We start from the raw sequence: 60,948 nt of genomic DNA on the forward strand, positions 1-60,948 counted from the left end.
TGTGGTAGTAGCAATAGCCTGTTACTGCTAGCACAGGCTTTGGGCTTGCATGGCAACAGGCTGCTACCATAAGGCTTTGGGCCTGTATGATTATGCCCCAGACAGGGCTATTGTAACTAACCTAAGGCTATTGTAACTAAAACAGGGAATTGTACAATGTACACAAATAATACTCCCCCCACATACACACACACACACACACACACACACACACACACAAGAAATGCCTCCAACCAAGGATTATCATACAAACCATGTGAATTACTACAGACGTGCAATACTTTCTTGCAGACTGGTTGTAAATAAATGACTTGAAAGATCAACTTCAGTTCACAAGATCAAGCTACAGTATCAGTGGGCTATGCTGTTTTTGCCATTTTTGTAAGCCAGACCATCTTCTCACAAAGCAATTGGTCAGGTAAAAGCCAGGGCACAGAGGCTGGAGGTTCATTTTAGGCCTCCTGCACACAACTGTATTGTTCGCAAAGACCGATCCTCAATCCGCAAAAATCATATCAATATGTTATCCGCAAACACAGATCCGCAAAAGACTTGCAGGCAAAAATATGTCATGATTCATAACTTGCAATCCCTGGATATGGCATAGATATGTGGCCACAAAAAATATGGTATTGTGTCTGGACCCATAGAAATGCAATGTCTGTACTTTGATTCAAAATTGTGGGTCCTCAATTGCAGATTGAAAGCATGGTCATGTGAAGGAGGCCCTAGAGATAGGAGCAGACCCCAGAGGTGGGAGCAATGTCTATCAGACATTTGTGTATATCCTACCATAAATGTCTTTTGTAGGAAACCCCTTTAGTAAGAAGAGCCCCAGTTACCCATAGACAGATAAATGATGGAAAGTATACAACATGACATCATTTCATCATACGTCATTTTTACTTTTCTATACCCATTGAGCCAAAATTCCTGTCCAGCAGTATAATATACCGGGACCAAGGACATTGTTGGTAGCATGACACGTATAGCCGCGTATGCTTTGTGCTCTGACATACATCGCATTTCCATAATGACAATACTTGTGGATAGAAAATATAAGAACACGTTTCATGTATTTTAATTAGGGAAATGCTTAAGAAATAAAATGGAAACAACATCTTTATGAATCTCTGATGTAAACCCCTCGGGGCATATAATATACGCATAGTCAGTCTGCAAGCGTTGTCTTCCAACCAATTCTTTATTTCTTTTTCTTTTACTTGGACTAAAGAGCATTCCATAGGATATGTCATAAATGTACCTTCCTTACAATGTGCACTGACCCTTATCCATCTATCAGCACCTGTACTGTATCCCGACAGGGAAAGAAAGTCGAGGTGGTTTTCTCCATTCTGTTCTATAGGAGTTATAGACACCTCTGCCTATACCATAAATGTCTGAGTTATGAATAGCTCTTTAATACATTTAATGCCGAGGCAAGTAAACACTAGAACTATTACTGTATTCACAGGTCAAATGTCTTAAAATATTACATTTTCAGTTAGTTAACAATATGCTTAGTACATGAAGATAGTTCAGTGCCAATATTATGCAATAACAACCCCACCCACCAAATGCACATTACAATAAATGTGTCTTCTAATAATAAAATAATACGGTTATGGGTCTAGGAAAGTGGCAATGCAAAAAAAATATTGAAAAAAGGATTTTTATTTTGCAAAAATAGTAAAACTTATAAAAAATAAACAAATTTGGTATCAATTTACGGTAATCAACCAGTAAATACATTTGTCTGGTTCTTGAAGCCAGATGGTGAATGGTGCAAAATGTATAGCATAATAAGGCAATGGCAAAATTTCTGGTTTTCCTATTCCTTTGCAGATGAAATTAATAAAATGTGGTATATACAGTATCTACCCCAAAATAGTGCCATCAAAGACTACAACTTGTCCCACAAAAAACAAGCCCTCATACAGTTACATTGACAGAAAACAAAGCAAACGCTATATGTCTTGGTATGTGACTCAAAAAATAATTTGGTCATTGAGGCCTAAATCAGGCTGGTCATTGAAGGGTTAAACACCCTTGTAAGGTTTACATTAATAATTTATGACTTTTTATCCCATAAGTATAATTTTTCTAATAATTTCAATTTAACATTTCTGATCAAATAGAATATTCTCGCACAGGCACCTTTTGTTTCAGTGATAAAAGCCTGAATACATCATGTCAAGTGTCTAAGCAAATTTATTGTTAGAGGTTTTGCTCACTGGACTAAGGTGTTGATACCAGATTAGGAACCCATTGAAAGCTGTTGGCAAGCAGCGGGAAAAATAATGTAAAAATCTAGTATTTTGTCACTGTAGGCAGGTCAGAGAAATGAATCAAATAACAAAGGTGACAAAGATGTGTATGTGTAGATGAAGTAAAAAATCTAGTGGCAAAACATGCTTTGTAAAATCAATATTTCAGCTACGAACGGAGGAACGGAACAGCTAGAAGAGCTGCAGATAGTAGAATGGCCAGCTGACCCTGCGTAAAGAATTGGGTAGAGGGGTGGAGGGAAATGCGTGGGTACGTATTACAAAAAGCCAATGAGAAAAATTAAGAATTGTTCAACCAATAACTATTATGTGGAACTTCAAGGACTGAAGTTTAGCAGCCAATCAGAGGTCTTATATGAATCAATAGATGGCCCAATTTAAAGCCACATTTGGGTGCATTACACTATAACCCTCCTTCCACTTTATGACTTGAATAAAATCTGCCGGCCACCTTGGTCTCATGAACAAATATTCTCTTGACAACATATCATGTGATTAAGCGTGATTGCCATCTATATAATACCAGCACCTGCCACTAACAGCTGCAAACACCAATGGCGGCTGTAAACACTTTAGATGTTGTGGTTAAACACGACTGGGACATCTACAGTGCACAGGTGCTATGCATGCCACCATTTTTAACCATTTGTTACCCTCCATAACATTATTGGATGGAGACAATCAGTGGCCGTGACAGGCCCATTTTTGGTGGATTCCACTTGTCTGGCACTTTAGCTCTTTACTGTTTTATCTTGTCTTGTGGTATTTTAAAAGTATTAATAAAGTTTATCTTTTTTTATTTTCTAAAATGGTGTTTTCATTTTTAGTACCTATGGTTTAATGTATGTGTGTACTGAATTGCTTCCCTTATATTCTGTGAGGTACACATCTTTGGTAGGGTACGAATGATTGTTCCCCTAACCCCATCTATTAGAGATGTAACATGCAGGGTTGGCTCAACTCTCTGGCCATGTGTTTTGTGTTTTGATAGGTATGGGGCCAGTGTGGACCGGCACTTCTGGCAGTTTTGACACTTTGGGGGAAAAAGCTTTGAGATAGTAATGACCACCATCAGAGTGGACTCTGATTGCCAGCATTAGCACTGGGTCTCCACTGTACATTATAGCAGAGACCTGGTAGCTATGGTGAATACACTGCAGCAAAGCGGCCGCCATCACCTTCACAGACTCGGAATGCCAGGAAGGGTTTGCTGGGACACCTTCTTCCCCAAACCCAGGGCCCACACATCGTTTTACTTCTGCTGCCAGCAGGAGTAGGGCGATGCTGTGATCCCGCTCTTCCGCCGCCCCCCCCCCCAACACCCACATTCGGACTATAAGACACACTCCCATTTTTCTCCAAAATTCTTGGGGAAAAAAAGTGCATCTTTTTGTGCATCTAGTCTGAAAAATATGGTAGTTATGGTGTCTGATGAGCTATTTAAGCTCTGTAACATCAGAAGAGTAGTGTCAGGTAAAGGGGAGCCTGATTCAGAGCTGCAATCAGAGGCAGCCGGTGTCAGAGCTCACACCCCCTTATCTGCTTCTGTCTCACACCGCCCTCCTGACAGTACAGAGTCTAAATAGCATATGAAGTACTAAAACTAACTAAACTGATTGATCAGGAATAGTGGGGGCTAGAGAATAAATTCCAACAGTTCCAGAATCAGTGGCGCAGCAGCCATTAATTGGTGTAAAGGGTCAGACTTGTTGGATGTGGTGAAAGGTCCTCTTTAATAGCACAATTCCTTCAAGTGAATACTGCACAGGAAAAACATATTTACTTACATGTAATCGTTCACATTTCTTGTCTCTTCCATTTGGACCACCATGACCATTTCTTCCAGCTGTGACTTGTCTCTTTAAAGTCTGCAACACAGACATTTTTGGCTCCTCATTTTTCCAGACACCTGACCCACAATTTCCTTACCTACAATAAATCCCTATCCTGCTGCTACTCCAAAATATATATTATAAAAATCCCCTAGAAATGAATAATACCATTTGTGAATCTGTAAACTAATAAGGCTTGTGTGTGACCCCCCCCCCCCCCTCCATTTAATAATACCTCCTGTCTGTACTAGAGAATTGAGTACCCAGGTCCACCATTAGGGTGTGAGGAACTGAAGTTTTTACCGCCAATCTAATATAGCACTAGGTATAATAGAATCCAGGGGTGGCGAATCCAACCCTTAGCTGTATATCTATGAAAGAAATTTTTTGAGAGAAGTCCTCAGTAGTTGATACCTTTTTTAATGGCTAACTTAAAAAAAAATTTGATGACATATCGAGCCTTCGAGACTCTATAGAAGTCTCTACATCAGGATGGTATAACACAATTTCTGAAGTTAGGCAGATATATATATATATATATATATATATATATATATATATATATACACAGAGGAATGGAGTGTTAGATGCAAAATAGTTGGAAAACAGAACATGTAGATAAATAGTTTAAAAAACATATATATCAGTTTGCAGGAAAAGTTCTCTGGGTTTATTGCTTCTTTTGATCAGTGACTGGTGTCTAGTGGTTATAAAACGTCATAAAACCCTGTGCCTGATTTAACCCCTTTTGGAGAGTGTTGAAGGTCATCATGAGTTTAATCTCCCATATGCGGCGATCCTTTTTGTTTCTAAAATTCCCTCTTAGTACCAGGATCTTCATATCCTTGGTCATATTATGATTTTGATGAGGATGAACTCACACAGACTTACGATTAGAGAACAGAGACTGGACCTCCCTGTGCCAAAACACTTCTGCAATGAAAATCATAATATGACCAAGGATATGAAGATCCTGGTACTAAGAGGGAATTTTAGAAACAAAAAGGATCGCTGCATATGGGAGATTAAACTCATGATGACCTTCAACACAGTTAAATCAGGCACAGGGTTTTATGACGTTTTATAACCACTAGACACCACGTCACTGATCAAAAGAAGCAATAAACCCAGAGAACTTCCCTGTGAACTGATATATATGTTTTTTTAAACTGTTTGTCTACATGTTCTGTTTTCCATCTATTTTGCATCTAACACTCCATTCCTCTGTGTGTATATGTATATATATATATATATATATATATATATATATATATGTATATATATATATATATATATATATATATATATATATATATATGCCTAACTTCAGAAATTGTGTTATACCATCCTGATGAAGAGACCTCTATAGAGTCTCGAAAGCTCGATATGTCATCAACATTTTTTTTTAAGTTAGCCATTAAAAAAGGTATCAACTACTGAGGACTTCTCTCAAAAAATTTCTTTCATTTAATATCCGCTGGCTAACACGGTATAAAGACATTTTTTTTTTTAATACAAACTGTATATCTATGAGAGGGGTTTTGGGCACAGAGTCTGCAGCTGGTACGATACTTAATAAATCTCCTGAGAATCTCACTAAAATGGGGGTGAAATGCGTAGAGGAATAGAAAGGGAGAAATAGGTACTTAGATTGTGTTATTATGCACGGGAAACGTGGACAGTGGCATTAGATATTTGATCACATCTTGCGATCTGACATCGGAAGGGAGTCATACAGGCTAGTTGAACATAAGAGTTGCCTGTTAATGTTCGGTCTTTAGTACTTGCATCTTACGTGAATTTAGCGATATATATTCATTACATAACTGTGCCCAGTATTGCAACATTGTAGCTACTGGGCAATCACTCACAGTATCTGCTCATTGAGTGCAGAGTTTATAGCAAGGCTATATGACTCTGATACCTCATAATGGTGGTCAGTCTGTGGCTCTAATAATAGTGCACACATTAATACATCGCCAACTTACATTTCTGGATGCCACTGTCCATTTTTCAATACATCTGTATGCTGGTCTACAATGCATCATGTCTAGCAAGTAGAGATGAGCGAACAGTGTTCTATCGAACTCATGTTCGATCGGATATTAGGCTGTTCAGCATGTTCGAATCGAATCGAACACCGCGTGGTAAAGTGCGCCATTACTCGATTCCCCTCCCACCTTCCCTGGTGCCTTTTTTGCTCCAATAACAGCGCAGGGTAGGTGGGACAGGAACTACGACACCGGTGACGTTGAAAAAAGTAGGCAAAACCCATTGGCTGCCGAAAACATGTGACCTCTAATTTAAAAGAACAGCGACGCCCAGCTTCGCGTCATTCTGAGCTTGCAATTCACCGGGGACGGAGGTTTCCGTCCAGTTAGCTAGGGGTTAGATTCTGGGTAGGCAGGGACAGGCTAGGATAGGAAGGAGAAGACAACCAACAGCTCTTATAAGAGCTAAATTCCAGGGAGAAGCTTGTCAGTGTAACGTGGCACTGACGGGCTCAATCGCCGCAACCCAGCTTTCCCAGGATCCTGAATGGAATACACTGTCAGTGTATTCCCGTATACCCGATATATACCCCCGATACCCGTTCCAACGGTGTGCCCCCCCCACCTTCACCCCAGAAATACCCTGCAAGTCCCCTAGCAATAGAATTGGGGCTATATACACCCACTATTTTTGCTACTGCCATATAGTGCCATTGTCTCACTGGGAATTCAAAGAATATATTGGGCTTACATATAACTTCAATTCCAGGGAGAAGCTTGTCAGTGTAACGTGGCACTGACGGGCTCAATCGCCGCAACCCAGCTTTCCCAGGATTCTGAATGGAACACACTGACAGTGTATTCCCGTATACCCCATATATACACCCCAAATCCCCGTTCCAACGGTGTGCCCCCCCACCTTCACCTCAGAAATACCCTGCAAGTCCCCTAGCAATAGAATTGGGGCTATATACACCCACAATTTTTGCTACTGGTATATAGTGCCATTGTCTGACTGGGAATTCAAAGAATATATTGGGGTTACAAATACCCTCATTTCTTGCTACTGCCATATAGTGCCAGTTTCTGACTGGTAATTCAAAGAATATATTGGGGTTACGTGCACCCACAATTTTTGCTACTGGTATATAGTGCCATTGTCTCACTGGGAATTCAAAGAATATATTGGGGTTACGTGCACCCACAATTTTTGCTACTGGTATATAGTGCCATTGTCTGACTGGGAATTCAAAGAATATATTGGGGTTACAAATACCCTCATTTCTTGCTACTGCCATATAGTGCCAGTTTCTGACTGGTAATTCAAAGAATATATTGGGGTTACGTGCACCCACAATTTTTGCTACTGGTATATAGTGCCATTGTCTCACTGGGAATTCAAAGAATATATTGGGGTTACGTGCACCCACAATTTTTGCTACTGGTATATAGTGCCATTGTCTGACTGGGAATTCAAAGAATATATTGGGGTTACAAATACCCTCATTTCTTGCTACTGGTATATAGTGCCATTGTCTGACTGGGAATTCAAAGAATATATTGGGGTTATAAATACCCTCAATTCTTGCTACTGGTATATAGTGCCATTGTCTGACTGGGAATTCAAAGAATATATTGGGGTTACGTGCACCCACAATTTTTGCTACTGGTATATAGTGCCATTGTCTGACTGGGAATTCAAAGAATATATTGGGGTTACAAATACCCTCATTTCTTGCTACTGCCATATAGTGCCAGTTTCTGACTGGTAATTCAAAGAATATATTGGGGTTACGTGCACCCACAATTTTTGCTACTGGCATATAGTGCCATTGTCTCACTGGGAATTCAAAGAATATATTGGGGTTACGTGCACCCACAATTTTTGCTACTGGTATATAGTGCCATTGTCTGACTGGGAATTCAAAGAATATATTGGGGTTATAAATACCCTCATTTCTTGCTACTGGTATATAGTGCCATTGTCTGACTGGGAATTCAAAGAATATATTGGGGTTACAAATACCCTCATTTCTTGCTACTGGTATATAGTGCCATTGTCTGACTGGGAATTCAAAGAATATATTGGGGTTATAAATACCCTCATTTCTTGCTACTGGTATATAGTGCCATTGTCTGACTGGGAATTCAAAGAATATATTGGGGTTACGTGCACCCACAATTTTTGCTACTGGTATATAGTGCCATTGTCTGACTGGGAATTCAAAGAATATATTGGGGTTACAAATACCCTCATTTCTTGCTACTGCCATATAGTGCCAGTTTCTGACTGGTAATTCAAAGAATATATTGGGGTTACGTGCACCCACAATTTTTGCTACTGGTATATAGTGCCATTGTCTGACTGGGAATTCAAAGAATATATTGGGGTTACAAATACCCTCATTTCTTGCTACTGGTATATAGTGCCATTGTCTGACTGGGAATTCAAAGAATATATTGGGGTTACAAATACCCTCATTTCTTGCTACTGCCATATAGTGCCAGTTTCTGACTGGTAATTCAAAGAATATATTGGGGTTACGTGCACCCACAATTTTTGCTACTGGTATATAGTGCCATTGTCTCACTGGGAATTCAAAGAATATATTGGGGTTACGTGCACCCACAATTTTTGCTACTGGTATATAGTGCCATTGTCTGACTGGGAATTCAAAGAATATATTGGGGTTATAAATACCCTCATTTCTTGCTACTGGTATATAGTGCCATTATCTGACTGGGAATTCAAAGAATATATTGGGGTTACAAATACCCTCATTTCTTGCTACTGGTATATAGTGCCATTGTCTGACTGGGAATTCAAAGAATATATTGGGGTTATAAATACCCTCATTTCTTGCTACTGGTATATAGTGCCATTGTCTGACTGGGAATTCAAAGAATATATTGGGGTTACGTGCACCCACAATTTTTGCTACTGGTATATAGTGCCATTGTCTGACTGGGAATTCAAAGAATATATTGGGGTTACAAATACCCTCATTTCTTGCTACTGCCATATAGTGCCAGTTTCTGACTGGTAATTCAAAGAATATATTGGGGTTACGTGCACCCACAATTTTTGCTACTGGTATATAGTGCCATTGTCTCACTGGGAATTCAAAGAATATATTGGGGTTACGTGCACCCACAATTTTTGCTACTGGTATATAGTGCCATTGTCTGACTGGGAATTCAAAGAATATATTGGGGTTATAAATACCCTCATTTCTTGCTACTGGTATATAGTGCCATTGTCTGACTGGGAATTCAAAGAATATATTGGGGTTACAAATACCCTCATTTCTTGCTACTGGTATATAGTGCCATTGTCTGACTGGGAATTCAAAGAATATATTGGGGTTATAAATACCCTCATTTCTTGCTACTGGTATATAGTGCCATTGTCTGACTGGGAATTCAAAGAATATATTGGGGTTACGTGCACCCACAATTTTTGCTACTGGTATATAGTGCCATTGTCTGACTGGGAATTCAAAGAATATATTGGGGTTACAAATACCCTCATTTCTTGCTACTGCCATATAGTGCCAGTTTCTGACTGGTAATTCAAAGAATATATTGGGGTTACGTGCACCCACAATTTTTGCTACTGGTATATAGTGCCATTGTCTGACTGGGAATTCAAAGAATATATTGGGGTTACAAATACCCTCATTTCTTGCTACTGGTATATAGTGCCATTGTCTGACTGGGAATTCAAAGAATATATTGGGGTTACAAATACCCTCATTTCTTGCTACTGCCATATAGTGCCAGTTTCTGACTGGTAATTCAAAGAATATATTGGGGTTACGTGCACCCACAATTTTTGCTACTGGTATATAGTGCCATTGTCTGACTGGGAATTCAAAGAATATATTGGGGTTACGTGCACCCACAATGTTTGCTACTGGTATATAGTGCCATTGTCTGACTGGGAATTCAAAGAATATATTGGGGTTATAAATACCCTCATTTCTTGCTACTGGTATATAGTGCCATTGTCTGACTGGGAATTCAAAGAATATATTGGGGTTACAAATACCCTCATTTCTTGCTACTGGTATATAGTGCCATTGTCTGACTGGGAATTCAAAGAATATATTGGGGTTATAAATACCCTCATTTCTTGCTACTGGTATATAGTGCCATTGTCTGACTGGGAATTCAAAGAATATATTGGGGTTACGTGCACCCACAATTTTTGCTACTGGTATATAGTGCCATTGTCTGACTGGGAATTCAAAGAATATATTGGGGTTACAAATACCCTCATTTCTTGCTACTGCCATATAGTGCCAGTTTCTGACTGGTAATTCAAAGAATATATTGGGGTTACGTGCACCCACAATTTTTGCTACTGGTATATAGTGCCATTGTCTGACTGGGAATTCAAAGAATATATTGGGGTTACAAATACCCTCATTTCTTGCTACTGGTATATAGTGCCATTGTCTGACTGGGAATTCAAAGAATATATTGGGGTTACAAATACCCTCATTTCTTGCTACTGCCATATAGTGCCAGTTTCTGACTGGTAATTCAAAGAATATATTGGGGTTATAAATACCCTCATTTCTTGCTACTGGTATATAGTGCCATTGTCTGACTGGGAATTCAAAGAATATATTGGGGTTATAAATACCCTCATTTCTTGCTACTGGTATATAGTGCCATTGTCTGACTGGGAATTCAAAGAATATATTGGGGTTACGTGCACCCACAATTTTTGCTACTGGTATATAGTGCCAATTTCTAACTGGGAATTCAAAATGCGCAAGGCTCCCGGAAAGGGACGTGGACGAGGCCATGGGCGAGGTCGGGGGAATGGTTCTGGGGAGCAAGGTAGCAGTGAAGCCACAGGGCGTCCCGTGCCTACTCCTGTGGGGCAGCAAGCATTGCGCCACTCCACAGTGCCAGGGTTGCTTGCCACATTAACTAAACTGCAGGGTACAAACCTTAGTAGGCCCGAGAACCAGGAACAGGTCTTGCAATGGCTGTCAGAGAACGCTTACAGCACATTGTCCAGCAGCCAGTCAGACTCTGCCTCCTCTCCTCCTATTACCCAACAGTCTTGTCCTCCTTCCTCCCAAAATTCCCAAGCTTCACAGAACAATAACCCCAACTGTCCCTGCTCCCCAGAGCTGTTCTCCGCTCCTTTCATTGTCCCTCAACCTGCCTCTCCACGTCACGATTCCACGAACCTAACAGAGGAGCATCTGTGTCCAGATGCTCAAACACTAGAGTCTCCTCCATCTCCGTTCGATTTGGTGGTGGATGACCAGCAACCCACCCTCATTGACGAAGTTGTGACGCAGTTGCCGTCAGGGCATCCAGTTGACCGGCGCATTGTGCGGGAGGAGGAGATGAGACAGGAGTTGGAAGAGGAAGTGGTGGATGATGAGGACACTGACCCGACCTGGACAGGGGGGATGTCAAGCAGGGAAAGTAGTGTGGATGTTGAGGCAGGTGCAGCACCAAAAAGGGTAGCTAGAGGCAGAGGCAGAGGTCAGCAGCTTAGGCGAAGCCAGGCTACACCCGGAATCTCGCAAGATGTTCCAGTTCGTACCTAGCCCCGAAAAACTCCCACCTCGAGGGCACGTTTCTCGAAGGTGTGGAGTTTTTTCAAGGAATGCGCCGAGGACAGATATAGTGTTGTCTGCACAATTTGCCTCTCGAAATTGATTAGGGGCTCTGAGAAGAGCAACCTGTCCACCACTTCAATGCGCCGTCATTTGGAATCCAAGCACTGGAATCAGTGGCAGGCAGCAACGGCAGGACAAAAGGCCGCCTGCCGTTCACGCCACTGCCACTGCCTCTGCCACTGCCACTGCTGACTGTGCTGGCGATGCACTCCAGAGGACGAGCCAGGACACCACTTCATCTGCCTCCGCCACTTTGTTGACTTCCCCCTCATCCTCCCCTGTTCCTGTCTTATCTCCTTCTCCTGCACCATCAAAGGCACCATCAGGCGCTTCTTTACAACAACCCACCATCTCTCAGACATTGGAGCGGCGGCAGAAATACACTGCTAACCACCCACACGCGCAAGCCTTGAACGCCAACATCGCTAAACTGCTGGCCCAGGAGATGTTGGCGTTCCGGCTTGTTGAAACTCCCGCCTTCCTGGACCTGATGGCAACTGCGGCACCTCGCTATGCCGTCCCTAGCCGTCACTACTTCTCCCGGTGTGCCGTCCCCGCCTTGCACCAGCACGTGTCACTCAACATCAGGCGGTCCCTTAGTTCTGCGCTTTGCACAAAGGTCCACTTGACCACCGACGCGTGGACAAGTGCATGCGGACAGGGACGCTACATTTCACTGACGGCACACTGGGTGAATGTAGTTGAGGCTGGGACTGCTTCCCAAACTGGCCCGGTGTACCTCGTCTCCCCGCCTAACATTCCTGGCAGGGACACGAGAAGAACACCCCCCTCCTCCTCCTCTACCGCCTCCTCCTCCGCCACCGCCTCCTCCTCCGCCACCGCCTCCTCCTCCGCTGTTAGATTGACCCCAGCTACGAGTTGGAAACGTTGCAGCACTGGCGTTGGTAGACGTCAGCAGGCTGTGCTGAAGCTGATCAGCTTGGGGGACAGACAGCACACTGCCTCCGAGGTGAGGGATGCCCTCCTCAATGAGACGGCAATATGGTTTGAGCCGCTGCACCTGGGCCCAGGCATGGTCGTTTGTGATAACGGCCGGAACCTGGTAGCAGCTCTGGAGCTTGCCGGACTCCAACATGTTCCATGCCTGGCCCACGTCTTCAACCTAGTGGTGCAACGTTTCCTAAAGAGCTACCCCAATGTTCCAGAGCTACTGGTGAAAGTGCGGCGCATGTGCGCCCACTTTCGCAAGTCGACAGTAGCCGCTGCTAGCTTAAAATCTCTCCAGCAACGCCTGCATGTGCCACAACACCGGCTTTTGTGCGACGTCCCCACACGCTGGAACTCAACGTTTCAGATGTTGAATAGAGTGGTTGAGCAGCAGAGACCTTTGATGGAATACCAGCTACAAAACCCTAGGGTGCCACAAAGTCAGCTGCCTCAGTTTCACATCCATGAGTGGCCATGGATGAGAGACCTTTGTGACATCCTACGGGTCTTTGAGAAGTCCACAAGGAGGATGAGCTCTGAGGATGCGATGGTGAGCCTTACAATCCCGCTCTTGTGTGTTCTGAGAGAATCCCTGATTGACATCAGGGATAACTCAGATCACACAGAGGAGTTAGGGATAGCATCCGATCCGTCACAGCTGGAGAGTAGGTCCACACATCTGTCCGCTTCACTGCGTTTAATGGAGGAGGAGGAGGAGGAGGAGAAGGAAGAAGAGTTGTCCGATGATGTGATGGTGATACAGGAGGCTTCCGGGCAACTTCGAATCGTCCCATTGTTGCAGCGCGGATGGGTAGACATGGAGGATGAGGAGGAAATGGAGACTGAACTTTCCGGTGGGGCCAGAGGAGTCATGCCAACTAACACTGTGGCAGACATGGCTGAGTTCATGTTGGGGTGCTTTACAACCGACAAGCGTATTGTCAAAATCATGGAGGACAACCAGTACTGGATCTTTGCTATCCTTGACCCCCGGTATAAAAACAACATCTCGTCTTTTATTCCGGTAGAGGGGAGGGCCAATCGCATCAATGCTTGCCACAGGCAATTGGTGCAGAATATGATGGAGATGTTTCCAGCATGTGACGTTGGCGGCAGGGAGGGCAGTTCCTCCAGTAGGCAACCAAGTTCTCACCGGTCCACACAAACGAGGGGCACACTGTCTAAGGTCTGGGACACCTTGATGGCACCCCCTCGCCAAAGTGCCGCAACGGAGGGTCCTAGTGTCACCAGGCGTGAGAAGTATAGGCGCATGTTGCGGGAATACCTTTCCGACCACAGCCCTGTCCTCTCCGACCCCTCTGCGCCCTACACGTATTTGGTGTCAAAGTTGGACCTTTGGCTTGAACTTGCCCTATATGCCTTGGAGGTGCTGTCCTGTCCTGCCGCCAGCGTCCTATCTGAGAGGGTGTTCAGTGCAGCCGGTGGCATCATCACTGACAAGCGCACCCGTCTGTCAGCTGAGAGTGCCGACCAGCTCACTTTGATAAAAATGAACCACCACTGGATAGAGCCTTCATTTTTGTGCCCACCTGTGTAAAGCACCCCAACATGAAACTCCATGTCTGTACTCAACCTCTCCAATTCCTCCGCATCCTCATACTCATCCACCATAAGCGTTGCACAATTCTGCTAATACTAGGCTCCCTCCACCCTGATTTCCCCCAACTCTGCTGGTTAGAGGCTCCCTCCACCCTGATTTCCACCAACTCTGCTGGTTAGAGGCTCCCTCCACCCTGCTTTCCCACAACTCTGCTGGTTAGAGGCTCCCTCCACCCTGATTTCCACCAACTCTGCTGTTTAGAGGCTCCCTCCACCATGAATTGGTCCAAACTGGGCTGTTTAGAGGCTCCCTCCATCATGAATTGGTCCAAACTGGGGTTTTTAGAGGCTCCCTCCACCATGAATTGGTCCAAACTGGGCTGTTTAGAGGCTCCCTCCACCATGAATTGGTCCAAACTGGGGTTTTTAGAGGCTCCCTCTACCATGAATTGGTCCAAACTGGGCTGTTTAGAGGCTCCCTCCACCATGAATTGGTCCAAACTGGGGTTTTTAGAGGCTCCCTCCACCATGAATTGGTCCAAACTGGGGTTTTTAGAGGCTCCCTCCACCATGAATTTGCCCAAACTGGGCTGTTTAGAGGCTCCCTCCACCATGAATTTGCCCAAACTGGGCTGTTTAGAGGCTCCCTCCACCATGAATTGGTCCAAACTGGGGTTTTTAGAGGCTCCCTCCACCATGAATTGGTCCAAACTGGGGGTTTTTAGAGGCTCCCTCCACCATGAATTTGCCCAAACTGGGCTGTTTAGAGGCTCCCTCCATCATGAATTGGTCCAAACTGGGGTTTTTAGAGGCTCCCTCCACCATGAATTGGTCCAAACTGGGGTTTTTAGAGGCTCCCTCCACCATGAATTGGTCCAAACTGGGGTTTTTAGAGGCTCCCTCCACCATGAATTTGCCCCAACTCTGCTGTTTAGAGGCTCAATCCACCCTGATTTTCAAAACAAATGTTGGTGCCAACCTCAACTTACTACAAGGGCCAAATTCACTGCTGGTGACAAGCTCTCCTCACTGCAAGTGCCAAATACACATGTTTCAAGGTGTTTTCCTACTGTCAGAGAGGTGGTATTGAGTGTGTAAAGTGTGTAGTTGTTAGGCTGTGATGTTGGGGTAATAGAGGGTCTTTGGTGTGTTAGATGCCCCCAGACATGCTTCCCCTGCTGTCCCAGTGTCATTCCAGAGGTGTTGGCATCATTTCCTGGGGTGTCATAGTGGACTTGGTGACCCTCCAGACACGGATTTGGGTTTCCCCCTTAACGAGTATCTGTTCCCCATAGACTATAATGGGGTTCGAAACCCGTTCGAACACACGAACATTGAGCGGCTGTTCGAATCGAATTTCGAACCTCAAACATTTTAGTGTTCGCTCATCTCTACTAGCAAGCTGAATGTAACAGTATACTATACTAGGTATCCATCCACCTTTCGCCTGCAGTTCTATGCTTATTCTCAATTCTGATTAAGTGGTGCTTTATTCTCTCCTATTTACATATCACCCCAGACACAATAACGTGGATGGTATGACTATTGATGTATACTCCACAATAAAACACCTTCAGTAGAAGTGATTTTTTTTTAAGGTGCAGTATGTATATCCATCTTATTTGGAAAGGGGGATTATTTTAATCACTTTGTCCACGATCTATATACATTTTAATAGTATTCAATAAAGGTTATTTTTAATATTTGCCATTTCATTTGTGAGTTTTTAATTAATAATGCCCCTCAATTAATAATGTCCCCCTAATTAAAGGGGTTCTCCAGTTCTTACTTGTTGATGACCTATCCAGGACAACTTCTCTGTTTACATTGCTCGCTGATTTATACCGGTCAACAATGTAATTACAGCCTTGTCCCATAGAAGTGAATGGGATATGATTGTAATTACATTACACAGTAGCTATGAAACATACAACTTGCATGTAAACAGTTAAGGGATCACAGAACAAGCACTGCAGCCCTCTATACAGCTAATCAGCAAGGAACCCGGGTGTCAGAATCCCACTGATCTTTTATCAATGACATATCCCCATAAATCTATAATTTCTGAGAGCCACCTTAAATTAATACTGCCCAATTCCACAGAGGTTAATGCCCCCTTAAATTTTTCCCCAGATGCCTGTTTAGATAAATAACGACCCAGAATGTCCACCTTATATTAATTACATTGCCCTGATACTTCCTTATTAGAGATGAGCGAACAGTAAAATGTTCGATATTCGTTTTGAATAGCCACTCAATATTCGACTATTCGATCGAATATCGAACCCCATTATAGTCTATGGGAGAAAATGCTTCGCTACAGGGGATCCCACCATTCGACTCAGGAGAGTCACCAAGTCCACTATGACACCTCAGCAAATGATGCCAACACCTTGGAAAGCAACTGGGACAGCAGGGGAAGCATACCTGGGGGCATCAAGTACCTTTATTATGTCGGGATCCCTGTCAGCTTGCGATATGCCGGAGCTGACTTTTTCCCATAGGAATGCATTGACCAGCTTTGATTGGCCAGTGTACTGCATTTGGCCAATCAACGCTGGTTCTGCCTGAGGAGGCAGAGTTTAAAATCGGTCCACAGCAGTTTCCATTCTGGTCCGATTTTAGACTCCGCCTCCTCCGGCAGAACCAGCGTTGATTGGCCGAATGCTGTACACTGGCCAATCAACGCTGGTCAATGCATTCCTATGGCGAGATGAAGCAGAGCTAGCCATGCAATCAGCTTGGCTACTGCGGACACCGGAGATGAAGCAGAGCTCAGCTCTGCTACACCCAACAATCACTCCAACTACTCCTCCTGTCACACACACAGCTCTGCACTACTGCCAACCATCCCTCCAGCTACTCCTCCTGTCACACACACAGCTCTGGTGTAACTGAGCTCAGATAACACTCAGCTCTGCTACATCTCTACACTCTGTTGTAGAGATGTAGCAGACCTGAGTGTGCGCTGAGCCCTGTTACACCAGAAATGTGTGTGACAGGAGGAGTAGCTGGAGGGATGGTTGGGAGTAGTGCAGAGCTACTATACCAGATATGTAGCAGAGCTGGCCAATGTAGCAGTCCGATACAGCAGAGCTGAGTGTGTTAGCTCTGCTGCATCGGACTGCTACATTGGTCAGCTCTGCTACATCAGCCAGCTCTGCTACATTGGGCCGTGCGCTCAGCTCAACTACTCCGGAGATGCAGCCAAGCAGAGCGCACGCCCAGCTCTGCTTCATCTGCGATGTAGCAGTGTCCAATGTAGCAGTCCGATGCAGCAGAGCTGAGTGTGCAGTATCGGACACTACTACATTGGAGATGAATCAGAGCTGAGATTTTAAAGACAATCCTATTCACTACACAGCATGTAGTCCAAAAATTGTTTCAATTGGACCCCACACTGTGTAGTGATTAACCCCCTCCCCCCACCGGTGTCCGCTTACCTGCAGCTCCCTGTTCTTCTTGGTCCGGTCTGGTCCTCTGTCGGGTCTTCAGATGGCCCTGCCCCCTCTCACCCGACTAGTATTATAGAGAAGGAGAGTGTGGGCGGGTATTGGGAGGGGAGACATGAGTGATGCACTCAAGTCTCCCCGTCCACAGTCTCCAGCTGCACCAAGCCCCGCCTACTCCCTGCATCTCTACAATACTAGTCTCTGAAGAGGACAGAGGACCCCGCCTCCCTAGACTAGTATTGTACAGATGCAGGGAGTAGGCAGGGCTTAGTGCGGCTGGAGAGTGTGGGCGGGGAGACATGAGTGCATCACTCATGTCTCCCCTCCAGCCCACACTCTCCTAAGCCCCGCCTTCTCCATAATATTAGTCTCAGGAGGCAGGGCAGGGCACTATGAAGACATGTGGACAGAGGACCGGACCAAGAAGAGGAGCTGGGAGCTGCAGCTATGTAGGTAAGTGGACACCAGGGGGGGTTAATCACTACACAGCATGGGGTCCAAAAATTTAAACAATTTTTGGACTACATGCTGTGAAGTGAATAGGATCGTTTTTAAAATCCAATCTCCGAATGATCAGAAATTGTATTTTAAAAACGATCCTGAAATGTCAAGATCGGCTCAACCCTAAGTGCTAGCCGATGTAGCAGTGTCTGATGTAGCAATCCGATGCAGCAGAGCTGGACCTGCTACACACTCAGCTCTGCTGCATCGGACTGCTACATCGGATACTGCTATATCGGTAGAGGTGAGTGTGTAGCAGGTTCAGCTCTGCTTCATCTCGGCATAGGAATGCATTGACCAGCGTTGATTGGTCGAATGCTGTACTTCTGTATGGCATTCGGCCAATCAACGCTGGTCAATGCATTCCTATGGGAAGAAGTCAGCTCACGCATATCACAAGCTGACAGGGATCCCGACAAGATGGAGCCCCAAAGAGCTGGGTGAGCAACATTCCCCCCTAAATAAAGGTTATCCCTAGCTAACCCTGCCTGTAGATTTGTCCCTGTCTCACAGTCACATAGTTCAGAGTCCCAAATTAGTTGAATGTTAAATCCACCATTCGTATAAAGTGGAGGTCACCTGATTTAGCCAGCCATTTCCTTTTTCCGATTTTTTTTCAATGCCTCCATTGTCGTAGTTCCTGTCCCACCTCCCTTGCGCAGTTATGGTGCAAAAAACGCGCCAGGGAAGGTGGGAGGGGATACAAATTTTTTCTGCGTTTGCCCCGTGGTATTCGATTGTAATCGAATACCTCGAACGACCTGATATTCCATCGAATATCAATTCGATCGAACGCCGTTCGCTCATCTCTATTCCCTATATAAGTGACATTTCTTTATATGGTTATATTAATAAGGCCCCAATTGCCCTCACCTAATGCACAGATGCACAGCTCTGATGCCTCCTCTTGCCAAAAAGCATGTCAGGACTGTATCCCACAAGGTGGCGTGACCACAGACAAGAATATCTGCACCCCGGAAGAGAAAGCGTGAGATGAGAAGGCTTAGTGTGGCTTGGGGCCTACATGTTACAGAATAGTAGAGCAGGAAGACAGTGGATTCCTCCTCTACCATGTATTTCAACTGTATCAGTGTCCTGTAGACTCAACAACAGTCAAAGTGCTGCATGTGTTTGTAGTAGCCCTGGTGAGGACCACTGAAAGTCAGTGAGTCTGGGGACGCTGTCCGCTCAAGCTTCGAGTTATTTTATTCCAGATCTTACAGTATATCACAGTGAGATGAATATATATGTCTACACTGCTTTGCAGACAAAATTAGATTTTATTAAGCCATCAATGTTACAAACAGGTTTTCCAAACTGGGTAATTTTTTTATACTGATGACTTATCTTAAAGAAAGGTCATCGCATCAGTGGGGATCTGACACACAGACCTCACACTGATCTCTTGTTCCAGGCAGCCTCTAACACCGGAACCTATAACATGCCTGACCTTGACATCATCTGTCGGGGGAGAATCGAGACTCAGGCCCTATACACATTAAATATATAGTTGCTCCCTTTGGACAACATGAATGTAATGCGTGTGGTCACCTTATCTGATATTTTAGTTCATAAGTCACAAAAGTGAAGGATGTTTTTATGGCTTAGACTTAACGTTGATAATCTACATTGATTCACATCTCAGCATGTAGCAGAGAAGAATTTTCAAGACCTAGTTGAACAGGATTTGTCATTGGATATAAGACAATGTGGTATGTGCGGTTACATAAACCTACTGAATTATCTTTATTCAGTTATCATAATGCTCAAATGCTCCGTAGCATGAAATTACATATTAAGATCTGCAATATGTATATATATATATATATATATATATATATATATATATATATATATATATGTATATATATATATATATATATATATATATATACAGTATATATATATACAGTATATATATATATATATATATATATATATATCATATGTGATAAAATAATCAAACCACACTTACTTTGTAAGATAATGCAAAGGAAATGAACATTAAAAAAAACAGAATCAAGGAAAGAGACAAGGAAATGGGGAAATTAAAGGAATAATATACAATATATACAAGCAAAAAATGCTGGAGAGAGACAGAAAGGGTGAAAGAGGGAGAAAGGCAGAGACTGAAAAATAAATAGGATGAGTTATCCTGAAGAGAGGGAGAGAAGGGATGAGTGACAGGAACATCTCGTCACTGAGGACCCGGGTCTCTATTTAAAGGCAGAGATCCTGTGCAGACTCCTCAAGGCAGCTCACAGCTCTTCAGCAGAGGATCAGTGTGTCTCCAGAACACAGGTACAGCATCTACTACCATATGTAGCTCCAATGGCACTGCTCTCATGTGTTATCTCTCTAGTCCTTTAAGACATGTTTTCTTCTAGGATATGTTATATCTTTAGCTACTTAAAAGTTTATCTTGTCTAAATGATACAATGTTGTATGAAAGTGGATAGTTCTTCTAATCTAGGATGTATTATACTCTATAGACTATTTTAGAACTTCAGCAGATTTTTATATTAATAATTCCCTGATTTCTGTAAAATTGATTCAGAGTGTTTTTTGCACAAGACAAGCTGTTGCTATACATGTAACTATGCGATATCCAGAATGCACATGATGATAAGGTAATGCATGTACATCACATTAGCAAATTTAAGAAAAGACTAGGGAATGGACATGAGTAAGGAAGCATTTACTGAGCTCATTCTTGGAATCTGGATACAAGTGGTTGACCCTGTATGACCCCCCCTTAAAAATCACTCTATGTTTATTATTGAACTATATAGAATGATGGATAGAAAATATGTGAAGAACACCATTCTGTCCATAGGGTAATAGCTGACAATATCTCATGTTAATATCTTCAACATTACAAAAAGAAGAAAGCAGAGGCAAATAATCCAAAAGATTAAGAAGATGCAGTAGTAGATCCACTAGCTATTACAGGATGGATAAGAAAACGCTACCTATTACTTTGTGATAAGTAGCTTTATAGATTCAGCTTCTTAGGAAAAGTCTTCTGTACAAGTTGTGCTGAATATTAGATTTTTAATAGGGCTCTTAGGTTTCACATAAGATTACACCTTTAACTCTTTCCTATCTAGATTTCTGCTTACATAAGAAGCAAATGTTACAATATGTTTCAAAAGGAGAATAAATTGAACTAACCATTGAACTAAGCACCTAAATAAGTAAGCTGGTGTCAGGAATGCTGAAATGTAGCTTAAGTTGGCAAATGGCATAGAAATATAGTATATAAATAAACTAAGAACATGGATATAGTTCTATCTATATATTCTGTCTATATTCCATCTGATAAGTGACAACGGTCCATACAACATTGCTGTCTGGTCAGCGCATACATTTTCTTCAAGGTGTTCATATATTCCAGTCACATATGGCATAAGCAATTCTGTTATGTAGAGAATTACACTTAATGGGATTGTCATGACCTAGGACAGAGAAGGAATATTCCTTAGAGGGTTCCCCAGTGTGACCCTGATAACTAACAATGGTTAGTGATACTTTGTAACATGCCATCCTAATAACTGGAAAGCTGCGGAGCGAATGACTTAATAATTATTAATAATGAGTCGGTATAGCTAGAGAAGTGACAAGGCTAATGAAGGTGAACCATAATGAAGAAAGGGCTCGCTTTTTTTTAAGCTTATATTAAAACTCATAGTAATTGCTGTTATGGGAAATACAACCCCGGTATCTATCTGATATCATTAAGGGTGTGATGTTTAAGATCATTAACTTAGAAGACTAGTAAGCATTCTGAAAACTTGACAACCACTGATGTAAATAGATGATATGAACGAGCTATTCCCTACCGTGACAAAGGCATTTGACATGTATGTATTCATAGTGTAATGGCTACTACTTGTTACATGTGCGCCAACATATTCCATAGCACTGTACACAACATGCATTCATATTAAACCCCATCACATTATAATTTGGTGTACACATACACCCTTAACATAGCACCTTAACTTAACTTGGCTATGGGTAACTACTTGTCAAGAAACCAATTTAACACAATATTGTGACATGTAGCAGAAACCATTAAAGGTTGTAAAACACAAGAGAATTTATGGCCACATAAAGACACTTCTAGAATATCACTTGGCTTGAAGAGCTAAACATCTTGTGACACACATACAGAACATATCCAGCCAAGAGGAAAGGTAAGGAGGACATATCTGTATGTGGTGGATGTCATATACATCAAGGTACTCTGATACTGTAAGGAACCAGCCAATACATTGGCAAGAAAAAAGGATAACGAATCCAAAGTACATGGATCATTGGCATGAGCCTCATGGGGTTTTTGCCTTCCCCTGGATCAACACTGTAGGGATTGTAGGGTTATAGGTTGGACTTGATGGACTAATGTCTTTATCCAACCTCATCAACTATGTAACTATGAATGGTGATAGAAACCATAAAGATGATGCAGTAAGAGATACAATATAAGTGACTATAAGTTAATATACATTTTGGTAAAAGATTAATTATTGATTTGTGCTTATATTTGTGCAGTTGCCAACTATGGACCTAAACTGATATGTAATCGAATTTAAGAGAAGTCGTTTACCAGAAAATTTGATGTCAGATCACTCGCAGTGCATTGTACATGAGATTATGTTGAACGTAATAAATAACAATGACATTTTATGAAATATGCAAATGAGGTCCAAGTGTAATGGGGTGTGTCCCAGTCATCAAGAGTGCAACAGCTGGAAAACCCCGGTAGCAAGTTCAGGAATTCAACAAGCACCATCATAGCTGTAGGATAGAAAGAGGCTGTCAATTAAAGGAGCTGTCCAGAATAAACTAAGAATTAACCCCAGGGACACTTTCAGATGATCCAGTGACTTTCCGTTTCATCGATTCCAAAACGGAACTCTTACCCCCCATCCCCATCAATACTTACCAAGATTTCCTGTGTCCAGAGAACAGCTCCTCCCCTCTTCCTGTCTGCTAGTAGTGAGCAGAATAGGTTAGCTAGGGAGACAGGGGAAGCTGGGAGGGGCTAGTAATGGGCGGGATTGCTAGGCTAGGGAGATGGGAAGGGGCTAGTAAAGGGCGGGATCCCTAGGCTAGGGAGACAAGGAGGAGGAGTGTAACGGGGTGAAAGAGGAGTGGGGCTGAGTGAGAGGGAACTAGTGGAGAAGCTACACAGGAAGCTGCACAGCATGAAGCTAACACCAAGTAAACAAAGGCAGAGGAGGCCAGCAGCAACCAAAGCCACCAGAAATCACGCCAAACACTGCTAAAGGTATATGGGTGTATTTATTAACCCATTACTTGCACTAACAGACCTTAGAAAAAAAGAATATTTTCTGCCTGGAAAACCGCTTTGAGAGAAGCATTAACTCAAACCTGCAAAGAGAGACTCTGACATGCCGCCATTGCACTTGAGCCTCATTTACATATTTCTACCTAACTATCTACAGGTATAATAGTGCTCAGCATGATATCACCTAGGTTAGGTTCCGCTGGACATTCAACACCCATCATAGGACAGAAGCTGGGAACAGATCTTTGTGATCTTGAGGACTAAGTGTGTAAGGGAATAAGTGTGCTTGCTGGCACACCCTATTTAAATGTCGTGGTGATGGGAATTCATATGTTGGGGGTTATGTACATGTGACAGTAGGATCAGGCTTCACAGATTTGTTTGGAGTCAGTAGCCATGGAGACAAATAGGTTTACATAGATATCTAATAGATGTAGGTCAGTAGACACAAAATGGCAGGGGATTTTTAAAATCAATACTATTGGCAAACTTTTTTTTAAATCAGCTTTGGAGCAATAAAAAACATTATGTGCAAGATTAGATATACCATTTAGGGCGGGTTCACATCTGCGCCCCGGTCTCCACTTTCAGGGTTCCGTCTTCTGCCGAAAGGAGACGGAAACCCGGCAGACAGTGTCCGCCCGTGAACGTTTTGGCGTCTCCGCGGCGAAACAGTTTTTTTTAACTGGCCCCAAGTCCTACATGTCCGACTTTGTGTCCGGTTAAAAAAGAACGGTTTCGCCACAGAGACCACAAAACAGTCACAGGCACTAATGGGTGGACACTTTGCAAACCTATTCAAATCAAAGGGTTTGAAAAGTGACTGCCTGTTTCCATCTCCTGTTGAGTTTCTCGGGCAGAAGATGGAAACCTGAAAGCGGAGACCGGAGCGCAGATTTGAACCCGCCCTGATCAACCCAGGTACACCACCCTAGCATCATACAAAATGTCCTTGGTGTGAGTTTGTTCAATGTTACCAATATCCATGCATTTGCCCTTAAAAAGGAAAACAAAACAAGAATAATTTGATCTTTCAGCTAAAATATGGAAGTATATTTGCAGGTAACTAGGAAGCATTATAAAGGGTGTAATAATAAAGGAAGGAATAAACAGATTATCAATTATCCTCAATAATCCATCACATGCGTAACTACTGTGTAATCTATATGGCCTAATAGAATAGGTCAGTGATACTTTGTTACGTGTCCTCATTGAGCTATGAAGTGACCTACTACATGGGTACGTTTAGTGCACAAATATAAACGTACCTATTGTCTTTACAGAACCTTTAATCCTGGATTAACACAACATCCCATGAGACCTACTGTACAGGAAGTTTCTGGGATAGCACCCTGGGGCTCCCAGTTGCTTTTGACTTGAGATGAAAGGACAATGTTGGCAGCTGGGGGATTCCTTTCAAAGCATTCATAAAACCAGCTTGTAAAGAAGATAGTGAATTAGTTGCAGTAATGTGTGCATGTATCTCATGTGTATACTGGTTAAGTAAAAGCTTGGGTTTTTCAGGGCTAATTTATTGGCTAATGTTGTTCTATAGGCAGTGAGATGGAAATAGAGTTCAAAAATAAATCGAAAACTTCACTTAAATGTATCACTTTTGCTCATGAAGCCTGAACATGAGGCAAATATACAGTCACATGCCTTAGTACATCAGTGTTTCCCAAAGTTTGGGTTGTAAACCCCTGGTGGGTCATGTAAAGATATCCAGGTAGCTGCAAGCCACCCACAGATTTGTGCAGTGCCTCTTTATGGGTGCCCACACAGTATACTGTCCCTTCAAAGGCCCCTGTACAGTAAGAGTCTCCATACAGTAAGGGCCCACTCTACAAGCCCCCACAGAATGACTTCAGGCCTTTACCTACTGAGTTACTCCAGCGGGTAATGGCTGATATTAACTTACTCATCCCTGCTCCTCTTCATCGCCTCTTTCACTTTGGCTCTCAGCGCCACAATGTTGAGATGTATTGTGCAGCACCCCATGGAAGCTGAAGGCGAAGCAGAAAGGGCGGTGATCAGGGACAGGTAAGTGAAAATATTACAAAAAAAAGGTGGGGGGCCATCCCCTAATGTCACAAGAGCTATAGCAGCCTCAGCTATAGAAGATACACGAGAACATAATAATAGGAGAATAATTGACAGGATAAGGGAGGCAGAATATAGGAGAATGGCAGAATAGAGGAGATACTGAAGGATAGTTGAATCAGCGCCGCACCTCCCATGAGACGACCTGAAGCGAGCGCTTCAGGTGGCGCTATGCCAGGGCCTCAGGGAGGGCGGCATTTTTGCTTGCCTAAGCCAGTGGACTGGCTTAGCACCGAGTGGTGGTTTGGGGAGGCCACTGGAGCAGCGCTGCTCCAGCAGCCTCCCCTCACGCTCAGGCAGAGAGCAGGTCATCTCTGTGCCTGCTCTCAGCCTGCAAACGGCGCTAAGCCACGCCCCTCCGCTCGGCCACACCCCCTCCTCCGGGGGGGAGGGGGGCGGCTTTCTGTAGTTCGCCTCGGGCGGCGAAAGGGGAAGGTTCACTCCTGGGCAGAATACAAGAAAAATGCAGAATATAGGCCAAAGACAGGTGAATAGAGAACAGAATAGAGGAGAATAGCAGAATAGAGGCAGAATAAAGGGGGATGACAACATAATGATGACGGAGGGGGATGACAACATAATGGCAGAGTACAGGAGGGCGGCCGAACAGAGGCAGAATACAGGAGGATGGCAAAATAGAGGCAGAATATAGGAGGATGGCAGAATACTGGAGGACTGCTGGATATAGGAGGATGGCAGAATACTGGAGGACTGCTGGATATAGGAGCTTATTTTTCGAATGGGGCTAAGTGTGAAATATGTGGGGACCCAAACATATGTCTCAGACAAAAGTAAATCCTAGTCTCTGGAGGTTTGGGAACTGCTCTACATAAACATGCTAGCCAAAGCAGAGTAGCTTGTTTGAGTCACCTTGCATCCAGCACTCACCTGGACCCCCCAGTAGATGCACCTCCTGCCTTAACAACTTACCACAAGAAAAGGGGACACAGCAAAGAGCCAAATGGTAATACTTTAACCAGGTCAGGTTTTGTTGTCCAGGGCAAATGACTTGGTGTATGTTGTAATCCTCTTGCAAAATAAATTCTCTCAGTCTTTGAGGTCTTCATTAAGGTACCATTAGTACATTACAGCAGGGGAACGGGGAGATATAGGCTGGTGGGAGGGCAACATGGCACATTACAGCAGTGCGCCCAGAGCAGGGGAAGAGTGTAGTCAGAGGTAAGTACTGTATATACTCAGCTCTGCATGAGAGTAGTGATGGGGACCATTGTGTGGAGGCCACTTTACTATATGGGGCCACTTGTGGGGTCCATTTTACTGTAAAGGGTCAACATAAGGAATGTGGCTCGCCAATTTCAATTTTTTTTCTATGTGCCTGGCTGGGTTTGAAACCCCTGTATTAACCTACCTAGACAGACCACCATGGATACCAAGAAGAATACTAACACTAATTCCTTATCTACTAGAACTCCTGTGTACTTGTGTGTAATGTAGTACATGTAAAAGTGTTATGGAGAACATTTTATCATTACTGTAATAGGTATAAATCTGGAAACCCTCCATTGGGATCTGGAGTTTGCTCTTGTTTAAGAACCTAACCATAATTTAATGAGTGGAGAATGCTGGTATGGAAAAATCTGCATTTCATTAACTTATAATAACTACCATTTGGGATTTGCTGCTATCATGGACTTGTTGTACATGTAGTCTTCTTATTGCAAAAATATTAATCTAACTATATTTGATTTCTTAGTTGCTGCTCTCTAACAGTGACACAAGAAGACCAATTTTCCTTGAAAACATGAGGAATTCTGCCCTAGGTCTGGCAATACTTTTTTTCATGGCAGTGAGGACATGTCGAGGAAGTTGTGCAGAACCACAGGACACACAGGGCTCTGGTGCACAGTTCAAGGTAGGAGAGCTGTTTTCTTAATGTGATAAATATTATATTGTATAAGTAGTGTTATGATGATATTTAACCCCCAATGAAATGGTCACATGGGCACACCTATGTGTAAACTGTGGTACAATCACATGCTTCAGTGGTGACCCCAGGTGTATGTAACTAGGAAAGTGCCCGATGCAACAAGGAGGCCCAAAAGAAAATAGGGTGCATCTCTGGTGTAGCAGAGCTCAGCGCACACTCAGCACTGCTACATCTCTGGATGTGGCAGAGCTCAGCGTACGGCCAGCCTGCTACATCTCCACTCAGAACTGCTACATCTGAGATCGGACCACAATGGAGACTGCTGTGGTCCGATCTTAGACTCCGCCTCCTCCGGCAGAACCAGCGTTAATTGGCCGAATGCTGTACTCTGTATGGCATTCGGCCAATCAACGCTGGTCAATGCATTCCTATGGGAAAAAGTCAGCTCCCGCATATCGCAAGCTGACAGGGATCCTGACGAGATAGTGGCGTAATACAGGTAGTTGGGCATGTTAGATGCCCCCAGGCATGCTTTCCCTGCTGTCCCAGTTGCATTCCAGGGAGTTGGAATCATTTCCTGGGGTGTCATAGTGTACTTGGTGACTCTCCTGAGTCGAAGTGTGGCTTCCCCTGAAACGAAGCATTTTTCCCCATAGACTATAATGGGGTTCGATATTCATTCAAATAGTCGAATATTGAGGGGCTATTCGAAACGAATATCGAATATTTCACTGTTCGCTCATCTCTAATGTTTTCTAATGTATATATTGCAAGAATGAATATTATGTAGTTCTGATGCAATGTAAATGTGTATTGGTTTTATTATACTCTCATCCGTATCCTTAAAAATAAAGATTTATTAAACCCACTTAACAACACAGATTCTTCATTTTATTATGTCCAAATATATTTACATAGTTGGGGATTACTTGCTATTTATTGGCCTGATGTTCGGATTCGGGTACAGATTACCTGATCATGACACACAGTTGATGCAGTCTCTGCCTGCCCACGTAGCGCGAGTAATGTATCACTATGTTAATAAGTGCTGTACTTGTTTACAGATTGTCTTTCCATATCCAGTTATCCGCTTATGCATTTTATTTAGTATGTATTATTGTGCACATATTCTTGGCTGCACTGGGTGAATTAATGTGCTGTCTCAGCTTTTAGTAAACAAACTGAAGGCACGTTCTCTCTCCAAGATTGTAATAAATGTATGGAAATAACCAGTGATGCCAAAATAGGTGTAGAGTTCATCTGTTGCCTTCAAAAGAGTTTTCCAGGAATCATACCATGTTTAGGGGTAGCCATAGTTATCCATACTTGACTCCCTGTTGTACAGATCTAATCATTATTCCCTCACTGGACTGGAAGAGGAGATGCTCACATGATCACTGGTAAGGGACTGGTGACATCACCAGTTCTTCACTAGCCAATCTACGGCCTCAGTGGTCTTGTGAGCCACTCCATTGCTTTTCTGGTATGGAACTTAAAGGAGTTTAGCCATTTCCCTCTCATCAGCTTTGCCTGCTTTCTCTTCTTCTTACTTCCTGTATTCTTCAGCAAGCTGGAGAAAAGCTTTGATCATTTGATGAACACTATGAAGTACCTCAGTAGATATAGACATGGCCTTTACCGTGAGAGATTATAATCAATACTAGAAATCAAATATAAATGTAGATGAAATAAAATGCACAGTAAATGTATATTACGTTACACAGGTTTAGAGAAAAAACAGGCTGCAGATGAAAGAACAGATTTGCCACAAACTCAATGTTATCTTTGTGTTTACATAACACTGAGCATTTATCTGACTGGACACTGATTGTCCTGACATAGAGCAGCCAGAGAATGCGGGCCCCCAGAAAGTAGAGAGTCATCCTCCAACTGGTTATCAGATACAAGACTGGGAACATGAAATGATGTATAAACAATGGGAGGAATAAATTCACATATTAGGCAAACGAACAGAATACATTCTAAAGCAATGTATTTAGGAAAGCTCTTGAATGTATATAAGCTATCAGTATAGATAGGATCCTTGAGATGGGAATACTCCTTTAAGCAGAGACAACAGGGCTGAACAACAGGACAATAGGGATATGTGATTACTTTTTGTTGTTTTACGCCCACATTGGTTGCCCATGAATTTGGAATGTTTCCTAGAGAACCTTTAATCTATTTCCAAAACGTAGTCATAATTTATGTAATGAACAATGTATTCAGACAATATGTGAGCCAGACAAACACCATCTGACATACTTGTTGCAATCGGAAATAATAGCAAGTTCAGATACACATCAGCATAGACACAACATAAACCAGTATAGTGGTTTACTACTAGTGTTCATTTAATATAATCCACTTGCAGTCACTTAGCGTTAGTCACGATCATGCAAAACACTAATGTCCAAGCATCCGGTGACAAGTTATACAGCAAACAACTATAGCAAATTATTAAGAGTGTGCATCTCAATTTCGTCTTTCTAGTTTCAAATGGGGATAAACATTTCAGCAAGCAGTGAGTGACCCATGGAAGGCACCATCAGAGCAGATTAATGCAACAATTACCTGGAACCCATAGAAAGCATCAGCTTGCTGATGATGCATTGAGTCTACTTCAAAGGTTGGCACAGAGATGTCAATACATGACTTTGCTAAACCCAAACTAGAAAGTGACACACAGGCACTCCAAAACATGCAGAGTGGTCATGACACTGTACAGACCCAGCAAAAGGCTATAGCCAACATAGGGTCGTACTGTAGAGCATGGCCCTAATCTCCCGGAGGAAACCCACACAAACACAGGGAGAACATACAAACTCCTTGTAGATGTTGTACTTGGCAGGATTTGAACCCAGGAATCCAGCGCTGCATGACTACAGTGCTAACCACTAAGCCTTTAAGATTGGTTCTATCTCTTTGCAGACATGTTGACATCCAATTTACCACATCGGTCCTTCCATTGACATTTGCCAGCAGGGCATAGTTGGGGGTTTCCAGTACACATAAACTCATTGGATAATCCCATAGAAATTGACATGTTTAGCCAATTGTCATCTCATGGTCAGCTTGGAGGGGTTGGCCACTATATATGTTTAACTCATGGGGTGGAAGCAGCTATGAATGTATTCTTCTATTACATATTTATTACCAGTTCAGTGACAATGTCTTATAAAATGTAAAGTGCTCTCACTTTGTCACTAAATGATTCTCTGCTGCCTGCACAGTGCTCCTATTCTGATCATGGCTGCAGATGGATGGGCTTGTGATTAGACCTCTCTGTCAGCCTCTTCCACTGAAAAATATTATTGAAGGAATATTAGGGCATGGTAACATGAGATAGATCTGGTCACATACCCCCCATCAAAAGCCATTTGCAGAATGTGAGTTCAGGACAGAAGTCTTTAAAGGGAACTTGCTAGTCCAATTTTGCCCCTGAAACCAACACAGTAGCGACAGAGCAACACTGGGGTTGCCCAATACTGTCTATATAATGTCTGAGAAATGATTCTATTCTTTTATTCAATATGCAAATTAGGGTTTTGAAGGCAAGAGGATAGGGAGCTAGCATATAAAGTCAAGCTCTCCCTGCCCCTCGCCTTCCTTCTGTGGCATCGTACTACTGTAATAAACTCGCTCCGGCACATGCACAGTGGTTGTCAAGCTCATTGCCAGGTGTACGCCCTGTGGGGAAGGTAGTTTGGTAGAAGCAGTGTTGTGGACCCAAACAGTCAAGACAAGGACACAAACTATGCAGCAAACAGGTTTATTTAGAAAAAAAAAAACTGGAAAATAAATAAACCTTGGATTCAGGCACAAAAGGAGCAAAACAAAATACAGCCTTAACTTCAGGCAAAAATAAAACAAGTTCCTGCTCATTTGAGCAACTAACTAAACAGAAGTAACGACCTAACTATACATGTGACTTACTATCAGCCACATGAAAAACAGAAGCACAAATTGGTCTCACTAGACTTAGCGTTACAGGACAGATCCAGCTGTCTAGTCACTTCCTGGATCTGCCCTGAAGTGCAGGTTCTGCAACTTTTTATGGGCCAGTAATGAGCCTCAAGACCCACACCTATTCCAGAAAAGCACTGGACCACATACAAGTCAGAAATCAGGGGCTCATATAGCGGGACTCCAGCACTTTACCTTCTCACAGCCCCCCGATAGTTCATCAGGTCTGAAGCCATCAGGTTGAGGTGCAACACTGAGCCCCATAAAAAAACATAGCAGCAATGGTCAGATTGTGTTCTTGGCAAACTATTGACCTGATTTTCTTGTTCTCGTAAAGACCTGGGTCCCCCAATAGTTTTCCTTAGTACTCTCTTGGGCTGGCCTTAAAAAGTTATTCTAGGATACTTTAGCCACCAAGTTGGATTATTAATTCAGAAGGGTGAAGCAAGACTTTTAGATTCTGTCTTGCTTTTTTTCTAACACTTTTATTAACTGAGATGTTATGTCAGTGTAAATGATGCATGTATTATATGTAGGACCAAAGCTTGGTGACCCTAATTCAAACTACTGGCATCACAAATAGCAATGCTTTCACACATGGATTATAATGAATCAAGAAGTCAGATAGAACCAGAGGCAATGTTCAGCAAGACAGAGGAGGGGAGAGCAATCGATTAACTAGATGAAGAAGACCATACATTGGAGGGAATGGCGTACAACACGAAGGTGTTAGAGACATAGTAACAATGTGCTCTGCTCACGACGGAAGGATATGGGATACAGGTAGGTCATTTTACACAGTTAGACCAGGATCACATGGCAGATTTTGTGGCAAGACCTGCCATGCAAAATCCGCTGTGGAAATCTTCCTGCTGACAGTAGTAGTAATAATAATAATAATAATAATAATAAATTTTATTTATATTGCACCAAAATATTCTGTAGCGCTGTACAATTTGTAGGGTTCAAATACAGACAGAAAGATACATTGCAAAGAAAGTCATTTCACACAATGGGACTGAGGGCCCTGCAAGAGCTCTGCTCCCATTCACTTCAATGAAAGTTTATGATGTCTACCTTCCATTAAAATGAATGAAAGGCAGAATTTTTGATGTAATTTTCTATGTAATAAACCATTACCAAGTACCTTTGAATCTGAGGGAACATCTTAAGTAGCAGTTAGAGGCTCATTTGCATATTTACAAAAAACTGAATTTGGAGAATAGGATCACAATAGGTTCCTTTCAACATCTTCTAATTTTATTGGACAGATTCCCATACAAACACAGCCGAAGTTATGTCAAAGTGATAGTGCCATTATTATACTTATGGGTCACTTCAGACCCCAGAGAAGAATAGGTGGAAGCCCAGGGCAGATGTAAAGGCGGCATCCGGTGCTTTCCTGATGACATCATGCGTCTGGGATCACCGCTGAGGCCTGTGATTGCCTTCAACGGTGACAAGGGGATGCTGAACGTCATGATGTCATGATGCTCGATGTCCCCAGGTGACTGCTAGGGTCGACTCACAGGCCTTAACAGTGACCTCTGTTTCATGATATCATCAGGAGAGCACTGGATGCCGCCTTTAAACTTGACCTGGGCTTCCATGACTCTGGGGTCACAAAGTATAACATTGAAATGTACCTACTCTGAAAGATAGACCCTATTGTGATATAATATACTTTGTGAAGAATATCTTTATAAATACATAAAGTTTATAAGATTTCATAAAAGACTTTTTGGTGTCAAGAGTTATCCAGACTAACGGGGCTATTTGGTGGCTCTATAGTGAGCTCCTATGGTGAACTCAAAAATACCGTACATAAAAAATATATTATTCTAGTCTATCAATCAAAAAGGTATATAAAGTCCACAACATAAATAACAACAATAATCTGGTTGAGATGAGGTGGATTACACATGGTCAGGTATACACTAATAATCTATTGGAAGACATTACGTAGTCCTTCATTTTGTCTTATCTGATTCGGAGCCCAGATGTGCAGATTCATTTGAAGACCTCATTAGCATATTGATTAATCTGTCTGAAAAAGCAAGAACTGGAATGCGATGTCTTTATGAATAAGAAGTGTGACCTGCTGAAGCCTTAACCCCTCCATGTCAAGATATTTAACACCTTACTGGCCAAATCAGTTTTTCTTAAAATGGGTTACATAAGAATTTAATATTGTGATTCTTAATATGTACCATAACGTCAAAGGAGTGGATAGTCTATGTTACTGGATTGCAGAAAATGCAATGAATTATTTTTTTTTTTTTTTACATTTCTCATTACCTTTTGAGGATATTTATTGTATTGTCTTGTATTTTTTTTCTACATGTAATAAGCTCTTTCTACTCTTGAGATGTAAGGAAACCCTGAATGGTAATGGTAACTATATCATAAATTATACTTGGCTTTATCTGGTTAATCATGATAGACAAAATTTTGGAAATTCACTTGGCGTTTCAACAGCAGGTGCCGTATGGGTTATATTAACCATTAATACACAACACACGCTTAGGGTAAGTTCAGACGGAGATTTTTGGTCAGGATTTTGAGGCCGTATCCACCTCAAAATCCTGACCAAAAAGATGGCTCCCATTGAAATCAATGGGAGTCGCTCAGGTCTTCTTTCCGGGAGCCGGTTTGTTCTGGCTCCCGGAAAAAGAAGCAACATGCTCATTCTTCAGGCCGTTTTGGCTCGCAGTTCGGTCTGAAGACACTCCCTCCTCCGGACTAGGCCCATTTATTGTGCCTAATCCGGAGCGGAGTGCGCGACCTGATGCTGGTGCATCCGCCTCAGGTTCTGGACCAAAAAACCCCGTATGAACTTACCTTTAGGCTGAGTTCACATGGGGTATTTTGATCAAGATTTTGAGGCCTAATCCGCCTCAAAATCCTGACCAAAAAAACGGCTCCCATTGAAGTAAAAAAAAGCAACATGCTCATTGTTTAGGCGGATTTACATCACAAATCCGCCTGAAGACACTCCCTCCGTCCAACTAGGCCCATTCATTTGGGCCTAATCCAGAATGGAATGCCGTGACTGGATGCCAATGCACTACACCGGCATCCAGTCGCAGCTACCCATATTTTGGACCGGAACCTGAGGTGGCCTCCGCGTCAAATTCCGGTCCAAAATACCCTGTCCAAACTCGGCCTTAGGACATAGCAAAATGCCACTAAAAATGCTCCGGAATAAAACACAGTGAAAACATATTGCAATATTTTTCACTAGTTTTTCATTGAGTTTTTGCTGCGTATATTCTTTCCCTATTAAATATAAAAAAATTAACATTTTTTTCCAAACACAACTATTACACAGTTTTTTTTTTTCTTTTTACGCAATGTGTGAATGAGATTAACTAAAACTTTAATCACTTTGCTGGTACTGTAAAATGCAGCCGTTTTCCTACTACGTTTCTACAACAGCCAAAAACACTAAGGTCCCACATTATGAAAAAGCTGCTTTTTTTGTCCCACATTTTGCTGCATTTTTTTTTTTTTTATGTTAAACCAGGTGTGGATTGAGCAGAAAGGAGAAGTATAAACACTTTCCTTCTATTTCCCATTCCTTTGTAACCGTTCCTGGGTTTGGCTCAAAAAATGCAGCAAAATCTGCAACAAAAAGGCAGCTTTTCTGCAATGTTGGGCCTTAGCCTAAGGCCGGGGTCCACATTGCGAATCCGCAGTGTTTTACAATATTAGGCCGGGGACTCACATGGCATAAATGCCCAGATTTGCCGGTGGTGGAAACACCGCGGAAAAAATTGCAGCATTGAACAGTCAGAGCAAAGTGGGTGGGATTCTAGCAAATCCCGTGCCCACTTTGCGGTAAAAACCATGGTTCAGACGCGCCGTGATTTGCAAAACCAGCGCAGTTTTTGAAGCTGCAGCATGTTAATTATACCTATGGAAATGTCGGCGGTTTACCTATAGGTATAACTGTAATAGAAAGTCTGCAGAGGAAACAATTTTTTCCCCACAGCGCTTTTTTGCCACAGGCGCCATGTGGGGCCTTAGCCTCAGGCTAATGAAAATAGATTTTGCTGCACACACTGTTTTGTGATCAAAGGAATATAGAGATTTATTTTACAATATAGTTAACGCCTTTTGACACAATGCAAAATATTGGCATAGAAAGACAGGCTAGATCAATTGGATATGACGTTTCGGTCCTTAGACCTTCATCAGACGCAATCTAGTGTGGTAGCAGGATCAGTATAAGTGTCAAGGCATGGCAAGGCTTAGCCTCAGGCTAAGGCAAACAGAAAAAAAGCGCTGCAGGAAAAACCGTGGCAGCAATGCATTATGTTTTTTCCCACAGCACTTTTCACAGAAAGTCTGCAGATGTTTCATCTGTGGACTTTCTACTTACAATATACCTATAGGGAAACCGCCGATGTTTCAGTAGGTATAATTGATATGCTGCAATTTCCAAAAACGCAACCATTTTGGAAATCACAAATGTGTCTGCTGCATGTTTTATTAGCAATGTATGGATAGGATTGACTAGAATTAGCTAGCCACTTTGCAGTGACTGCAAACCATTGAGTTTTTTTCCCACTCCACGGCCATACCACTTTTACGCAAGGTAGGACCAAGGCCTTACAGTACCTGCAAGGTGGACAGGATTATGGCTACTCCCATCCACACATTACCAAAAAAAACTGAAGCAGAAATGCTGTGATTTCAAAACCACTTGCGTTTTCGTAAATCACAGCATGTCAATCATTCCTGCAGAAATGCTAGCGTTTTTCATATAGATATAACAGAGACAGAAAGTCTGCATAGGAAACTCATAGGTATTCTGTGAAAAGTGCTTTATTAAATATACATAATGATATGGAAAATAAAAAATAAGATCATCAAAAATTCTTAAAAATTGTGATTCTCATTAAAAGTTGATTGGAAGAAAAAAAAGAGACTTTTTGAGACATGAGAGTTTTTGGTGACACATTCCCTTTAAATTGGGAGGAAAGTTTTCCAGCCTTTTTTAGAAGGATCGCTGGTGAGATGGAGATAACTAGTAATATCTAATTTTTGAAGAAAGTGAATGTAATTATTTTATCTCATTGGAGACTTATTATAATATCTAGAAATTCAATTTGTTCCCTGCTAAAGTTGGAGATAACTTCGATACCTCATGTGTTCTTATTGATGGATTCCCAGAATTAGTAGGCTAGCCTTTAATCTCTTTTCCAAATGATGAATATATAATGGATGAATCTCTTGTATAGATATGGCCATTCCTTGTATATTTCTTATAAGGTTATAAGAAGTTCTATAAACACCCCAATAAACTAGTTAGCATATGCATACGACAACTTAGGGCATATGGTAGTGCTAAGACACTAGTAGACCTCCTGCTTATGAAAAAAATTAGCATGAATAAAACAGACTTTTTAACAAAAAAACTTTTTGTTCATTTCCAGTCTTTGGGTCCATTCACATGGAAGAAAATAGCGCTTTATTTGGTGCCAAATTTTCAGCGCTGAAAAAAAAAGCCTCCCATTGATTTCAATGGGTTCTGCTAGCTTTTTTCCCCCAGTAGACTCTGGAAAAAAGGTAGCGGCACCCATTGAAGTCAATGGGAGGCTTTTTTCAGCACTGAAAATTCAGCGCCAAATAAAGCGCCATTTTCCTCCGTGTGAATGGACTCTTTGGGTCTTCGTACCTCTAGTGCTGGCGGAGGTTCCGCCTCATATATGTCAAAGTACACACTTCCTTTTAAGCGAGGTGAACCCTGGGGTAAATATACAGCAACTCATAGCTGGCTAATAATTCCCACATCATTTACACTAGATTTCTGGCCCCACCCCTGCATAACCTCATCATGTCCCCTTTTTGGGTGAGTGGTGAAGGTGGCGCAGTTGTATTTCTTTTGCTCACAATGTCGTTTTGAGCAAAAAATCATGACTTTTTATATCTTGTACACCTGCTGCTACCATACTTTCTGGAAGGCCTAAACATGATCTTTGCTTTTTCCCCCATTCTTTTTCAAGCTGTGTGTTTATATAGATGAGGATCTCAGAGAGGGAAAAACTATAACAGAAGCATTTGCACATGTTCTACTTTGGGGATTTAGTCCTGGTTTTGGCTTACAAATACAGAAACAAAAAACTGAACAAAAAATGCAAGTGTGAATGTGGTAGCTCTAGTATCTGTAATATTAACCTAACTATACATGTAACTTACTACTAGCCACACGAACGAAACAACCACGATATTGTCTCACCAGACTCAGGGTTACAGGACAGACCCATACACTTACTTTTCCCATGGATCTGCATTGGAGTGCAGGATCTGATGCCTTTTTCTGGCCCAGTAATGAGCCAAGGACCCACACCTAGAGCTGAGGCCTACTCAAGACCTGCAGTGAACCACACATAAGTTAAAAACCTCGGGGAGATATAGCGAGATTCCAGAACTCTGCCTATCACCTTCTCACAATGATATGCTGCAATTTGCAAAAACTGAAACAGCGTTTCCACTGCGGCCAAAACACTCTGTGTTCGCAACCTGCAACCTCGGCCTTAGGCTAAGGCCTCACATAACGAAACGCATAAAAAAAAACGCTCCGGTAAAAATAGCAGGGTTTTCCTCCGCGGACTTTAAGCCACTATTATACCTACTGTATACAGAAAATGCCGGCATTTACACAGGTATAATTGACATGCTGCGATTATCAAAAATGTAAGATTTTCCGCTGCAGAATTTGTTTCTGCAATGTGTGCATGGGATTAGCCAGAATCCCATTCACTTTGCAGGTAATGTAAAATGTTTTTTTTTACCGTTGTGTTTTCGCAAGATAGGGATTCGGTCTTAGGCTGGAAAAACTTTGTCAAAGAATCTTCAAATCCAAAGTGGAAATGCTGTCAATTATGTCAATTATACGTATGGAAACACTGGCGTTTTCTGTACAGGTATAATAGAAGCAGACAGACTGTGGAGGAAACCTCTGGGGACCTTCTGTGAAAAACGCTGCGGAAAAAAACATGATGCGGCTGCGGTTCGCTATGTGGGCCTTATGCGGAAACCTGTCATGCCGATTCCGGCGGTGAGCGCCGGTGAGTGTTTTATGCGCTTCGTGGCGAAACCGTTTTTTTTAAACCGGTCACAGAGTACTGTATGTCCGACTCTGTGTCCGGTTTAAAAAAAAAATGGTTTTGCCGCGGAGCGCATAAAATGCTCATCGGCGCACATGGCCGGAGACTTTTCAAGCCCGTTCAAATGAATGGGCTTGAAACATACCGGCAGGTTTCCATCTCCTGCCCCTGTTTTGTACAGGAAACGGAAACCTGCAGAACGGAGTACGGGCGTAGATGTGAACGAGCCCTTAGCCTTAAGGTGAATATATGATAGGCAAATCCATTTTTAATTCTAATCATTTCTGTGCACTTCTGTTTCCTGTTTCCATGAAAGCTCGCTTACGTGCCGCTACATTGTCAGCTTTGAGGTTGATAAATAGGCGGAACTCTACAATTCCTGTTTTTATGGCATGAATATTTTGTCTGTCTCTTTGGGTGATTCGTACTTCAATCTTCTTTTTTCCTTTAGATGCCTTTAAGCACTTTCATCTTAAATCATATTACAATTGTTCTGCTTAAGTCATTCATCTTCCATTAAAGTTGTTTAGATATAATGGGATGAAATGTGCCTGACATTTCCCTTAGACCAGTTTTATACCAAAGTACTAGAAAAGCCAGCCATAGCAATGCATGCTAACTGTATATTACGTGGGGTCATTTCAGATATAGATACTCCAGGACTGCTCGGCATATTTTCTATTCTTTTGTGATATAGAATTACCTCTGATCTAATGGTGACTATAAAAGATAAGGCCTAATGTATACAATTGTATTTCTGTCGGCTCATACTTACTGTCAAATAACAAAACATGCTTCATTGAATCTACTAAAGCACTATTTCCCTTAAGAGCAAAGTTTTAGTGCAGTCATTCTTAACCAGGGTTTGATTGAACCCTAGGCCCTATGCACGGTTCATTTTGTGTACCAGTAAGAAAACATATACCTATGTCTTGAATTTGGAAAAAAAATCATATTTGATTTATCATTAAAGAAGGGTTCAGTGAATGTGCATATGAAACTGGTGGGTTCGGTACCTCAAACAAGGTTAAGAACCACTATTCTAGTGCTTTTGAGAAAACACTAAGTAGCATGGCACAGAACACTAAACAGTGTCCAGTGTCGGACTGGGGTGTCTAGGGCCCACCAGTGGAATTGTTTCTAGGGGCCCACTGCCAGGACCCTGCAGATCAGCGGTACCGAGACACGACGGCTAAAGGTAATAACATGTCGGGAGCCATTCTGCTCACCCACTATACCATGTGAACTTCTTAAACCTACTTCTACACCTTGAATGGCAAGTGAACAGCGCGGCTCCTAGAAATGTTACCATTACCTGTAGCCGTACGCTGTCCTGGAAAAGCTGAACTGCAGAGGTCCTGGCTGTTGTATCATCACAGATGTAATATTGAAGGCCTTTCCTAAGGACAGGCCATCAATATTAGAAACATGGATAAATCCTTTAAAGAGGACCTTTCATCAGATCGGGCACATGCAGTTTTATATACTGCTGGAAAGCTGGCAGTGCGCTGAATTCAGCGCACTATCGGCTTTCCCGATCTGTGCCCGGTGTAAAGCGCTATCGGTCCCGGTACCGTAGGGCTTTACAGTCAGAAGGGTGTTTCTGACACTTAGCCAGGGACGCCCTTCTGCCCAGCAGTGCCTATAGCTCTGTACTGTGGAGCGGGGAGGAACTCCCCCCTCCCGCTCCTGATAATACCCGTCTATGGACGAGCACTGTGAGCGGAGGGAGGGGGCGTTCCTCCCCGCTCACACTGTACAGCGCTATAGGCGCTGCTGGGCAGAAGGGCATTTTTTTTTTTTTGAATGGGCTTGAAAAGTGTCCGGCTGTGAGCACGGGTGAACGTTTTAAGCTCTCCGCTGCGAAACAGGCTTTTTTTTAACCGGACACAGAGTCGGACATGCAGTACTCTGTGTCCGGTTTAAAAAAGCCAGTTTCGCGGCAGAGAGCTTAAATCGCTCACCGGCGCTCACGGCCGGGCTCGGCATGACAGGTTTCCATCTTCTACCGGAAGAAGACCGAAACCTGAGTACGGACACCCGAATGCTGGTGTGAACCCAGCGTCACACATATAGATTATTACAGCATATATACTCACACATATACATTAATATACATTCATATACCATATATAAGTTATATGAATGTATTAATACTATATATACACTCACATATATACATACACTCACACATACACATCATTATAGTATACTGTATATACATACCTATATACAAACATACAGTGCTCACACAGTATACAACACACATACTTTACACAAATATACACATATATACATATTAAATATACAGATTTTACCAAAAGAGTATACTCACATTTGCCAGCAGTCACCATCACAGCAGACGTCTACCTGGCTTCCCCACACGCTACGGGAGACGACTCACTGTGAGGGGGAGGGGGAGGGAGGAAGTCGGGCAGCAGGGACAAGACGTCATAGGAAAACAGCGATAGCTGCTGCAGGTCAGTGAGAAGATTGCAAGCGGGCAGCCGTTAGCGGAAGCTGCACACAGTGTCCTCCGGTATGTACTTTCCTTATATATCAGGAGGACACCGTGTACAGCTTCAGCTAATGGGGGCCCATGTGTGTGGAGGCAAATGCATTGGCCAGATGCCCGGTTGGGGGCCCCTGGCCATCCCGATCGGGCCCCGACCAATGTATTTGCATTGGTAAAATGAGAGCTTTCAGTCAGGGGGCGGGGCCCACCGGGGGATTCACCGGTACACCGGTGGGCCAGTCCGACCCTGACAGTGTCTACACCTGGCACCCCAGCTGATCAGCTGTTGGAAGAGGCTGTGGTACTTGAGTGGTCGCCATTTCCTTTTGCCAAATGACAAGTGACATCTGGTCATGTGACCTTCCTGCAGCTCATTCTCACTTAAATGAATGGAACTGAGCTGCAATATCAAGAACAGCTACTATACAAAATACCCTAGTATTTGTCTGAACACCACTGCTTCCTCAGTTGACTGGTTAGGGTGCTAGATGTTGGACCGCAAGTGATCTGATCAATGGCCTATCCTAAGTTTAAGTCTTCAATATTGTAGTTGCAAAAACTCCGTCAGGCTAGGCCCCTCTTAGTTGGCCGCAGAAAATAAGTGCAGAAACACCTTGTGTTTTTTTCCACAATGCTTTTCACAGAAAATCCACAGAAATTTCCTATGCTGACTTTTTGCTTCAATTATACAGTACCTATAGGGAAATTGTTGGTATTTCCATAGGTAAAATTGACATGCTGTGATTTCTCTGCTTTGCGTATTTTTCTGCAATGTGTAGATGGGATTTGCTAAGGCCCCACTGCATTTTTGGCTGCTGCAGAAACGCAGCACAGTTCCACAAGTTGCCAAGCAGCTAACAGATATCTGGCCGCAATGTGTTTTTACCAAAGAATCAAGGCAGGTTTTAAAAAGAAAACCTCTGCAAACGAATCTCCAGGTTAAAACATTACTCAGATACTGTACTTTGTAGCAAACATTCAGAACACTTGCAAATAGCGAGCAATTGAAACACAAAGAACATTAGATAGTTACAAAACTGTAAAGTAACCTGGAAAAAATCTGAACTTTGGCTCAAAAAAATGCTGCAAAGTCTGCAACAAAAAAAACTGTGTTTTTGCAACGTGGAGCATTAGCCTTAAATTGATTTGCAGTATAATTATATAATATAGAAACCGCACAAACACCTACTGTAGTGAGCAACTACTTGTTTTATGTCAGCCCCCTGGACACACCAGCTGTACTTGCTTTTATACCAGTAGAATAGAGGGCTCAGTGGGAGATGTCAGAGCAGCCGTATGAAGCAAATCACTTCTTCTACTGGCAGATTTTAGTGTTGTATACCAACAGGTGGAGAATACCAGTCAGCTGCCAGCTCTATGGAGGGTTTCCGTAAATCTGCGCTTTCAGACAGGACATCTAAATATAGATATTTGTAGCTGAAAGGCAGAACTTTGCCTGGTTAGTGGGAAAACAAGTTGTCAGAATGGCATAAACTGCAACTCTGCTTTGTAGATTGTGATCAGACTGACTGGCCAGAGGACCGACCAGGTTCAGAAACATGGTCCAGTGACAAGAGCAATAGACAAATCAGGTGTAGCTGACGGTGAAGATGAAAACTAGCTGCTGAGTATTGCGACCTTTTTTTAGTATTGCTTGTTTGTGTGCAATTAAAGAAGCTGTAAAACCTTAGTTTTCCAGTTTACTCATGCTTGAACTGTATCATTCAATTTGTGACATTTCTTAATATTATTCTTGCCCTATTGCCATGTATTGATTCTAAAGGTCAATGCATACAGAGTTTTTTGGTGAGGATTTTGATGCAGAATCGGCCTCAAAACTAGCCTCCAAAAAAGCCTCCCAATATATATGTTCACAAGCAAGTGAATGGGGGGGCTATTCAAATGACATAGGTTGCATAGGTCATGTTCTATTGTTGTCCGTTTTCACGGAGTCCTCCATACACTGAAATGTATGGAGGATATTGAAAACAGGTCCCCCTCGGGTGCAAGACACAATGAAGAATGGACAATTTACGTGGCTGTTCTACACCTTGGTCATTTGAATGTAGCCTTATCTTTCATAACGCAAGTCAACAATCAGGATTACTCTTAGTATAAATATATATAGTATATAATCTATGTAGAAAGTGATATTTGTCAAAGTGTAGCTGAGACCTAATTGTCTCATCCAAAAACATGGCATATGGGCAGGGGTTGTAGTGAAGAGACAGTGCCATGTGGTGACAGCTATACACATGTTATATGATATATGTGAGGGCACTGAAAAGACTCTGATAAGACTATAATGCCCTCTTTAGATCAGGCTCAGAACTGTACTTTCAATTCTGTTGTATCACAGGAACATTTTCTTCAAGGACCTCCTATTATATGAAGTAAGTTTTGCTTTGACGTTAACGTGGATAAATAAGATGATCTCTGGTTTGCAGTGCTCAGCCTTGTGTATAGTAGACTAAAATGGGGATGAATGCATATTTGTAATTGTGTCCAAAATTACTCACCTTTGCCTGATACATAGTAGCTGTAACTGCAGATGACTAATGTACTAATGTAATTGTTTTGTATTTTAAAGCAACACTCCAGCATTATTTTGCTACTAGCATCTGCCCGCGGCTTCGTCTGCGGGTTGGTGTTGGCGCTGAGCCGCTTATATTTAGCCAATTGCTGTTGTGGTTGATCAACCTGCTTCCACTTCTCGGCTCTGCTACATCGCAGCATATGCGCAGCATACTCAGTTGTATGTACATCTCTGCATATGGAGAGCGTACTGAGCTGTGCTACAGCGCTGCTTAAGCTCTGCTACATCTGGCCATTTGGATTAGAGGGGTGTTCTTATGTCAGTGTGTGAGCAGCTTCTGTGTTACAAAGGGCTGAATGGATGTTGCTGAAATGTGCCAAAGTTCAATCAGCCTGCTCCCGCGTCTTGGCTCTGCTACATCACTGCATATGCGTAGGAGACCCAGCTGTATGTACATGTTTGCATATGGAGAGCCTACAGAGGTGTGCTACAGTGCTACCTAAACTCTGCTACATCGGGCAATTGTGATTACAGGTTTTTTTTTATGTGACTGTCTGAGCAGCTTCTGTGTTACAAAGGGCTGAACGGATGTTGCTGAAATGTGCCAAAGTTCTCCCCCTCCCCCATCAGAGGCAGAACAACACATTTACCGTCGTACTCACTGAAACTCTACACCCGATATACTCCTCTTGTCCACACACAGACTGCATGTTCTGTAGTCTCCTGATCTTCCATAAGACAACATTTTCATCAGCTTTCACACTGTCCAGCTTCATCCTATATAACTCCGCCCATAAAATTGTTTGTGGCTCTGCCCACTGCCTAGCATGATCCTATGCTAGAATGGATCAAGGACCTGTGATGATGTCATCACAGGTCCTTTAGTGTCGTGTGAACCTTTATTCCTTCACTGCGGTCGTGTAGTGATGTCATTTACCGGGATAAAAAGTAGCCTATGTTTTAATCAGGGTTCCTATCTATGTATGTGGCAAATTTCATGCAAATTCATTCAGTCATTTTTGCGTGATTGAGGAGCAAACATCCAAACCCACAAACATCCAAACCTACAAACTTTTTATAGTAGGATGCAAGATAGCCATCCAAGTAGATTCAAAACAAGCTCTTGCTGATCCTATCACCTATGTCTAATACATGTACCCATTTACTGTACCTGTTTCTGTAAAACACTGAAGACCTAATACTAAAAATGACCTTCCAGGGTCTTAGACTGTGAGGATGACAGGTCCTGGAAGCTGCACCAACTACTGCTGATAACATTGGGGAAGGTGATGGGGGCATAGTGACCTGATTATGAGAGAGGGGTGCTACAGGGAGCAGAGCAGATTATGTGAGAGGCAGAAGGGGAGCATGGAGACATTTTTATAGAGGAGGTAAAGAATAGGGGGCAGGGCTCTGAAGACACATGCTAGCTCTCAATAGTATCTGTAAGCAGTACAAAGAGAGACCTTCTGTTTGCACAACAACCCCTGCTATAAAAAAAGAGCTTGCACTGTGATCATTTGACTGCTGACAATAAAGAGAGCAGCGAGGAATGAACAAGCATGCGACCATTTGTAACCAGTCACTAACAGTCAATGCTAAATGAAAGCAAGATGAGCAGTGACTGAATTTTTATAATGTCAAATGCCACTTATTATGGGTATTTTACCTGCTCCCCTAACACAACATAGGATGTATGTTCCACATTTAACCCCTCGCTGTTCAGTTCATTATTACCGTTGGTATACCTGCTAGTGCTAGGTACTTTGATAATTCATATTAATTGTGTTCCAGTGACTTTAATATAAAGATTAGTATTGAGATACATTATAAGTTAATATGGATCTTTGATGTTCCTGTTACAGAAATCCTCAGATGTCTACAAACTCCCAGCATCACTTCTGAAGAGGTTCTATGAAGATGATTCATATGACGGTTTTGTTGGACTTATGGGTAGAAGAAACACTGGTAAATTAAATGAAGATTATTTATCCATTTACTATATTTCCTATAACACCAACAGATACTACAGCACTCATAGTCTGTGTATCTAAAGAGGATTATAATGTAAGACTCCATGCATACAAACATGTGCTTTGTCAGCTTGCTAGCCGTGTTTTACAGGGCCAGCACACTAACCAATTATTTTGCTATGGCCCCATACACATGACCATGAACCTGGGGCAAAACGCAGGACTGGTCATATGACTGAAGAAAATCAGTGAGTCCATGGAGGCATGGTGGCACACATATATCATCCATATGTCATCCGTGCCATTTTATCACAGACCCAGGATATGCACATGATTCATATGCTTGTAGACTTATTCCACTAGAGTCAAAAGCACTTTATGGGAATTTTCTATGATCTGGCTACCAGTCAGTATTTTGTTAGGCTCCGTTCCCACAGAGTAACGCGCCACGCATTCAGACACGTATACACGTGTCGGAGTGTGAGCACTCAAAACAGATCCAATTCACTTCAATGTGTGCCGGCTCATGTGCTACACATTGAAATCAATGGGTTAAAAAGCCTCCCATTGATTTCAATGTGTAGCGCCCGTAAGCCGGCACCCATTGAAGTGAATGGGATCTGTTTTGAACGCTCACACTCTGACACGTGTATACGTGTCTGAATGCACGGCGTGTTATTCCGTGGGAACAGAGCCTTATTTTGGAATGTAGCAGGAAATTGATAATAAAGCTAGGTTCACCTGCACGGAGGACTATTCTCTCTGCTGGCTTCAGTATAAAAATGGCGGATACCTGGCAGACCCCATTATACTCTATATGTTATCTGGTAACTACTGTTCTAGCAAATAGCCCAGTGCAAGTGTGAACCTAGCCTTACTGAAGGTAATTCACAGAAACACAGGGAGAAACTTTTTGCAGATGCCATTCTCAGACAGGTTTGATCCCACATCCCGAGTCTTCCGTTACACAACATTGTACCTGAGAGTGCATGTTTATTTCAGTGGGAAAGGAGAATAAAACTATGTAACAAATTTTTATTTTTGTTTTGTCTTTGTTTTAATAATGTTATTTTCTGAATATTTAGATCTGAAAAGAATATTAAACGCTAATTTTAACTCATAAACTTTGCTTTTGGAACCCATCGATATTTTAAAATCAATATTTTAATTAACAAGCATAACATAGATGTTGGTGAAATATTCTAGATTGTTCTGAAAACTTCTAACATCTACATCATTCTAGCCATGTCTTGATGTCGGTAGAATATTCTGGATCACTAGGGGCAACACGGTGGCTCAGTGGTTAGGACTGCAGCCTTGTAGCAATGGAGTCCTGGGTTTGAATCCTGCCAGGAACAACACCTGCAAGGAATTTATATGTTCTCCCTGTGTTTGCGTGGATTTCCTCCCATTCCACAAAGACATACTGATAAGACCAAAAAAAAGTACATTGTGAGCCCTATATGGGGCTGACAATCTACATTAAAAAAAAATATATATATATATATATATATTCTAGACCTCTGCCTGTTTACTATATAAGCACGTCTGCCAGACAGTAGTACTTATTGTAATTGCAGTTATAGTGTGATAGTGGATAGAGATATAGTGTGAGAGCAAGTGCAACAACTGAATAGGACTGAGAAATATAGTGTGTAGTTAGATGCAGCTATGGCATCAAGAGGCTGTAAGCATTCTGCGGATTCATTTTGCTATATATGTGGCAAATTCATCAAGACGCGAGCCAAGTAATATTCAATGAGAACATCGGTCAGGATGTGTGAAGCCTATATGGTATACTATGGAGTACAGGTTGGGGACCAGGACAAACCCTGGGCACCTCACTACAGTTGTGAAAACTCCAAAAGAACACATGAGGGGAAAGAAGAGCCATGAAGTTTGCTATTCCAAGAATTTGGCAAGACCCTACTGACCACTCAACCAACTGCTACTTTTGCATGGTCGATCCTTCCAAACATCGAAGTGGCAAGAATGCTCCTCCAGTGGTGTATCTTGATATCCCATCATCAATTGCTCCAGAACCACACCGCACTGAGCTCCCCATACCTGCACCTCCTGAAAGAAATCAGCCATCTTCAGAAGAAAGTGGCACATCAGATTTTGAACAAGAAGATGTAACTGATCCAGTCTATAGTGTCAGTAGGGGAGAAACGGAGAGATACTAACCCAATCAAAGGATCTTAATGACTTGATACAAGATATGGGACTCACAAAGTCCAATGCTGAGGGGGCCATACGGTGGCTAAGTGGAGCACTACAGCCTTGCAGTGCTGGAGTCCTGGAGTTCAAATCCTGCCACGGGCAAAAAAACATCTGCAAGGAGTTTGTATGTACTCCCCATGTTTGTGTGGATTTCCATCCCATATTCCAAAAGACATACTGAAAGGGAAAATGTACTGTACATTGTGAGCTCTATGTGGAGCTCACAATCTACATTAAGGGAAAAAAAAAAAAGTCCAATGCTGAGCTACTGACATCTAGACTGAAGCAGTGGAACCTTCTGGATGAAAGAGTTGCGGACCAGCGGAAACGATGTTGAACATTTGCTAGTTTCTTCAGCAATCGTGACAGTTGTGCTACTGTCACAATGTCACTGGTTTATTCCTTGCAACTAGTATTGTCTTTACCCCACAAGAGTGGCGACTTTTTATAGATAGCTCATCTAGAAGTTTAAAGGCTGTGCTGCTACATAATGGGAACAAGTATCTGTCTATTCCTTTGGCTCGCTCCATACACTTAAAGGAAGACTGCAACAACGTCAAGACTTTGTTGGAGATGCTGAAATCTACTACTCATCGTTGGGATATTATTGGAGATTATAAGATGGTAGCATTACTTACAGGGTGGTAACGCAAAATATCCCTGCTACCTTTGCCTATGGGACAGCAGGGACAAGAATGTGCATTACCACCAGAGGGACCAGCCACAACGTACTGAGTTCTCTTTAGGAAAGAGCATTTTTATTGTTTTTGATGCCCTGGTCATAAAAATAAAGTTGATTAATAATAATTTGGATTTTCTTTAATGCCAACCTATGCATTGTTAGGAAATAACATTTGCTGAACAAGGACAAAAACTCTGTTACATAGTGTAATGCTTTGTGCAATGGCTTAACTTCTGCAGACAAAAAAGAAAAAGGCATTTCGGATTAAGCAATACATACATAGTAGATAGCCAGTTGAGCGTGCCAAAATCAGCAGATTTGTCCAATTTTGATCTACGGTGTAGGGTCAGTTTTAGAATTGTTGGTCCTATGCGACGGATTGAAAAAAGCACAAGCATTTTGCAGCATTAGCAGAATGTAGCAATAGCCAAAAACGAGTCCAGCTGCTCCACAACCCTGTTATGATTTTCTCATATTTAATATCAGTGTATCTCCATAGACAAATGACTCATAGTAGTGTGGTGTACTTAATACAGAGATAGATTTTATAGTCATTCCAAAATTATCAGAGCTGCACTTTGCTACCAATAGAGGCATAACCTGAACCCCTGGGTCCCATTGCAAAATTTGTAATGGCACCCCTTCTTACCATGTGCTATCTTTAATTCTGGTGACTGTCCTATGCTCCTTCAGGCTCCAGGTCCCAGTAGTAATTGCTACTAGGGTTGAGCCGATCTTGAGATTTCAGGATCGTTTTTAAAATCCAATTTCCGATCATTTTCCATTCGAGCCCGATCTCGATCCCAATTCTGATCCCAATGCAAGTCAATGGGATTTTTTTAATAATTGAAGATCGTATTTTAAAAATGATCCTATTCACTACACAGCATGGAGTCTAAAAATTGAACGCTTTAATTGTTAGACTCCACACTGTGTAGTGATTAAAAAAAATCCTCTGGCTACTTAGTCCCCCCTGGTGTCCACTTAACTGCACAGAAGCGCTGCCGCTGGTCCGGTCCCCGCTGTTCTTGCTCCTCTTCTCGCCTCGCTGCCATGCCACCCAGGTTAGTGTTACGGACCTAGGAAGAAAGCGGGGCTTGTGGCTTAGAAGAGTGTGGGTGGGTACAGGGCGGGGAGATGTGAGTGCATCACTCACGTCTCCCCTCCCAATACCCGCCCACACTCTCCTAAGCCACAAGCCCTGCTTTCTTCCTAGGTCTGTAACACTAACCTGGGAGGCAGAGGCAGCGAGGCAAGAAGAGGAGCGAGAACAGTGGGGACTGGACCAGCGATCTGTGCAGGTAAGTGTTAGCTACTAGAGATGTTAGCTAGTCTCCCATTAGAATGAATGGACACCGCCGGCGCGCAGGGGGTTAAGCATCCAATCATTCCTATGGGACCTAGCTAACATTGTTAGCTTTTCAAACAATTCTTGGGCAGTAGCAAAGCATTGTGGGAAATAACCTCCGAACTCGATCCCGCCTAAAAAGATCGGGATCGGAGTGCCGATCACGATAGTGAAATTTACGCGATTGCCAATCAGAATCCGATCTTTTCTGATCCCGATTGCTCAACCCTAATTGCTACCTTTGCACCCTCCATAGCTATGCTCCTGGCTACCAGTTGTAGAGGGGGTGGTTGGATGATATATCTAAGAATCAGGAATAAGGGCCTCATTTAAATTTTTCTGAATTCCTCTGTTTACAACAATGATATGAATATATGGATTATGTATATATTTTGTTTATATGGGTGAGAAATAAGAAGACAATCACTGTCATGTAATCTGTCTCTCAAAGATCAGTACATGGTGGCCTAAAGTTTTCAGAATGTCCCATCTTTTATAAGCTCCGATCATTCACCAGACGGCAAATATTAGATAAAGATTTTTAAAATAATAGATTCTCAGAATTAGCTGAAATAGTTAAAAAAAAAAAAAAAAAAAAAAAAAACATTACGAAATAATGTTATATTTGTAAAAATGGTTTTCTGGCAAAAAGCAGAGCATGTGTTATTAATATCACTTTACCCTAGTTTATTTATGACCTCCAAGGAGATAGCAGTGCAGTGTAATGGGGCATAGAATGGCGTACAAGTAACATTTATACATAATAGATAGCAGTATGTAGGGTGTAAAGAGCAGCCAGGCAGGAAGCAGATAGGAGCAGCAGGTGTGATGAAAACACAGAGCAACGTACCTTACCAGTGACATCCTGACATAGACATATAGGATTCATTCTAACCTAAAATTATTCTGCTGTTTTACAGATTCCAAGGAATTTGGCTCATTGCCCTTAAAACGTAAGTAAGATATAGCATAATATTGTATTATCTTATCAAAATACCAGAGCAAACAAAATGCAATGTAATTGTCTGCAGCATCCAAACGATACAATTACATTACAATCTAATGGTTGCCATATGTAACGCCTCTGGTTTTGTCCTGTATTTCACCAGTTCTGGATCATATGATGAAGGGGTTTCCTATGAACATAATTTATGGACTGGTTATTGGGCAGGGACAATGTATGTGCAAGAAGATAACCCAATGATTCGCAAAAAATCTAATTGTCTGTCAAGGGATATCTCCTGTAAATAAAGCTGTATGTATACTTTCCAGACTATGGTTATATGTACAGCTAGCATTTGTCCGCGACTTCGTTCACGTGTAGTTGTCGGCACCGTTCTGCCGTTGCCCGCGTCTCGGCTGTGGTACATTTCTGTGTAGGCGCACGTACCCACCGCCAGGTCAAGACCAACGGCCCCACCAAACGCCTGTCCCCCACCCACCTCCGCTCGCGCTCTCCCCTGCGTCCCCTCTGAACTCCTCTCCTGCGCCCCCCTGCCGCGGGAAGCCGGAGTCCCCCCCGACCCACCAAAACCCACCTCCCGTGTCTTCCCCCCATGCAGTGCGTGGCCCCAGGCAGGCACCCACACCTGAACCCAACAGTTCCTGCATGGTACTCACCGAGCCAGCACACCCAATAGATGCGGCATGGCCTGCACTGCGAGGCTGCATGTCTGCGTCTCGGCGGTGCTGCAAGTAGCCACCATGTTCTCCAGCTCGCACACTGTGTCTCGGGCCGCCCACACAGTGCCGCGAACCTATCGGCCGCTGGCTGAAGGACCTTGGATGACGTCATCTTGGGTCCTCAAGCGTAGCCGGTGCATACATTCAGCGGCCTCGGTCGGGAATTCTGTGGATTTAGCGTCATCGCACGTAGCCTATGTTTCCTTCCAGGTGACCATCTAGGTATGTACAGTATTTAATTTCAGGCTAATCTGTTCAGCCGGTTTGGCGTGATTGAGGAACAAACATCCAAACACACAAACATCCAAACATACAAACTTTCACATTTATAATATTAGTAGGATGATTTATACCAATATAAGGCTGAAACCTCACATTGCGAAAATGCAGCTTTTTTTGTTGCAGATTCTGTAGCGTTTTTTTGAGCCAAAGTCAGGAGTGGATTGAGCAGATGGTAGAAGTGTAAGAGCTTCCGATATAATTCCCATTCCTTTTGTAGCCACTACTAGGTTTGGCTCAAAAAAACGCAGCTAAATCTGCAATAATAGAAGCTGCGTTCCTGCAACATGGAGCCTTAGCCTTAAGGAGTTTTCAGAAAGAAAAAAAAAAAGATTTCCTAATTTAAATTGTATTTTTTTTTAAGTATAATTTCCTTTTGCACTTTGCAGGAGACATGCATGACTTCTTTGTGGGTTTAATGGGGAAGAGGAATCTACAGACAGGTAAGTCTTTACTATTGCTATGAAAGCTGTATAATCCATTCAACAAGTAAATTGTGCAAATGCTTTACATTTCATCCTACAAGAACGATATTGACATATAGGATCTGCCTTTGAAATACTCCTTATTTAGAAATAAAATCTAATAACAGGTGGAGTGCCTACTGTGTGACACCATTGGAGATTGTGAGGTCTTTGAAATGCGCACCTAGTGCCATAAAGGGTCCCGACGTACCAGGAACAGCTTAAAGGATTATAGATCAGCAGATTCATTTGTGTCAGAAGGTGACATGCTGTCCTAGTCATCTTTGGAATGCTAAAGTTATCAGACATTGCAGAAGTCCGAAGAAAATTTATATCAGATATCCACTTTAAAAGTTTTATGTACATGCAATAGAAACGCATAAGATTCACAGGATGGAGCTGAAAGCAGCTAAACTGCAGTGACTGTCTTACTGGTATGACACTACTAAACACAATATTAAAACTTTGCAAATTGGTTGCAGTCATTTCTGCAATCTGTTCATGTGAACTGAGTTGTATCAGCAACATTCAGCTGTATGGAGCAATCATAGAAATATCTAGAATCAGGGGCATGCACATGTATCATAGTGGCCCAAAGTGAAATGTTATAAGGCCCCCTCCGCCATGATGTTTTTATGAAGTCAAGGAATTTTTTTTAAATAAAAAGTCATTAATAATTTTAGTGGATTTTAGCTGGTTCATACACCAGAAATTGAAATCTATGCCAGAGAACTAGTTATAAATACATTCATAAATATCCAGTAAACAGCTTTGAGCAGCCACCACCAGGGGGAGCTCAGTGCATAGGAAGTAATACAGCTATCTTTGAATTCAATGGAAGCTGTAAAAACAACTCCTTACACTGTGCTCCCTCTAGTGGGAGATGCAGGATAATGCAGTGAAATAGTTTTGGGAAGTAAACCGAATATCCTCACCTCCCATTTGCACCCCCATAGAAGTTGTGTGATCTGCCTACATGGTAGACACATCACTGTCTACAACTAATCTGCTACTACATGTGACCATATAAACAATTTACCTGTGGGGTAGCACTGCCAAATGTCTGCATCTGTTATACTGTACCTTTATATAGCATGGTGCAAATTTACTCTGGAGCCATAGAGCCAATGCAAATATTTGCAAACAAATTTAGAGAGTGTGGCCTTTTAAGAATACAGGGACAGATTTATCAGGTGTTACGCCTTTTTTGTGGCATAAAAATATTACATATTTCAGATGTGCAACTTTTTTAATGCCACTTATGGCAATACTTGTTACAAATGTCATTCTTATGCCACACTTCCCCCTTTTCCAAAATGGTGGTTTGGCAAAGGTGTGCTGTGTGTGGGGCCATCAGTCCTGGCGGATTTATCATCATTTATGATAAGTTTGAAGTATACATGAAGTATAAAATCTATGCTCGCCGGAGGATGAAACCTAATCTATGAAAAGTTGTGCGCCTCCTCATAAATCAGGTAAGTCCTCCATCCATGCAGTAAATATCCAGACCAGCGTGCAGAATATGGGGCGAACATACCCCTCTTCATAGTTTTGATACAAAGAGAAAGTTTAAAAATGGAAATATTTTTTATTATATATTATATTTCTATGCCAAGGTTTATATATACTAACCAATCAATCTTTAATATTTCAAGGGAACCCTAATATTGAAGAGAATGCAGCCGCGCCTGATTCTAGATACTCAACAAAATGCAGACTGAAGTAAGTATCTGCTCAGTGATATTCTGGCCATGAGTGTGATACTATATTTTTTTTAGTAACTTAGGCCCGGTTCACATCTGCATTCGGCAAATCCGTTCAAAATCAGTATTCTGATTTCAAACTGTCTGGATTAAAACCCATTGATTTCAAGCACTACTTTTCTCTCCGCATGACTCATGCGGACACCGCGCAGAAAACACACGGATTCCATTATAGTCTATGGGTCCGTGTGCTTTCATTGCTCACCGCTTTTTAATGGGTTCGGCATTCCGTGTGGAGGTCCCCAAGCAGACTCTCCGAATGGAATACCGAACGCAGATGTGAACCAGGCTTCAGTAGATTTTTAATAACTTTTTCTGTTACTACCTGACTTTGATTTGCCATCAATATGTCATCCTTTTTTCACATTCAATTTTGCACAAATCTAATTTTCTGTGCATCTCCTAGCAATGGTCTGATCATGAAAAACAGTCAGTATGTGGGTACCTGGGTACCATTCATGCGCTGTCCATGCATTTCATGAAGCCATTGACTTGCGTGAATGTATTTGCCCTGATAAAAAATAAAATAAATAAATAAATAAATAAATAAATACATAAAAAAACAGGGGCCACACAGTGGCTCAGTGGAGCACTGCAGCCTTGCAGTGCTGGAGTCCTGGTGTTCAAATCCTGCTAAGGGCAAAAAAACATGTGCAAGAAGTTTGTATGTTCTCCCCGTGTTTGCATGGATTTCCATCCCATATTTCAAAGACATACTGATAGGGAAAAATGTACATTGTGAGCTCTATGTGGGACTCACAATCTACATAACAAAAAAAACCAAAAAAAAAACAACAGAAGTCTAAATAGATATATAGAAATCAATGGGTTAACACGCTTTCCATAGAAGATAACAGAAGCACATGAATATGTCATGAATGTCACAAACTATAGCAAGAAGAATAAAAAAATTGATCATGGAAAGTGTGCCGTGTATCAGCCAGAAATCCACAATAACAAAAGCTGTGAATTTTATGCAGATTTCATCCTATACATTGCAAAAGGTAAAATCTGCTCTGAATACTTACAGCATAAATTAACATTCTCTGGATTTAGGATTTTCACTGTAGGTCAATTTCCACTATAGTAGATTCCATACAGATTTCTATACAGGATGTACACGAGATCTGGTAAGATCTCATCCACTTTATTACTACTGTAAATGCATACCTCCCAACCGTCCCGATTTCCGCGGGACAGTCACGATTTGGGTGACATGTCCTGCGGTCCCGGTTGGAGGGAGGTATGTCCCGATTTCAACTCATACAGACAAAGGACCAATAGACCGGATTCCAGATGAATCCGGCAGAAAGGAACTGCGCTCTTCTTAATTGGAAAATATAGATTTATTGGCATCAAACTCACACACAATGCGTTTCGGGCATATAACCACGCCCTTCCTCAGGTGTAATAGTTTCTACAATCAAATCGTAAATAAAATAAAATGTAACATTACAAATAAACAGGAAAAATATACCCAGCATCCATCATGCATATTTAAACCGCAGAGCAAGTTAGATAGTTCTATAAGTCATAGTAAACATAGACTCATGATGCGGACACAATAATATTAGGAGGTGACGGTCTATATCTTTTAGGTAGATGTCATTAAAATAGACTAGCCATTATAATTTCATGGATCAACCAATCCCTTCAAATTATTCATACAAAGTTTAGATGACACAATGCTTCCCCATACATATACATAGGGGCTATAAAAGGTTTCAACAACAAGTGGGTAAGTATGTCCAATGATCCGATCTTAGACTGTACCCAAATCAGTCCAATTGAACCATAACAAAACACAACATCCCCAGGATATAACAAAGAGTACATGTGTGTCTTACCTTTACCGCTGGGAGAATGGATTAGCAGCCCAGCGGAAGGCACGATAATTTAAATCATTGGTGGGAGTGGATGGAGGAAGCTGCTGCTTCCCGCGCAGGCGCACGCGCTCTGGGATGCACGTGTCTCATAACGATCCCCGGCAGCGCGTCTCAGGATACCGAATGCGCATGCGTCTGTTCGGCCTGCCCGCGCATGCGCAGAATGGTATGTCAGTCCGAGACGCTCTGAACTATGTCAGACGCTACGGGCTGTCAGTGTCTACTGGAAGAGTCTTCGGAGCGGCTAATATGTATACTCCATCGGAATCTCCGCTGACAAGAGGACAGGGGTTCTATCCCGTCACTTAATAACAAATTTATATGATTATAACAAAAAGATGTCGGCATAATACAATATATACCTGACCTCCAATATGCAATTAATGATGAAAAATAAAGAAAAAGTATATAAAAGAGGGGAGATAAGTAAAAAACATTTTAGAACAATAACATACCATTGATTGCAACAGTAATAATTCCAGAGGACGCCGATCTGAGTTGAACACATACGCGGCTGAAGCAAGGAGCTGACACAGATCAGCTCCTCGCTTCGCCGCTGCCCGCCTCTCTCCCTGACACATATGCGGCTGAAGCTGCTCGCGCGCTCGCTTCGTCGCTGCGTCTCTCTCTCGCTGACACATGCGGCTGAAGGGAGGAGCTGACCTGTGTCAGCTCCTAGCTTCGCCGCTGCCGCCGGCTCCTGGCTTCAGCCGCATGTGTCAGCGAGAGAGAGACGCAGCGGCGAAGCGAGCACGTGAGCAGCTTCAGCCGCATGTGTCAGGGAGAGAGGCGGGCAGCGGGGAAGCGAGGAGCTGACCTGTGTCAGCTCCTTCCTTCAGCCGCATGTGTCAGCCGCATGGCTTGTACATCACGTCTACAAGTCCAGGAGCCGGCGGCAGCAGCGAAGCGAGGAGCTGACACAGGTCAGCTCCTCGCTTCAGCCGCATGTGTCAGCGAGAGAGAGACGCAGCGGTGAAGCGAGCACGCGAGCAGCTTCAGCCGCATGTGTCAGGGAGAGAGGCGAGCAGCGGGGAAGCGAGGAGCTGACCTGTGTCAGCTCCTTCCTTCAGCCGCATGTGTCAGCGAGAGAGGCGGGCAGAGAGCGGCGAGGGAGCGGAGGAGAAGGTAAGTTTAATGTGGAGGTGGAACGTGAATCTGGGGGCAGATGAAGGAGAGGACGGCATGACACTGGGGGCAGAGATATGGGGACATGAATCTGGGGGCAGAGATGGAGGGACATGAATCTGGGGGCAGAGATGGAGTGGACATGAAACTGGGGGCAGAGATGTGGGGACATGAATCTAAGGGCAGAGATGGAAGGACATGAATCTGGGGGCAGAGATGGAGTGGACATGAAACTGGGGGCAGAGATGTGGGGACATGAATCTAGGGGCAGAGATGTGGGGACATGAATCTGGGGGCAGAGATGGAGAGGACATGAATCTGGGGGCAGAGATGGAGAGGACATGAATCTGGGGGCAGAGATGGAGGGACATGAATCTGGGGGCAGAGATGGAGGGACATGAATCTGGATGCAGAGATGTGGGGACATGAATCTGGGGGCAGAGATGGGGGGACATGAATCTGGGGGCAGAGATGTGGGGACATGAATCTGGGGGCAGAGATGGAGAGGACATGAATCTAGGGGCAGAGATGGAGAGGACATGAATCTGGGGGCAGAGATGGAGGGACATGAATCTGGGGGCAGAGATGGAAGAGGGACATGAAACTGGGGGCAGATGAAGGGTGTATCTGAAACTGGGGGAGAGATAGAGGGGGGACATATAATTTACGGATGACTGTAGGAGGATTATACTGTGTGCGGGCACATGAAAAATTAACGAGTGGGCAGAGTCAACACAAAAGTGGGTGGGGCTAAATTTGCCACGGCGCGCGTAGCGCGCCGCACATTTTATCCCTCTTTCAGTTCTTCAAAAGTTGGGAGGTATGTAAATGAGATAGAAAATACACAGTTAATCCATCCAACATAGGTAAAGACTTCAACCCTTGAAGAAAGATAATCTATATTCAACCCGTCTGATCAACACTTAAAGGGGCTGTCCCAGCATAATAACTTAACCCCATCCACAGGATAGGAAAGATGTTGGAAGACATGTTCTGCTCCCCACTATGTAAGGAATGGTTATATACAGTATATATATACAACTAGGTTGTCAGGGATTGGCAGGGGATGGGTAATCCCCACAGTCACGGAGCAAAGGGAGGAGAAGAGAGCAGCACGTGAGAGTGGAAGGTAAAGCAGAGGCACACAGAGTGGTGTCAGCAGCCATGACGGTCAGAAGCATCATGGTGGTCACAAGCCGCCAGTAGAATCAGTAGAAGCATTTACATTGATAGTGAATCTATGGAGATACTGTTTTTCATAGATTGCCAATTGAATAATATGGAACTCTGAATATACTGCTTATGACCTGTGCATTGACCACATACATTGTAATTTTGTTTCCACAGGTTCAGACGCTAAGTTTAGGATGTACAGAAGAAGCGGTCCTAGCGACATAAACATTATGGGTCCAATGCTAAACACGCTGGATTTCTTATTTTATATCACCGAAGAAAAGCCCCACCTATGTTACAATATAGCTTCACCCTCCTGTGTGGCTGTGTCCCATCATGCTAATTCATTACAACCTCACGTATTAAAGAAAAGGACAAGTGACACCTATGGACATAACTGTAGTGGATGTCTTTCTCAGCTGTACCATTTACATCTGCATATACTTTGCTCCATGTGTTTGTCATACCATCTATGTGTTTTGACACTCTGTGAGCAGCATTGAATATTGGAAACTTATTTTGGTGAAAAATGAGGCAATGCTAATGCTGTACTTGTGTAACTTCATTTGCTAGTCATACAATTGACTGTAACAGAAAGTTTTACCATTGACAATGCTGGGTGCCTTGAAAATGAAGTAAACAGGAATGAAACATGAGGGCTGGGATTTTGGAGAGATAAAGATAAAGGATGGCCTCTAGTACAATCCCCCCAGATTATTACCACCGATAATCCTGTCTCTCACTATCAGCCATGCTTAACTGATACAATGTAGCTCAACAGGAAATAATCACAATCAAAAATAATAACAATATTTTTACATATGACCACCTGTCTTGAGTCTTATTCTGTGAATATAATGTGTTAGTGCTATAATGTACAAAGTAACATGGACGCTATATAGACACAGTTTAAATGGCTTGAACTGGAGTGATTAATGGTTTGGAAGGGAGGGGGAGTTACTATATACAGTATAAACAGTATATTACAACTTGTGCATGGCGGAGAATAACAGGAACAGCTCTCCTATTCAATTTGAGACAGCGAGTTTGGTGGTTCCAGTCTTTTTACAAGTGACAACAGGCTTAGTGGTTACAAGAGTCCTACAAGCGGCAACAAGCTTGGCAGTTACAAGTAGTATCTCAATGAGGACAGATTTACTCATCTTTGCATAGGCACACAATTTTTGGCAGTTTCCCTCTTGGAAGAGGCACACAGTTTAGCAAAACAGAACACAATTCTTTGTATAGAACCCAATCTGGTGGTTGCCAATAGTGACAGCACACAGTTCACAATTCTGTGCAAGCCCATCTATGCAGGAGAAGTGTCACATAGCATATCCTGAACATTCACATGAAAGAACTTGGTCAGGCAGGAATATGAAGCAGATTTTGATGTGTTTTCTGAAAATCCCCTTAGGCTCCATTCCCATGGAGTAATGGGAATTGATTTCAATGTGTAATGCACGTAAGACCGGCACCCATTGAAATCAATGAGATCTGTTTTGAAGCGCCTCACTCTGTCATGTGTATACGTGTCTAAATGAACGGTGCGTTACTCCGTTGGAACGGAGTCTTAAAATTGCTTAAAAAATGCTCCCATTTCTATGGAAATTTCAAGCAGAATCCATCAGAAGAATGAGCTGGGTACGTCTTTTTGATTCCAGCTGATAAATGTGCCTGAAAATCAACTCAAACTTCGTCCAAGTGAGCATACCCTACTCTCTCCAGCAGCAGAGTTGTCTAGTGACATCACAATGCCCTGACCTTTTGTGCGATTCACTGTGATTATTTGGTGCAACCTGCTGGGCTATGGTTCAATACACACTCGAGTCTCAATGTGCTACTCCACTACTCTCTCTAGTCTCAACACAGTTTCACACTCACTTACATGTGTCTCTAAGACAATAGGATGGCTCAACATAACAGGCCATTTTCATAGACATGAATCATCCATTGCACAGGGCTTGGTTTCACACCAGTCTCAAGTAATCTCAGCACTATTGGGCAGGAGGGACTCTTTGACCAGTACACAGTACTCATGTAGTCAGACATGGTCTCCACCAGTTTCCATTGTCTAAGGCTACATGCACACAACCATGTGCCAGGACATTGTTAAATGGTACGGATGACACATCGATGACTTCCCTTTCCATGGACCAATTAATTTATTGCATTGAGCCTGGACAAAAGAGAAAGAAATAGGACCTTTCTTTCTTGAGTGTTTCTGCAGGCTCGCGGCCCCATACACAGGCCACTAATAACACAAAGGCTTGTGTATGGGCCCATTATAATATAAAGGGTCAGTATGCTAACCATGGCAAACACAGGTAGCACACTGACAAAGGACATGGTCATGTGCATAAAGCCTAAGGGCTGTACTTGTGCAATATTGCATACCCACTATCAGTTCTAGCAGTCTCAAAGTTAGTGCAAGTATAGATTATGTGATCCTCTCAGGTCACTAGGATTAACTGCTGCAGGTGCCCCATTCCCTGGGGTGATGTGCCAATTGACTAGCAGTACTCTTCCTCTTTATTCCTATGTAACTACTGCTATGAGGCATACATTGGCACTCCAGTATATAAAGAACATCTACATCAAGACTTTGGTGGAGATTAATAATGCCTTGTATGCCAGTTTTCTGGCGTACAAACCATGAGGAAGTCACAAATATTTGTGCAAATCAGGATTC

The 60,948-nt window shown here is 42.6% G+C and overlaps 1 protein-coding gene across 1 annotated transcript; it reads left to right on the forward strand.

The window, feature by feature from the left end:
• The first annotated feature begins 20,460 nt into the window (after nt 1-20,460).
• TAC3 (tachykinin precursor 3) lies at nt 20,461-59,081 on the forward strand. Its single transcript, XM_075262878.1, has 7 exons — nt 20,461-20,524; nt 27,352-27,510; nt 45,523-45,625; nt 50,804-50,836; nt 52,235-52,288; nt 53,965-54,031; nt 58,431-59,081. The coding sequence occupies exons 2-7, from the start codon at nt 27,400-27,402 to the stop codon at nt 58,441-58,443; spliced, it is 381 nt and encodes a 126-aa protein (XP_075118979.1). The 5' UTR covers nt 20,461-20,524; nt 27,352-27,399; the 3' UTR covers nt 58,444-59,081.
• Nucleotides 59,082-60,948: the final 1,867 nt, after the last annotated feature.

This window comes from Leptodactylus fuscus, chromosome 2 (genome assembly GCF_031893055.1).
Source record: "Leptodactylus fuscus isolate aLepFus1 chromosome 2, aLepFus1.hap2, whole genome shotgun sequence".
Taxonomy (NCBI): domain Eukaryota; kingdom Metazoa; phylum Chordata; class Amphibia; order Anura; family Leptodactylidae; genus Leptodactylus; species Leptodactylus fuscus.

What these genes read in the sequence shown, in the direction of transcription:
- TAC3 (XM_075262878.1), top strand. Translation starts at nt 27,400, where the DNA reads ATGAGGAATTCTGCCCTAGGTCTGGCAATACTTTTTTTCATGGCAGTG. An exon ending in TATGGGTAGAAGAAACACTG is followed by an intron (nt 45,626 to 50,803) that starts GTAAATTAAATG and finishes GCTGTTTTACAG; the next exon opens with ATTCCAAGGAATTTGGCTCA. An exon ending in TGGCTCATTGCCCTTAAAAC is followed by an intron (nt 50,837 to 52,234) that starts GTAAGTAAGATA and finishes TGCACTTTGCAG; the next exon opens with GAGACATGCATGACTTCTTT.